This window comes from Stegodyphus dumicola, chromosome 2, assembly GCF_044657685.1.
Source record: "Stegodyphus dumicola isolate Sdum_Otavi_A_Nest chromosome 2, ASM4465768v1".
Taxonomy (NCBI): domain Eukaryota; kingdom Metazoa; phylum Arthropoda; class Arachnida; order Araneae; family Eresidae; genus Stegodyphus; species Stegodyphus dumicola.
Window position 1 is genome coordinate 208094663 of NC_140769.1, and position 72089 is coordinate 208166751.

At 32.3% G+C, this 72089-nt stretch overlaps 3 protein-coding genes across 4 annotated transcripts; 2 read left to right on the top strand and 1 right to left on the bottom strand.

Moving 5' to 3' along the window:
- Positions 1-1804: 1804 nt before the first annotated feature.
- On the bottom strand, positions 1805-30826 carry LOC118193703 (ribosome biogenesis protein BRX1 homolog). Of its 2 annotated transcripts, XM_035364829.2 has the most exons (10): positions 30670-30826; positions 28680-28791; positions 28546-28589; positions 22708-22778; positions 18189-18238; positions 16914-16987; positions 10497-10547; positions 9500-9635; positions 6121-6215; positions 1805-2031 (listed from the first exon to the last, which is right to left on the bottom strand). In XM_035364829.2, exons 1-10 carry the CDS (start codon positions 30766-30768, stop codon positions 1867-1869), a joined length of 897 nt encoding a protein of 298 aa, XP_035220720.1. In that variant the 5' UTR covers positions 30769-30826; the 3' UTR covers positions 1805-1866. The 2 variants fall into 2 exon arrangements, with proteins under 2 accessions (XP_035220720.1, XP_035220721.1); XM_035364830.2 differs by lacking the exon at positions 10497-10547.
- Positions 30827-50051: 19225 nt separating this feature from the next.
- LOC118193704 (vitamin K-dependent protein C-like) lies at positions 50052-58692 on the top strand. Its single transcript, XM_035364831.2, has 5 exons — positions 50052-50093; positions 53254-53342; positions 54433-54671; positions 57615-57748; positions 58447-58692. The coding sequence occupies exons 1-5, from the start codon at positions 50091-50093 to the stop codon at positions 58630-58632; spliced, it is 651 nt and encodes a 216-aa protein (XP_035220722.2). The 5' UTR covers positions 50052-50090; the 3' UTR covers positions 58633-58692.
- A 4467-nt stretch (positions 58693-63159) lies between these two features.
- On the top strand, positions 63160-71574 carry LOC118193705 (techylectin-5A-like). The gene is made up of 5 exons (XM_035364832.2): positions 63160-63418; positions 65060-65228; positions 65840-65945; positions 69099-69263; positions 71093-71574. Exons 1-5 carry the CDS (start codon positions 63261-63263, stop codon positions 71383-71385), a joined length of 891 nt encoding a protein of 296 aa, XP_035220723.1. The 5' UTR covers positions 63160-63260; the 3' UTR covers positions 71386-71574.
- The last annotated feature ends 515 nt before the right edge of the window (positions 71575-72089 follow it).

Here is a 72089-nt window from a genome sequence, read left to right on the forward strand (position 1 = left end):
TCTAGTATACGGTAAGGCCTTGGCACGATTTTTAAAATTGTCGTCAAGACCAAAATGACCCGTTTACAGAGCATCATCATGTCGCCCAATCCCATTGTACCATACATGGAGATTATTCTAACCAAAGAACGTCTATGCAAAAAAGAAAAGGTTCCATACAAGTAAAATGATATTATGCCACTAGAATGCGGAGGGAAAATTTGCCAAGGGATTTGGCGACGGAACCTGGCAGCCAGAATTTCCTTCTCCTCGATGTGTACAGGAAATTGAAAGACACGTATTAAAAAGAAATGTTCTTTGACAAAAAAGAAAACTACGAAAATCCGTTTTTAAATTATTGCGAAAGATCCAAGAAGAAACGTTTTATCAAAAGATGTTTCTTCTTGGATTTTTCGATATAATTTTAAAAACGGATTTTCGTAGTTTTTTTTTTCCCCCTGAAAATAACTAATCCATGAATTAATTTACTTGGCCAAAAAATATTTTCTTTTCCTTTAGAGTTTAACCACTTGCGCTAAGACTAAACTTCACGGTTTGCGGTGCCGTGCACTACAATATAACAAGCGGTAAAGTGTCTCATTTATGCCGCCCCGCATCTGTGAGTGCAATCCAGAGCTGTAACTCGAGAAATAAACAATCTCGTTGTTAGGCAACGTGTGCACCACGTTATTTTCATTTTTGCGATAAATGCTTATCGACGTGGTGTTCACGTCGCTCGCAAGTTTGAGACAAAAGCATCTCGACGTGCGTGGCACGTCTTTTTAGCGCAAGTGGTTAAAGAAATTTTAAACGATATTCATTTTATGAACTCTTGATAACGTGACCTTCGAACTTCGACACTGGTTTCGAGCTTTAGCGACAGATATATCACGCATGCACAGCTGTTTCCCTCTATGATGGAACGGAGCCACGTCTGTTGCAGAGAGGTTTTGCTTCTTTACAATACATATTCTTTGATTCTAACCTCCATGGTACTGTACACTAGGATTAAACCCATTTTGTTTTATACGAGAACAGGTACTTTCTTTAGTTCATGCACTGCACATGCGATTCTCGAGAATGCTGGAAACCAAAAGTTGGGGGAAACTTTCTTTGCCTTTCTGGAGGTGCGAAAATTGACTCTATGCCAGCTGCCCGAATGACACTCACGTGATACACAATTCGCCAAAAAAGTTATCTCTTCCGACGTCGGCGCAAAAAATCGCTTTTTTTGGCGGGATCGTTGTATGAAATTCCCTGACTTTTCCAGATTTTGACAAAAATACTTAAATTCCCTGAATTTTTTGGTCAATTTTTGAATTCCCTGACTTTTTCCGGTTCTCCCGGTTTTCCAGGTAGCATGGCAAACCTGTTATTTACAGTTACCTGTCTTGTTTCCAGTTAGAAATGTGATGGATCTCTAGTGAAGTTCATGTATGTTTTCAGCATGTAGTTTTTAGTTACATCCTTTTTTTAAAACTTATTTGCCAGATGCTTTATTTATATAGAAATGTAGCCAAGTATTACCAAATTATGTATATTTGTAGTAAATTTCAAAGTTGGAGTGATTTTTACCCTTTTAAAAATTATTTTAGTTTTATACAGTATGTAATAGAAATAGAAAAATAAGAATTTAATCCATGACTAACTAGTCATTCACAAGGCAGTGTATATTTTTTTGTTGTTAAAACAAAAACTTGTGCTTTGTAGGATTAAGATGACCCTTTAAGATACTTGCAAAAGAGTCAAGATGATTTAATGCCATTTTGATTCTTCTTCAGTGCTTACCTGTAGATGTCATAATGTATAAATGATAGAAATATACTTTATGATTAAAAAATTATATTATAATTTGCATAGTAAAATATACATAACACTGTCATATTTTTATTCATGGCTTTTATGCTCTTTTTTTCCTGAAGTAGTGTCAAACACATCATCATAAGGATCTACTTTATATGATTCCTTTGGTCTGCGCATCGCCAGTAGTTTCTTGGCATCATATTTATGTTTATATCGGTTTGATGCTTCAAGCTTCAGGTTCCTACGATGCTATAAACAGAAATAAAAATTATTTCTAGGTGCACAAGTATACAGTGAAACCTCCCATAAAAACCATCTACAGTTCCAGAAAATTTCAGTTTTCTAAACCTCGCTACAGTTTGTATCTAGCAGTAAAATTGATGAGCACTAGTGCTTTGGGTTCTGACCAATAAGATGACTGCATGGGAATTTTTTTTAGGGGGAGTGTCTCCATGTATATAACATGAAAACCAGCCAGTCTGAAATACTAGTCTTGCATAAAAACATTCTTCCCCCTTAAACAAATAGCCCTTGTGTGCTTTGTGATAATTCAAAAATCTTACTGTAGTGTATCTGCCTTGGAAAATAAAGGCTTTTGATGGTTTTGAATGTTATCACTTAATTATATTCTAAAAAATACTGTCACTCTAAGGTAGTTGCCATGAGAGGTTTCACAACATATCACATTTTGAAATTTGAATACAATAAAAGATTCAAAAATAGCAAAATTAGCAGGAACCATTTAAAAATGTTCAGTAAACAGATATCTCAATATCAACTTTTGGACTCAGAAATTAAATTACCGAATAATTCTGATTTACACAAAAACTTGCATTTTCAGCTCATTAATCATTAATGTTGCTATAGTTTGGATTTTGAATTTTCCATAAAACTGTGAATTTTTTCTATAGGAATATCTGATATTACATTGAATCCATTATTTTATAAGACATAATTTCATTATTTAATAATTTTGTTAGCTGCATAAAACATGGAGAATTTAACCTTTGTGGATAACAAGTGATATCAAATTTATCATTTTTTCTTTTTTTTTTATTCTGATTGCCCTGATCTTTTCCATTAAAAACAATCTCACAAGGGTAAATCATAAATATGAAATTTTTTTTAGCTTTGATGATTTGCAATGGGTCAGATACGGCAAATCTGCATAAGGTAAGTGGTTGAAAATCTGAAATGTAAAATCAAGAACTGTATCAGAAAGCTCAAAGGATCATGTACAACTATATTAGGAAGGGGGGAAAAAAGGATTCAGCTCAAAGCACACTTGGAAAAGAAACACTTTTCTTGTAAACATTATTACAGATTTGGAATTTATTTAGCTATTTTTAGTAGAATTTGTAAATAAAATCGTTTTATCACCGGAAAAATTTTGCTATTGAAAAAATACCAGAATATTCTCGTGCACGATTAAAAAGCTTTTTTTTTTTTTTAAACTGAGTTCTATTAAACGTTTTAGTAGTTTAAAATATAACTACTGTGAGATATTGCGAAATTGTACGAATATCTCTGAGGAAATTTCAGCATTTTATTTTAATTGTTGTGATAAGAATAAATTTTATTCACTTTTCATCAGACTTGTGCATTCAATTTATTACGAACACGTATGGACGCAATATATTTACCAATTACTTCATTATAGCTACTAATTTATTCATTAATTATTATAATTTCCAACTATAAAGAGAGAATCTTTATATACATACAAAAGAGATAGAGAGAGAGAAGATGTAATACACAAAATTGGTTAAAGGATTTTTGCCTTAAAAGTTCTAACCTTTCAACTTATGCCAAGTTGGCATAACAACCTACCAATTGCAAAAAAACTAATACTGGTTGATGGTTTCATTTCTTTGAATCAGCTACACAATTATGTATGTGCAACTTTCCTTTCCTTGTTAAATAGATGTGAATGAATGAACTTAATAATTACTGAATTAATTTTCTATCTTAAATCACAAAACCTTTGTCTGAAAGAAGCCTTAAACTTTGAAATGCCAGCTGTGCCATACCAGAAACAACTGCTGTAAACACAATTTTATCCTTTTTTCTTCATCTTCTTTTGTGGAATTTCATAAAGATGTAAGGATTACGTTGGTGCAGAAAAGCTAATTAGATTACAAAGTCAAATGTTAATTATATTAACTTTTATAATATCAGCATTTAAAAAAACTTTTTTATCTATTTATTGTTCTCATTTCAAGTGAAACATTTAGATACTATAGAAATAGCTGATATTTCATAAATTTTGATTTTATACAGTAAAGCTTTATTATCAGTGATTTTGTGAGATGTGCAGATAAAAGGTTTTTCCGTTCATCTTTTTTTCATCTCGATAAACATGCTGTTTTTTCAGTAATAGCACTGCCACAACAGTATGTCATAGAGATAGAGCATGGTTTTAAAAATAAAATTATCTATTGTAAAAAAGTCACAGCATGATATTTGTTTCCATAGCATATTCTTTTGTTTTGTACAGTCAAAAGTCGTTAATCCGGACTCGTGGGGACTTCGGCGATTCCGGATTATAGATCATCATTTTAAATCTGGTAAGATGGCATGCAGAAATTACAAAATTAAAAATATGAAACCGTAATTTATGAAATAAAGAACAATTATGATCTAAAGGGTATCAAAATTTACAAGCTTAATATTTATTTGTTTACTTTATTAAACATTTCTTTCAATGTAAGTTGTTTAAGTTCTTCGTTTCATGTGATAATACTTTCTCTTTAATTCTATTAAACAGACATAATTTCTTGTTTAGTTACAAAGTTCCGCTGTTCAAGTCCTATAATTGCTGTGTCGAGAATACCGACTAATTTGTCAATCGAAATTTTTTCGTTTTCAATAACCTCTGTCACTTTCTTCACTATCGGAAGCAAATTATAATGACGAGGAACTTATTTTAAATTATATCAAAGACGGAGTACATCGAGATAAAATACTACATTTAGTAAGGAATTATATAAGCCAAATAAAATAAAAACACCTATCCTGAAGATAAGGATAGTGCTGACAGATCAACTTCCAATTCATTGCACGCTGCAGCATCCCCCCCCCGCCGAGCAGCGTGAAGTTGATAAAAAGATTTCGGATTTCAAAACATACTTTCGCTTTAGATCCTTTACATATTAACAAATATATATCGGAAATTCTATTTGATATAATCGAAAGTTCAAGCTTACTTTTATAAAATTGCTCTAACAGTCTGCAAAAAATAATAAGCCGGATCCAATTCGGAGATTAAGGAACAACGCAATCTGCAACATTAACTGAATTAGATAATTTTAGCTTAGCTTATACCGTCCGTTATACATTAAACGAGCATGCGTAAACATTTTATGCACACGCGCACACACATATTCGCAGCCGTAAAGGTCATACGCGCACATGTAAACGAATATGCGCATGCGCAGAAAGTTTGTAGCTTTGAGGTCCGGATTATAGATCATTCCAGATTATGGGAGCCCGAATTAACGACTTTTGACTGTATTATGATTATATTTGAAAACAAAAGTACTGCTTGTTATAACAAAAGTTATATAAGAACTATAGACATGGGATCTAAAATCTCCACCTTCCCAAATAAAGATTGTTTATTGTATGGTTTATCAAACTAATAAACATAGATTTTTGAAGTAGGTTTATAAAATAGCAGTTCTTGAAAAGAAAGAACATTTATGCAGTTTTGTTATCTACAATGCATTTTTCTCACCTCCTCCATTAGAAAAACAAAGGGAATTTTTCCTTTCATATGTTTACTCCAATACAGAAATACAAGGGAAAAAAATTAAATTATCTTTTCATGAGAATAACACAATTTATGTATAAAAATATAATGATCATTATGTACAGCATCCATATTTTATTACAATGCTCAGAAGTTAGATTGTTGTCTACCTAATACTACAAAACCGCAAATTTTGCAGCTCATTTGCGGTTTTGCAGCTGAAGATGGTGGTTCGGTAAAACCATCGAAACTAGTCCTGTGAAAATTTTGTAAATATAACGCTGAATTTTGTTGTTTGACTTCTGAATTAGTACACTTTCATTACTCAAATATCAGTTTTTTTTAACAATTTCTAACAAAATGATTTTGCATTCCTTGCATTATTCAATAGCTCAATTTTTCTTTTCTTTCTTAAAATAAATAAATAAATTAAAAAAAAGTAACAGTATAGTTTTTTTAATGATTTACAATAAAGTAATTCAGCAATATTTGCATAAAAAAGTAAACACTTTCAGTTTCTTGTATTTTTCATAAAATTTACCAACATTAAGAATTTAGTCAAAAAATCTAATGATTACATTACTTACCATGCTAGGTGTGATGTAATGAGGATTTGTATATAGAACAGAGCCACAAAAACTTCCATCAAAAACTTTAATCAGATTCATAACAAACCTTGGACCTAAATATAAAAAGAATGAAATTTACAAAAAAACAAAAATTGCATATTTTTCTGACTAACTTAAAATGCCAATTTTCAATCACCTATTAAGAAAGGAATTTTTAATCATGTGTTTAATAAAAAAATTTTTAAAAAATAATTTTGTAGAACTTTTGGCATCAAAAGACTTCACTTTTTAATATTTAATTTTTATTTTTTCCTTTCTTTTCATTCCGTTTATTAAACTATTTCATTACACATATTACAAGTTGAGAAAAATTAAACAACTGAACCAAAAAAGTGAATTTAAAAATCATTTCTATTGGTAAATTATTAAAAGCTTGAAATTTCTTAATAGAGAAGTACAGAAAATAAAATAATTATAACGTCATATATAAATTGTAAAAAAGGAAAAGAATTAAAAATCCCAATAAAATATCTCAATTTTTCTTTTCTTTTTTTTTTGGGAGGGGATAGCAAAAAAACAGACCAAATTCTGGAAAGAAGTTAACATATAGAATGTATAATCAAATTTTGAAAAAGTGCTTTTACTGATTTTTAGCAAGATTTATAAACAGAAAGTGCAACATATTGCATACTATGCTAAAAATATTTTTATTATATGTACTTTGTAAGACGCAAACCTCCTCCAAATTTTAAATTGTCATAATGAATTGCTAATGCAACATACTAAAATATCTGCTTATATGAGACAATATAATCTTCAATCGAATTTTGACTTTCATTTTAGAAAGACAGTAGCATCATTATGAGATAGAAAGCCAGTCTTCCTAAAACCCAAGCTAAAATTAATAAGCAGCCCACTCATTATTTATTTATACTCGGCTTATTTATTTGATGATCTTTCTTTTATACTAGTCCAAAATCAGTTTTATTTATATTCAGTAGCAAAGATTATACAATGCCTTTCATGGATTTAAGACCGTGGATCACCAACAAAAGGTTAAATTTGCAAATGCATAGTACATAAGTTTTCCAGTGCATAATTGCCATAGAAAACCGCAGAAATTTCCCAGTATGAATTGATTATTGATGTCTCCATTCTACCCAAAAACAGTTTCCGCCAAAACTTAAGTGATTTCCTCAAAAAGCAATAACTGGAGGCATATTGATTAGCCCAAGCAACACCAACCCATCAACTTTGTGTATCCGACAACTACACTTTCTCATCATAACAATTATTTTTCTCCATGTTGCTAACCATAAAAAAAGGTTTAAAAAATGGTTTAATCTTTACAGTACAGACACTGAACACATTTTTAACTACAGATAGCAATTGCCAACGCCAATGATACTGCAGCATCTTAAATGTAATCATGCTAAAAACAACTGGCTCTGCAGCAGAGCCTATGGAGCTGTGGAACAAATCCCAGATGGCCTCATAGTGGAGCCAAAGGAGCACTAAGGGTTTGAAAAATAATATACGAGGCGTATTCGGAAACTAAGTACCGTTTTGAAAAAAAAACAGTAAAACAATTTTTTCGAATCCAATTTTATTTTTACATGAAAATACATGTCTTAAACTATTTTTCAACATAGTTTCCGCCAATGATCAAACACTTGTCATAGCGGGTGACCAGTTTTTGTATACCATCGTCAAAGAAACTTCCCGCCAGTTTCGATAACCACGACTCCACACTTTTCGGTGAATGAGTGTGTCTCCACTCCATCGATTGTTGTTTCGATTCTGGTGTGAAATGACACACCCCAGTTTCATCACCTGTCACAATTTAGTTTAAAAAGTTTTCTCCCTCATCACTGTACCGCGTGAGAAATGTCAGGGCACTACCAAGTCGCTTTGTTTTGTGAACATCAGTGAGCATTTTTGGAACCCATCGGAAACACAGTTTGCGATAATTCGAGCGGTCAGACACAATTTCGAACAAAACAGTACGTGAAATTTGTGGAAATGCCTCTGAAAGAGTTGTCATTGTGAAGCGTCTGTTCTCATGAATTGCTTCATCAACTTTCCTTACCAAATCATCGGTGACAACAGAAGGCCGACCACTCCGAGCCTCGGCGTGGACATTTGTTCGACCTGCATTAAACATTCTTACCCACTTTCTCACCATTCCATCACTTATCGCGTATTCACCGTAAACCTGTGTCACTTGACGATAAATTTCGGCCGGTTTAACATTCCTCGCGTTCAAAAATTTAATCACGGCACGAATCTCACAGTCAGCGGGAGAACTAATTGTCTTAAACATTTTGAATGTGCACAGCAAACTGAAAACACAACATAGAGCAACCAAAATGGCGACAATTGAAAGTCAGTGAACAAGAAAGACTAGTGCGCATGCGCGGGACGCCTACCACGGCGCGGCGACGGCGCTAGAATGAAACGGTACTTAGTTTCCGAATACGCTACGTATATATATATATATAAAACACTGAAACATCACACAGCTATTAAGATTTAACTACTGTAAATATAAGTATGTTTAGTGTATGCAGTTACTTTTCATGGCTTAGTGCAAACTTGGTGTAATAGAAATTAAATAAACTACTTTAGGTTTTTTAAAATGTATCAATCTGTTATTGTACCGTATTCGTACTTAATGTTAACTGTAATATAAAGAGAAAAATGAATGAACTACAAATGTAAGCTAATTTCGGATCTGAAAAATTAAATAAAAGAATTTTATATGCTGAACTTATATGCTATTTTGTTTCAGAGTTCTTCATTCATTTTTTACCAGATCATAGTTTTGCCTTAAGTCAGTATTACCATCTTTTTTTAACAGAATGTTTTTCAAAAGCCTCACTAGTTTGACACATTGCATTCTAAGAAAATTATTAGCAATAACATCATAACCATCTGTGCACTTCTATAACTACCTCAATGATCAAAAGTAGTTCCTGGACATTCTAATACTTATTCAATAACTTTCAACAAGGATATCGAAATATGGAAGTAAATATAAGTCCCAGCTTAAACTACAAAGGGCGGGGGGAATGTAACAAAGCGAATAAAACCAAAGAAAATTTGGGGAACATTTATTACGAAAATGAATGCATATTTATTAATATGTCTTTGATACTAATAACAATAATTTTTATGCATTTTTATGATACTAATAACAATAATTTTCATGCATTATTTCTGTAAATATATTCATTTCAATGTGAATGCCATAAGAATACCTTGAAGATTACGCGATTTACAACCATGTAAATATTGGCAATATATTAAGTCCACTTTACTTTTAGCACTTAGCACATGAAATAATTAAATGTTAAATCATTTAAGACCAATTAAAAAAATAAATACTGAAACTCACCAATTTCTACCAAGGAAGCTCCATCATCTTCTATTTGATAATTTCTAAACCAAATTCGGTTGTCTAGTATGGCAAAATTATATACATGATCGAAGAAAGGCTGACTTTTAGGATGATTTTTAGGAGTGCCAAATATCTAAATAATAATATAAATTAATAAGCATATAAGCTTCCTAATGAAATGAAGCAAAATTATATTTCCCCTTTACAATGATTACAATCTTTTTTTTTTTTTTTTTTTTTTTTGTGAATTTTTTTATTTACAAACTATTACACAAAGAATAAGAAAAAATAATATATCTGGAATTTATAGAATAATCCAAACTCTATATTCAATATAACGTGAGTACTGCAAAAGAAATTTAAATATTTCATCTCGTAAATTTCAGATCATTTTGTAATGAGACAGCAGATAAAAATAATCCATATTAATAGAAAAAATGTAATAATTACAAAAATTTTTAATTTATGTTAAAAATTAAAATTTGGTATAAGCCAATCAGCATTATGTTTATTTAAGCTAAATATACTTGCTTAGTTTTCCTTTCTATAATAATGAATATTTACACCACCACATTGTTTCATTTTTTAGTTTTCACCATGCAATATGACAGCATTATCACATTTATATTCATATTAGTTTTATCTAGTGAAAATATTGTTTCCAACTCCTCTGTGGCAATACTTTAGCCCCCTTTCACCAAATGACACTCACTTTAAGAATTTTTGTTCTAAATGAGGTTACAGGAAATTAAATTATCATATTTAGTCATGAATAAAACATATTTAAACATTCGGCTCACAGGTAATGTAGAGATTAGACCACATATATAAAGAATATCCTACATACATGCTCAATGTTAGAAAACACAGATTTCTTGGCTGATCTGTCAAATACTAAAAACAGAATAAATCAAACTGCCGAACTGCCAATTTATAATCAAGCTATTCACCCACCAAGATTATAAAACACACTTATTAAAATAAATCCACCTACTTGTATAAATACTTCCTTCAAGAGCTTTAAGTGAGGTTCTGAGTCAAATCTCTGGAAAATATATATATATATATATATATTATTGTTAATTATTAATCAATATTTTACAAAATCAGAAAGCTATCCGAAATAAAATGAGTTGTCTCAACAAATTCATGATTCCCCACACTTTTGTAATATTTTGAGGTCCTTATCTAAATCAACCTTCTCATAAATACAGTACTCATCACTTATTAAACTTATTGGCTAGTAAAATTATGTTCAGATTTCCAGGAATCAAAACAACTATAAACTAATGAATACTGAAACTAACCACTGTTTTTTTTAAAAGTCAGATTGGCAAAGAAGATGCGATAGAATAGCCTACTTGTACCTATCTAGTTATTTGCAGTTCATCGATTTAACTTACCATGGACTGTGGCTTATTGATCATTTAGGTATGTAACATATGAATAAAACGAGTTTCACTGAAAGTTTTGTACCTTTGGATCCTGAATCTGTCAAATAATGTTTTCATAGGTCTTTGTCCACAATGGAATGCGAACAGAATTTCCGACACTATTCTGTTATCAGAACCGGATCCAAAAATGTATGTATGCATTATATATGTAAACATGAATGTACGTGTGTATACATACATATATATATATATATATATACACAGATGCATACATTCATACATTTTTCAATTCGGTCCCGATAACAGAACAGTACTGAATTTTTTTACCTTACGTTTAACCAAAAACTATCCCGTACAACCATTGTAAAATGAGTGAGTGTTTCATCTGTGAAATATCATCCAATAGGAGGAAGTGCAGCTTCAAATTCAAAATCTTCCTCTTGCAATATACACATTATGTTCAATGAGAGTTCTAAACCATATTCTGAAATGCTTCCTAGAATTACCAGACATTAAAAATCATTGCTTTGAAATTAAATAAATCATTAAGAACCATTTTTAAAATTGGTTATGTTTCAACTCAGGCTTAAAGCTGAAAATGCATTAAGCCTGAGAGAAAACAATAAATTATTGAGAGATCCTGATTTTTTTAATGAAGCCAGAGGAAAACAGCACTTAAACTGAGAACTTCACAAACAGTATTGTGCACTTTACTTTTAAGAAAAATAATAATTTATGATGAACTAATGAAAAATGAAAATATCTCAAGGAAGTGCAAAAAATATGAAAACTTAAGAGACTTTGTATATGCACTTATAGAATGGTTTTAAGTTATGAAACTGATAGATTTCTTATTTTTAAAGTTCTTATAAATAAAAGCTATGGACTTTGCTAAAATGCTGGGAGATAATTTTTTGTCAAAATAATAGATGACTGTCAAGCTGAAATCTAACATAGTTCATCAGAAACTGCTTAGTGAGAAGGAAGATGGATAAAAGCCACATGAGATTTATAATGCAGGCGAAACTGGATTGCATTATAGAATATCATCAGAACATGCATTAATATCTAAAAGTAATAGAAAGAAGAAAGAGTTGAAAAAAAGGTGTTGCAGTATTATTAACATGCAATATAGACCCAGCAATTCAAAAGACAATACTGGTTATTCAAGGGGGGAAAAAAAAAGATAACCTCATTGTTTACAAAGAATAAAGAATTTATCTCTATCTTACCACAGCAACAAAAATTCATAAATAACAAGTAATATTTTTATTAATTTTCTTTTAAAATGGGATGGCAAATTGTAAAAGTAAAAAACAAGAGTTTTACTAATTACATAAAATGTGCAGCATACACAATTTTGATCTCTCTAAAAAATATTAATGTCTCTTCCTGCAAATACAAAATCTAATATTCAGCATTTAAACCAAGGTAATATTAAACTTTTGAAATATCATTACAAAAATTAGTATTCAGAAAATGATAAACAGAAATGAATATTGTAAAAATACAGGAGCTTTGAAGAAGATAAGTAAGTCAGTATCTCTACCAGAGGCTATGCATATCATAGACAATGCAAGAGATCAGTCTTAAAAAACAGTTAAAAACTTTTTCAAAGGTGTGAATTTATGAAGAGAAGGCCTCAGAGGAATTACAAACTATAGCTAATGCTTCAGACATGAGAAAGGGAAGTTCTGAAGATTCATTTTTAGGAGATGCATCAATTTACAACATATTGAGAAAAATGTATGTAAAAACTAATCATAGTACAGGGTTTGTACACATTTTTGCACAAGGAAATTAACTACTTTTAAGGACCATTAATGAAAAAAAATTAAGGACCTATGAGCAAATGGGTACTGAATAAATTCAATTGACGATATTATCTATGCCAGAATTTCCCTTTTGTAATACATCCTAAAAATAAAATAGATCCCTAAGTAGTACGCATTATTACTAAACATGAATTAATTAACATAATTGTTAATAAGTTTGAGAATAAAATAAACTTTGCAATTTATCAAGTAGCATTAAACATTTTACACTTGTAATTGTTGGTCATATTTGAAAGTAGATAAGTGACATTTACGTTTTACTAAAAGTTAGCTTTATGTTGATTTTTTTTATGTCTCATTTTGTCACATACTTGGTCAGTCTGGAGGTTTAGTAAATAAGCAGGTAGACTTTATGTCAAACTGCATAGGTTAAAATGAGAAACAATATCATAATCAGCATGATTCATAACAAAAGACTAAATGTTGTCACCGTTGCTGCTTGTCTAGAGAGAGACCTGCTGATTAGAACAAACCTGAAATGACTGATGTAGGCAAGGTTGGCAAGTGTTGAAAGTTAGTCAGGTTCTGTTTGATGCAGTTATTGTCATAGCTTCGTGTACAGTTCCAGGGGTTATAACTCAGTTAATATACTTTAAGGTTCCAATAAGCCATTAAAGCACCAAAGGTAATAATGTGTTTTGTATTATTTTACGTCTAAGTAGATGCATAGAATATGTTTTACTTGAATTTTTACATTTTTATATTTTATCTTGTGACCACAGTGAGTATTAATGAAAGGCAATAACTCGCTTTAATATGTAGAGATAATTTTTAAGGGTACACAAGTAGTTATAAATAACTAAATTAGGTAGTTTGATAAGCTTAGTCATTATGGATTTACATGACCACTATTAAATTTTATTTTTTAACAATATTTGTTACAAAAGCCTTATTAAAATCAAATCTAATAAAATTTCAGTTTTTGTAATTTATGTATATGTAATTAAAGTATATGTAATTTATGACACAGATTCTTAAACGATATTAAGATAATTACGCATTAAAAGCTACAGGAACATTTACGTTTTGTAACAACAACAGTCAACAAATATTTATCCGTCATTTTAATTTGAACCTTCCCAGACATTTTGGCTAGTTTGTATTGATTTCTTTCTCTTTAAGCATCTTTTCTAACAATTCGAGATTTGTCTCAATATGCAAATCAATACTTTTGCTAGTTTCTGCGTCTTTATCTCCTAACTTGCCAACCTTTCCACAATGTACCTATGAGGGTTCAATTGATCTGGTAAAAGCTAAATAATTCCAAACTCCTGACAGGCGTGAAGCATATTATTGCTTTGTCTGAAAAAAATTAACTAATACCAGATAAAGGTTTAAATAAGCCTCTTATTTAAAAAGAGCTTAGAACATGGCATGTTCTGATGCAAACAAAATCAATTACAGCTTATGGTGACATAATTAAACAAGAACAGTCAAATTCAAACTAATAATGTGGACTAGTGATCAAAGATTATACTATTTAATTTTAATTTAATCTGGCTCAATAACTCTATCATATGAGAAAACAGAAATGGGGAATTATAGTAAATGTTGAAATCATAAACAATTGGGTAATTTACATAATAATAACTGCACATATCTTTGAAGAATAATTTCCTTTATGTATTTAGTTTCTTTTTTCAACACGTTTTCTTTTCCTTTTAGAATTTTTGGATTTAATTAAGGATTTCTGTTATTCTAAAAAGCACTAAATGCAATTAGAATGTACAGAAAAAGTGGCTAATTTTATTTCTTTAGTAATAGGAACATTCAGAAGCAATATGAAATATATATAGTAAAGTTCAGTTAGAGCTGATGTGGCAGAAGTTCTAGAATTTAGTGACACACTGAACAACAAAATCTAGAAATGGCAAAACTTTTAGAATTTAGAGCAAGCATTGGAAGCAGAATTTAGAAAGACACTAGGCAGTAGAATTTAGGATCCACAGAGATTGCATCAGGTGGGAAAATGCCTAGTGCCAGCTATGTGTATGATGCATTAAGCAATATTAGATGAATCTTTTAAATTGTAAGTTTTCAATTTCTTTATTAGTAAAAAAATCCTTTTCTATAATGTCTGCCCATGTGATAAGATCAGAAGCATTTTTGATATTTTCCATGTTTCTGTGTAGTGAAAAGTAGAGAAAATAAAGAGAAGATAAACATGTTAAGATTCTAGTATCAGAAGTAATACATTCAAATGTGTTTTCATTGTTCTTCCAAACGTTCTCCAAAAATTAAGAAATTCATTGTAAACTTTCTATGAAATACATCCATTACGTGTTGATACTATGGAGACATTTTTCATTTTGTCATATATTTCTCGAATCTTCTAGAATCGTGGGTCTATAAATTTTACCTTTAAATCCTTCTAAACTTTCGAAGCTGCAATATCTAAAATTTTAAAGAAAATTATCCCTACAAATTCTGTAACAGCAAAAAGCCAGAATATTTTGAGAAAAAATAGGAGGGAAAAAGTATAAAATAATTTTATAGAGAAAACCGATGCACATTCTGAGAATTTTGAATATTCTAGACAATTACATGGAAAAAACTCTTACTATGAAAAAATTAAAAACAAGACATTTTTAATTAATTACATAGCTAATTTTGCTTTTGCTAAGAGCTCCTTCATGAACTGTGCTTTACTTTAGTTATAATGCTTAACTTGTTTATTTTTCAGATTAAAAATATCGTATAATAAGTTGTCAAAATGAAACTTTATAATATTACAGCGAAAAATAAAAATTTTTCATTTTAATGTTATTTTTAAATATAATTTCAATATATTTCTATTATTTTAATGAAATTTACTAATGCTACAATGTTTTATAAAAAAAATCGTCGAAAAATTCTCAGATCTCAGAATTAAAAAGTTTCTATGGAAGCTAATCTTAAAATCCCCAAATTTAGAACCGTTTAATAAAAGAATTCACATCCCAAAAGTGAAAAGTTGTTTAAGAGCTCTTTACTAGAAAAAATTAATTTCAAAATGATTATGTTTCACTTCTTGCTTAGAAACTCGAGTATCCCATCATTTATACTAGAAATAGAAACAAATAATAACTCATGAACCCATTCAAAAGATAACCATATATACGGCAGTGAATCGCCAAAAATATTCCTCACAATGCTAATTCACACTCAAAATGACAGTCGTAAAAGCGGGCAGAAATTTCAGATGATTAAAATTAGGGACCTTCTGCTGATTTTGGCCAAAATTAAGGACTTTTAAGGACCAAAAATCGATTCCAAAAAATCGACTTTTAAGGACTCTTAAGGACCGTATAAACCCTGTAGTATTTTTAAAAAGTGTTAAAAGAACTGCAGAGATTGTTGGTGTAGAAAAAAAGGTATGATATGCTAGTATCAGTCAAATTGTAGAAGTATTGCAAATTCTTAAGCTGAACTGAAAGATGCTGATCAAAAATGTTACCATCAGTGTTTGAAAATACAAAGGGTTGTTCACACATTTATGTTACGATTTTTATTTTTAATAATTGAATTTAAACATTGATTTTAAAATAAAAATGTGACTGGAATCAAATTGGAATAAGGTTTAATTATCATCTGTAGAATAAAAAATATTCTTTTCTTTAAAATGTCGCTGAAAAATAAACAATGGATGGGAGGCTTTATTTTTTTGCTGTCTTCACTGTGGTGACAAGGCTGCAAACATCAATCAATAGATAGCAAAATCTGTAGTACAGTTTTAAATACAAAATCACCAGCAAAAGTTAAGAAATTGATGAACAGATTTTTGAGACTAAAAATTTCAATTGACTATTTAGTGAAAATTTTTGATACTCCAATTACAAAACTTTGAAGCTGAGCAAGAACTCATATCTCTCTATAAAATTAAAGAGAAAGTTAAACAAAATCCCTTTTAAAGAATTTTCATTGAAACAAATGTTTAATAAAATAAAACAAACTTTTTTTTTTTTTTTTTTTTTTTGGTGTGTGTGTGTGTGTGTGTAATGTATATCAAACAATTTTCATCTTACATAGTAGGTTATAGTAGTAAAAATTACATAGTAAGGTTTCACTCTACATGGTAATTTCCTTTAACAAGGAAATAACAAAACATGGTGAAGAAATTAAATTCTTACTGTTACTGAATTTAGAGGATTAATACTTTTTCATACATTTAAATAAAATAGTTGAAACAAAGAGTATACTCACACTGTCAAATGATAAAATTGGTCTTGATCCTTTCAAACAATTGCCAGTCAATTTAAGTTCTTCCATTGTATGGACTGCACAGAATTAAGATTATATACAAAAACAATATTTATACATAATATCACAGATAAAAAAAATATATGATAAACTCTACAATTAATTCATCAAAGAAAAATGCAAGTCGAGGAAAATAAGTCTGCGGCTTGAACATACATGGACTGGTACCTGTGGATCCAAGTAGGCATGTTAGATATTGCTGCGCCTTGCTAATTGCTAAGTTAATGCCTTGGATGGAATTCTAAGGATGAAAACTCGTGGAATGCAATTCCGAAGATCTCCTATACATCTTCTCCAACCACTAGCCATTTCAGAGGACTCAGCTTGCTGTATAATTTGAGAACAATTCTTACTACACAGACACTATATACTAACAAACATCCATGCCTTCTTGGACCCATCTGGGGAGGGGGGAGTCTGTAGCTTGAACAGATATCTAAATAACAGGCAAGAATTTTTGCCATTAAGTTCCCTCCTAAATTCTAAAATTTGTGCTGCCGGTGCAGCCACAGCCACTTATATAACATATGTAACATGAACACAACATCACTGTCTTTGCACTTACAACACAAAAAGCTCAACAGCAATTTTTTTTTTTTTTTTTTAAACAGCATATCTTCAGAATTTCCAATACAGTGTTAAGTGTTGCCACATATTTTTTAGCTCAGAAAGGCTATTATTTTTCAACCTCACTTTTGCATCTAATCACTTTTGTTGTTCATTCCAATTTTTTTATATATAATACATTTTTTCTTTAAAAATAATAAACAATAATAACATTTGGTAGCAACATCTTTTTATTTGTGTTGCCCTATATATTACATTCACTATATTATTTCTTTAAAAATTACACAGTGATAATATTTAGTGGTAACATCTGAAAAGTGATACAAACAAAAATGTGAGGTTAAAAACTAATAGCACTTCTGGCACTAAAAAAGAAAGAAAAAAGAATATCATAGTTAATAAACTATCTAAGAGTTCTGCATATTATGCTACATGTCAAAATTCATAGTGATTTACAATTAAATAGTGCACCTTCTTACATTAAATAATTTTTAAATACCTCTTCCTTTAATGCATATAATACAACAAATTGTGTTATCTTATGAATATAAAAAAGAAGAGATTTATATTAAAATGTGAAATATACTATACTAAGTCATTCAATATATGAAAACATCAATACATTTTAAAGATTCAAAGAATTACATTTACCATTCTCTATTAAGAATTTTGCTGAAGGTCCACTGGGCACATTAGAAATCCTATAACAAAACATAAAAAAGTAAATTTTTATAACAGAACTTCAGTTTAATCTTTCATTTCCCCTCCCCACCCCAGTATAATAGTTTTTGAGAATTTTCAATTCAACTTAAAATTACAGTGCATCTAAAGAAAAAAATAAATAAATAAATAAATAACTCGTACTAAATATACAGACTCTTAGAAACACATGGCAACTGGCTCTATTTCTTTAAATATTGAATCTAGACCCTATATTTTTAATTTAAAAGTTTCTTAAAATAAGGGGAGAAATTCTATGAAAGCAGTCTTACACTGTGGAAAATAATAAAACCTAATTTTTTAATACAATTGCTTAGAGTAAACATTTCAATTAATAAAACAGTCCATATATTTCAGAGTACTTGAGTATTAGAGCACAGTTTATGATTTATTGGTAGTTTCTGGTGATGCAGCAGAATGATGAAATAAGCACTCGCTACTTTTAATTTAATGCACCAAGGTTTACCATATCCAATCTGAAAAATAAAATGGAATATCTCCCCAAAACTATAAGAATTTTAAAGATGTAAGAATTTAGAAGAAAAAAATGTTTTCACTGTTATATTAATCAAAAGAAATGAATTAACTTTTTTTAAAAATCATATTAAGGGTTAGTTTTAATTATTATGTGCAATTTTTGGGGGTTTGTCTCTTCTGTTTCAATTTTACCATACATTAATAATTTTTGAACAGTAAATCACTCAGCACAAAAATTACAATTTAGACTATTTCCTTGAAATATGCATGATCTTCCAATGCAGACCTAAAAGAGAATGCTTTAACTCTTTCCGCCACACTATCTTTTAAATTGGAAATTCAACCTCCCCCCGCAAAAAAGGTAGGCAATCTAATCAGGCATACAGAAATACACATGTAAAATTTTGTAAAGATAGCATTTACAGTTTTAATTTTGTGGGTGTTTGAAGTGGACTCAATGAATGAATAGAGCTTCAGAAACAGCGCTGAAGCAAGCATTTTTGAGAAGTATGTAATATGAAATAGAGTTAGAGATTTTGCCTAAAATTAAAAAAAGCCAGATTATTATTACCACAGCAGATTTAGCATTACCCAGGGTGCACCATGGGAAGGCCTGGTACTCAACATCCCCCCCCCCCAAAAAAAAATAAAAGCACTTCTTCATTATATGATGATTACATGCATGCAAATGAAAAAAAGGTAACTTGGCTGCATGATATTTACATTTCATATTTACACTATCGTCTATTTTTTCATGGTGGTACTTTTCAAAACAAATGACACCACTTTTCAAAAAGCACAACACAACATTGCATGTTTTGCACACATACCGGGATTGGTATGAGAATCACTGTCTGAAGTGCTTCAGAAATGGTTAGCCCTCTCCGAGCTATTTGCAAAATAATTAAAAATCAGAAAAAAGTAAACCAATATTATATCTACAATCTAAAATATAAATTATACAATAAAATTAAATAAACATCTACAACTCAAAACTATCAAAATAGAGCTAACAAAACTTTTTACAAAAGCGAAAAAAAGAAAGAGAACTGTTCTAGTGAAAAATCAAAGAGCTAACTGATAAAATTACCCCTGACCTTCAGGAAAACATCCTAAAATTTTTTAGCTGATAACCCAAACTCTCCTCAAAATAATAATAATATGTATATATATATATTATAATAATAATAAATATTTATATAAACAGATGTGCACCAACTTTCCTATTGTGAATGAGCTCATTAAAGAAAATACTACAGTGAAACAAAGATACAGTTGCTGGCCTGGTCCTGGTGTGTCAGTGATTGCAAATGCACTTTGGGCACACCAGATGTTTGGCATTCGATTTTAGGCAAGATTTCAAGGTAAAAATTTAAAGCCTAACAGAAATCTTGAAGATTTCTTTCAAAAATGAGGGTCTTTAAAAACTAAATATGGCTAAAATATATAGACTGGTTTTTCTTGTGCTGCTATCTAGTATAAATAAAGAAACTTAAAAGTAACCTATAAAGCCTTTTCCATTTAATTTTTGCATGTGCACAAAAGGAATTTTTTGGGGTGGGCACATAGTGCCAGAAAGGGTTAGTGCAAAACCTACAGGGTAAAATAATTTTTATTCCCTAAAAGATGACCAGTTTAGTCCCACACATACAAGAGTCTATTATCTCTTACTTTTTCTGAAGAGCAAAATTCCCATTATGGCATTAATCTAGAACAAGCTCTTGAACTCTTTCTTATAAAGAACTCGAATGGACAGAGAAAACCAACCAATTCAATTCTTTGGTTCTACGGTCACCACACGATATAATATGGTATTCTAAAGGGTTCCCACTGGGGTTTATCTGAGCTAACAAAGTCAGTTCCATCTGTCGACTAGCTCCACTATGCCTGCAGTTCAGATTTTTCAACTTGCTGCACTATGGGAAAAAACTAGTTTTGAAGATGTCACTTGTCTTCATTAGCTCAGATAAACTCCAGTGGGAACAGTTCTTTAGGATTGCATCACACAGTGAAAACACTTTGGAAGAACTACTCTTTAGTACAGTTTTTCTGCTTTGTCACATGTTATACATTAGCCAAACAACATTTCACTTTGGGGATACCAGGTAATGGGGAAATTGGTCCTCCATTACAAACACAACTACTAACAGACAGCAAGTTCTTTAGTTTAGAACATAGAGAAAAAATACTAAGAATGTTTGTAAAAGGGAAGCAAAAAATCATGCATCTTTCAATGATAAAGAAGAGAAAAATTGTTTGAAACAATCGTTTGTCAGAAACAGAGTGTCTTAAAATATGGTTACTGTGCATACTGGTTTTTCAAACACTGGGTAATATAGCTATTTCACATAATCCTTAATTAGAAAACAGAGAAATTGGCAATGAAGGTAAAAGAATGGAAATGTAAAGTTGCTTTTTGCAATCCTATAACCTAAAGATAGATGTTTTAAGAATTAAGATTTATTGATTATCATTCTTACTGGGTTTATTATGAACTTAGTATGCTACAGCGGAGTTTGTCTTTTGATTTCCAGCAAACATTGTTTGGTAATGTACACTTTCAATATACTAAAATTTTAGAAAATAATAAAAAAATTAAATGTAAAAAGGGAACATGACAATGTATTTTTATTTAGGGCAAGAAAGAATTGCTGGGCAGCCAGCCAGTAATTACTAGATATAAAATTAAAAACAAGTCAAAATTTTTAAGTCCAATTTTAATAAAATTAATACTTTTTTATTTTCTTAGTCGACGAAAACTAGTTACTTAACATGGATTAGCCCAACTCTGAATTTGTCACTAGTAAGATTTTATACTTTGGTATCTGCTGATTACTGGACTGCAAAATAATTATTACAGCAATTCCCCCCTGCTGTTTTATTCAAATTTCTTCCCAAACATGCATTCAAGGATAGCCGTATTGAAAGTTTATCTACTACAGCTGAAAAAATTAATTCTTTAAAATGTAATTCTACTACTGATATTTTTCTTGGTAATTGATCATTGGTAATTCTCAACCTACAAAATAAATACTATGTAAATTAAAGCATTTAAATATGATCCAAAAAATTCCTTTACCAGAAATCAATAGGACTCAAAGATATTTACAGATGAAAGCAATTTTATATAGGAAGTTATATGTATTGTGGTTGAAAAAGATATTTTGGAATGCAAAACAAAATTTTTTTAATTCACTTTCACTGTAATGAAAGATTTCAGGTACACAAGCATATAGGGATAGGATTATTTGCCTAAAACTAAGTAAAATTTGAAAATCAATATTTAGTTAGCTTACTCTCCTTCAGCTAATTTTTAGGATCTTAAACATGCATATCTTGTAATCATTTATATTACAAAGAAAACAGAACTAAAATTCATACTTTCATTACATCCACATGCACAGTTCTTAAAAATCTCAAAATTATCTGAAGACATAAATTAGAAAATACCAGACAAGTGATCTTTTTTTTTCCCCTAGTAACATATGTCATAACGTATTTCTTCCACCTTCTTAGCATGCCTTTGTGGTATAGTGGTCAGCACACTCGAGAGGTCCATGGTTCCAGTCCCCCCAGCGAGGCCATTGCTCATTTTTCATCTCTCCTGCTTTCAAAAAATATTTAATGTCTCTACAGTGGCACCCAAACTAAAAAAGGTGGTGGATAATGATTCTCCACCACCGAGATATGGTGATTGGGTCCCCTAATCCCCAGTCATCCTTTAAAAAGGGGGAGTATATAAGGTCTTTCTTTCGCCTTTCTTAGCATACTTTCGTGGTGTAGTGGTCAGCACACTCGATGCATATTTGAGAGGTCCGTCATTCGAGTCCCAGCAAGAGCACTGCTCATTTTTCATCTCTACTGCTTTGAAATAACCTAATGTCTCCACAACATATCAAATAATGGATGAAAGTATGAAATTAAGATTTAAATGCAACTTGAAAATTTAAGGCCATAAGTTAATATAACATACCACATATATAAATCTTGATGCTTCTTATTTTCAAAATAAATACAATGATTGCAATTCTTCATCTCACAAATCTAGAGCAAAAAAAAAAAAAAAAAAAAAAAAAAAAAAAGGTTACTTTTTAAAAGTTAATATTGAAACAAGGATTAACCATTCTTAACAAGAGGAAATAGCAAGCAATTATTTCAGTTATTACATTAGAAGGCATTATGGTAATACTACATTTATTTTGCTTGCAAGTGATTTACACACAGATGTTATTTACTGGTGTACAACTGATTGAATGTAAGATTACATACATACATTGTAAATAAGAATGAGTTTCCAAAATGTGAGGATCATATGAAATTGTGACATAACTCAGATACTTTCAAAATACTACAGAAGTTTAACCAGGATTAATTTCTAAAATTGGAAATGCCAGGATTGTATGAAAGGAATGTGCCCCACTAAAAATGAAATGGTCGAGGCCACTAAATACTGGTAGTTTGACTGCGTTTGAACTTAAATGAATGAGCTAGTTGCATGGTTGGCTTTTACGTAATATAAATATGAGCCACTTTATGATAGAAAGTCCTTCACAGAGGAATCATCCCTTAGACAGAAGAGCAACAATGAAATGCATTCCCTTGTTAGCTGCTGTTGCTAAGGCAAAGAATATGTATTGTTAAGAAGGAAAACTTTGCAGCAGCAGAAATGGCTCCCTCCGAACGAAAAGGGACAAAACTGTGCACGCATGAAATATCTGTCGCCAAAAAGCGGCAAAGCTCGAAGCTGATGTCGAAGTTCGAACAGGTTTCGACGGTCACGTTTATCAAGAGTTTAAAGCTATGTGACTCCATTTTTTTCCCCTACATATTGACAGATATAAAATCAGACATCAATCTGCAATATGGATAATGCAAGTTCAACTAGTAAAGCAAAAATGCACGAAAATTCGAGTTTAAATTACAAAAGTCAAAGATTCATCTTAACCCGTGTTCCTTAATCTCCTGTACACGTGGCGGAGGTAGAAAATATCGGCCAGGTACATCATAAAGCGGGAAATTCTCGCCAACAGGCTCCATCGTCAAATCCCTCGGAGAACTGTCCTTCTTTCTAGCGGCATAGAAGACAAACTGGTTTACATTATGTCTATGGAGCCTTTCCTTCTTTACATAGGCTTTCTTTGGCTAAGGGTTGTATGAAGCTGAGCCTGCCCAATTCTCCGATTTTTAAGCGAAAACAGATCACTGTGTACTTTATGAGAAGAATAGCAAAAAAACAAATAAATAAAAATACAGAACTATTGAAAAAGAATATAAGTGTTTTATTTTTTTAATGCATTATGTACTCCTTATTTAATAATTCAAATCTGTATTGTTTTCTCTTCATAAGTTGATAATGTTTACTGATATATGATAAATATTGATAAAAATTATTCTAAAAAAAAACACAAACCACCAACTTGCACTCGATAGGTAATTTTTACCTTTTTACCAGTAAAAAATCGACAAACTATGCCAAGGTAGTTGCTCTAATACGTAACCATCTAGCCACGTATGTTAATACAGGGTGGTTATAATTAAAGTGACCCTATTCAGACCCTTGTAAAACCTGTTCTGCCAATCGGCTTTTGGTGAAACTTTGTATATACGTTATATGGACTATGGAGAAAAGATTTCTGCAATAAAAAATAGTTCAAATTTTGACCACCAGATGGCAATTTTCAAAAATTCCTTATGCAAATTAGTCAAACCTATAATGAGGTTTGCAGTCAGAGCCAGAAAATCATTCTGTGTGCCTTTGTCATCGTTAATCATACCCTTACAGAAGAAAGATCAAGCTTTACTTGTAAAACTGTTTTATCAAAACAGGAGCAATGACTTAGTTGCATTGCTTGAATATCATCGTTTAAAGAGACTGTGAAAAGAGCCCATGCTGAAGAATGGTTTGAAGATGATTATGAAATTTTTTTATTGCCCAAATTGTTTCCTCATAGTTCATATAACATATACCAAATTTCATCAAAATTTAATAAATAGAACAACAGGTTCTAGAGGAATCTGAATAGGGTCACTTTAATTATAACCACCTACTTATAATAATAGTAATAAAACACAGAACTTTCTGGACGAGCTTATATTTTTTCTTAAATATACTGTTTGCATTTTATACTATTTAATGTGCATATAATATTTATTATTTTGGTACATCACACTTCATTATTTTATTTATTTTTAATTCCTGTTAGAACTGATTTTGATATTTAACTTAAAATCTTATCAGTAACGTATAATGCTATGTACAGGAACAGCAATATTGATCTTAGTTTAGCATCACATTTACATAGAGAACAATCCAGAGCATAATCTGCTATGAATATTTATTTCTAGTATAATTTTACGGTGTACACAATTAGGCTGATTTTTGGAATATGGTAACTGGTAGTTTGGCGACATTTTGGAGGCGATAAAGGTTACTACCTAGGACTTTAGTAATAATGTGAGAAGTACTCAGTTCCAATTACGCATTATTTTGTGTGAGGGAAATGAGAGATCATGAGATATATCATGTGACATTAATGGATGAATTACAATTCTTTAATCGGAAAAGGGGGGAAATCTGGAAATTTTGTATTTAGCTTTATTCTGTATTGTGTGAAACAGTGTTGGTTAATTTTTGGATCCCATGGCCCTAACTAAAGTGAATTCGAAATGGGTATTTAGTGGGATTGAAAGGGGTAGTAATAAGTGTTTTTTTAAGGTTGTGCGAGAGAGAAGTAAAGATGTTTTATTAAGTTATTTATTTTACCCGGCACCTTGCTGTGAACTATAAGTATGATTTTAAAGATCCTGAAATAGGCGCACATACGATTGCTTTTTATTTAGCGGAGGAAATAAGAAAAGTTTATCGGCCACGTAATCAAGATTCTGAAGAAGATTAGGTAAGTTAGTATTTTTAATTATTTGAGGATATTATTTTTATGCATTGTTCTAAATGTAAGGAGTAAATAAAGTAATACGGTATTATTGGAAAATTATTATTAGCAATGATTTAGTTTAAATTAATTAGGATTGTAAGCTAATTTTTATTAATTTAATGTATGTGCTTATTTATATTTTAAGTAGTGTTTTTGAATTTAATTATATTTTAATTAAATGATAGTTATTTTGCGAATTATATGTTTGTAGGAATTTGGTATACGTTTCAGTGGAAGTAAACGTGCATGGAAATAATTTAAATATTTGACACTAAGTATTTGTAACCATTTGTAATGTTTGAGGTATGAATTCGTTGGTGACGTTTATAATATAATAGATAATTTCGAGGTAAAAGTTTTTGGATATTTTATTTATTTTATACGTGGAAATGTTCATCTTTGGAAAGGGTATATACTTTTTCACGATCAGGTAATTTCATATATGCTCTTTTACCGGATTTAAAGATTCACAAAACTTTCATGCATTTTCGTGAAATTTTTCTAATTTATGAGAAAAAAGCAGTGTACATGGATATAGTGAAGAGTGTGCGCAATGCCATTTTTGTGCAATTCTGGGATGTTTTTTTTAAGTAAAAATAAGTCGACGTGTACATGGTTTAGTGATATTTTAATTAAATGATAGTTATTTTGTGAATTTTATGTTTGTAGGAATTTGGTATACGTTTAAGTTGAAGTAAACGTGCATGGAAATAATTTAAATATTTGACACTAAGTATTTGTAACCATTTGTAATGTTTCCGGTACGAATTCGTTGGTGACGCTTATAATATAATAGATAATTTAGAGGTAAAAGTTTTTGGATATTTTATTTATTTTATACGTGCAAATGTTCATCCTTGGAAAGGGTATATACTTTTTCGCGATCAGGTAATTTCATATATGTGCTTTTTACCGAGTTGAAAGATTCACAGAATTTTTTTTCATTTTCATGCAAATTTTTGTAACGTAATTTCGCACGTATAGTCCGCAGACACGATTTTATATAAAAAAAATTTCAAAAATCGTCAGATAGTCCGCACAACCGGATAGTCCGCGGATTGTACGTCCGAAATTACGCTTTTTTAATATGTCTATATTAATGTATTTTAGAAACAAAGAACTAAGTATAAATAGAAAAAAAGGGCGATGTTTCATCAACGTTATCGAAGATGAATGACAAAATACTGTGCTATCCTCATGATAAGTGGTAATGAAATGTTACCTTCGACCCCACTCACTTGGTGTTGCCAAACCACGCTATAAGTAAACAAATCACGCTTTTTTTTTTGTACTCCAGGTACTTGCTACTAAGGCTCCTAAAAACCGAGCTGACAATCGATACGATATATACAAATGTTTTCTTGGAATCTCTCGCTTTTTTTATATTTGATCATCGGCAGTTCACGACAGCTTGTTTTTTAAATTTCAACAATTTTAACCACGAACAACCAGCGTATTATCCGCACTGGTGGATAGTCTGCAGCTTCAAAAATTGACATTTTAAACACAGATAGTCCGCGGACTATATGCGCGAAATTACGGTAATTTATGAGAAAATAGCAGTGTAGATGGATAAAGTTAAGAGCATGAGCAATGCCATTTTTGTGCAATTCTGGGATGTTTTTTTAAGTAAAAATAAGTCGACATGTAAATGGTTTATGTGTATGTGCTATTCTGAAAAACGCGCAAGGAGTTTGGGATTGTGCACTTTTTCCCAATTTTGCAGTTAATATTTGTCATGATTAAGCAGTTTTGTTACATAAAATTTCTAGCATAAGTGTAATTCGGCTAGTAGATTGTTGGAAAAAGTGTTGAGTAAATAAAAAGAAAAGAAACATGTCTTTACTTTGTGAAGACAAAAAGTAGAGGGTTGCTGTAGCAGAGTTGGTCGCCAAAGTTTCACCAAAAAATCGCCAAGTTACCATAATCCAAAGATCAACCCACAATTATGTGTACATTCTAGAATTTTTACATGAGCTGCTGAAAACTTGCTTCGATCCAAACATGGTTTCTTTATTACTACCCATGATTGTCTGTTGTATCCCAATCCTAATGTTCAGCGTGTGATGCTGGATATTCCCCCACCCTTTTTCTGCATATTCTGCTACAAAAAGGAGTTTCATATACATTCATTTCTTAACTTAGACAAAAAATGATTTCACATGTCATACATAAGTAATGAGAATAATAATGACTTGGATCTTACAGTTACTAAATGCAAATATCAAAACGGGATATTCGAACCTTACAAAATTCAACATATGAATTTTCCACACCAAAAGAAGAGAAAAAGTCATAACTTACCATTCAAGAATTACTAAACAGATAAAAAAACCCAAGTAAATAAAATAGAGTGGCAAAAAGCAAAAGAAAAATTTCCATTTTCCTGCTTGAAGCATTTTTTATTTATTTAGCTTTACAATTGGAACCAAAATGTTATTAAATTAGAAAACAGGCATAAAAGAAAAACATTCTTGGCATTATATAACTAGACACTAAAATTCTGCATAAAATCTGCAAGTTAACAACAAATCATAAATTCAACAAGATGACTCTAAACCATTTAGTTACCAAACCAATGTTAAGGATTTAAATTTGGCTAGTAATGCATTAAGCACTTTTACAGGATAACAATTCAAGAAGTTGAATAAAAATAAATAAAAAAATTGGTATACATTATGAATAAAACTCAATTTGTTTTGGAAACTCAAAATTTAGTTTCATTCAAAATTTATGGCAATCTCAGGTTACTTTTTTGCCCAATTTTTAAATTATAAGTTAGCAATATTTTTTAATCAGGGCAGAAGATTATAGCAGTATTCTAAAAATGAAAATGTATTCTGAAATAGTAATTTTAAAAAATAATTTATAACTCTTACTTCATTAATTACAAGAAGAGGGCCTTTCTTTTCCATTTTCGATTCTGAAATATGAAATTATTATTCATTATAACTAATAACTTATGAAAAAAATATTATATTTACCATCAAATATGGTGTATAATGAAACTTACCAGGTTTAGAATGAGGCAAGAGAGTCCTTAAATTATTCATCAGATGCCGGTCTCGAAATGCAATTCCTCTGGATGCAAAAATTAAAACTCGTTGTTTATTAATCCATTTTCCCTATAACATGGAATAAAAAGTAAACATCACATAATCATAAAAAAAAAAAAAAAAAAAAAAAAAAAAAAAAAAAAAAAAAAGCTTATATTAGCAGCTTTAGTGAGATACAGTGACAATGGTGTTAGCATGTATCATAAAACTAGGCATAAAAACAGCATTCTGAATCTAACAGATGTCAATCTGAAGAAATTATTTACAACTTCATTAACTTAATATGACTTAATATGAAAGAAAATAAATGTTATTAAAAAATAAGCAGATATTCTTACTTTGGAAATATAATATACTTTGGTGATAATAACCAAGTTAGTTATATGCCGAGAATCTAGATATTGCATTCAATATAAGCCTGCATTGTTTTACTTTGTTTACAGTTTCATACACATTTGTTTAGCATACCCGAGTTAGCTGTTTAAACATGGTAAGCAAACAAGGTGTTCTTTCAATTTAAAAATTATACTTTAAACTCATTAATCATAATTTTTTGGTTTTCTTTCACAAAGAACCCTTTGATGGTATTGCATTTTTATTCATGAACAGCTGATCAACAATGAGCGGCATACAGTTATCAGATATTAAATGTGATATTTAGTGCATATAACCAAAATAATATATTAAGTGCATATAACCAAAATAAATATATATTAAGCATATGGAAGTAAACATTCACAGATATTAAGCATATCGATGTAAAATTAGGCGATTAAATGTGATATATGAAAATAAATTTGTATTAAATTTAAGTTAAAACTAAATTAGCACTATAAATTAATACAATTAAATTAATTAGATTAGCACAGAAAACTATATATTAAGCATACAAAAGTAAAATAATAATGAGCTTGTAATAATAATCTTTCTAGATACTGAGCCCTTTTCTTGCCAAAGTTACCTATTTAATGGGGAAAAAAATAGTAAAATTCAGATCTAACTTAGAATATCTTTCAATATAATAAAATTGCAAAATATTTGTAGTGCAGTTTCTAATGAAAAAGATAAAATCATTAAGCCACTTTTATAATTAAATATATTTTCATTGCATAACTTCAAAATACTTCTAAATGTAAGACTGAAAATCCATTATCATCACATAAATGAAATCAACAAATATTCTAATTTAAATAGAAACTTAATTGCAATTATCTGATTACATAAAAGTTTGTTTAGTCATAAATTGTATTCTGCTCCAATTTTTTTTTAATATATGTTCATGTATTGCATAATAATAATAATAATAAAAACAGTATCTCAGAACTGAACTTTCTTGCATGTAACTCATAACAAGAAGGAAAGAACATTATTATTCGATACTTTGCAACCGATATGCAGCTCATCAGCAGCTGAAGAGTAAAGCAACTGATGTTTGGTAGATTGATTAGCCAGGCAAATGGGCTAGTTGCATAAGTGTTTTCATAATCTTCCCAATATGTGATGAGAATGCAAACCAGTTCCCCTTAGGCAGATCTCTCCCAAGCTTTGCAGTAATTTAAGAAAACCAAACTGATGTGTGCTGCTAAAATTTTTATTTACCGGATTCTTTGGGGAAGTGCTTCCATGATTTGGTGTTAGCAACTCCTAAAGGTTGATATTAAACCTACATTTTCAGTTTACAGAAATCAACACTCTTTTTTTTTTTTTTTTTTTTTTTTTTTTTTTTTTTTTTAGAGACAAAACTGAAGACTAGAAAAATTGCTGAGCATGCAAATAAAACAAAATTTGAAAAACACTCAAATAATTGAAATATAATGAAAATGAAATAATTAGAACACAGATTAACAAATGTAATTTTATAATAAAACATACAATAAAAATCAAACTAAAAAAGTTTCCGGTTTTTAAATTTTAAAGCAAATTTCAAAATGCCGGAATAAGCCCTACTCTTTTAGGTTTGTCATTAGAAGTTTCGACTGCAGTCTCATGATTTTCAGTATTTTTTTCCGATTTAGACTCTGGAATTTCGCGCTTACGTTTGCCCATTTTAAACACGTTGTGTCGTTTACAGCGAAAATGGCAGTTAAGAGTTCTAATGAATAACCGCTGCCAATAAATGGCAACTAATATTGTGGACTGGTAATATTTTTAGGCCAAAGTGACAATTTGCCCACAAGGGCATTTTGCGTTGACTTACTATAAACGGAGAATCACTTTTTAAAATGTTGTCACCAAATATTAGAGACCTGTATTATATTTAAAGAAATTAAATAATGAAGAATTTGCATAAATGTATGCATGTTTCTCGCATTGTGATAAAACAACGGTAGCTAAAGCTATCAACTTTTGAATAACGTAATCCTACTGCGAATATGGGCATGTGGAAGACCAAATTTGGAATTTGCTTTATTATCTATTTCATATTTTGTTAAGCATTTATGAGTGTTTGATTAAGAAACTCAACGATTTCGAAATGAGCAATGGTAACATTGTACGAAAGAAAAACATTTTTATCTCCAGCACGCGAGACTGTATATCGAAAATTCTAAAGATAGGATTTTTTAAATATTTTGTGATATTGCTCTTGAATTGAATTTTATGGTTTGAGAGCGAAGAACATGACATTAAAAAATTAAGGTAATATACAAAGCGTTAAAAAACGCCCCCTCGAGCGTAGTAAAAAATCTGAAAGGTTTCATAATTTTTTTATTAACATAAAATGGCTCTTAAATCTAGAGTGGTGTCGTTTAAGACATGTTCTAAGTTCTAATTTAATACTGCTCGAGCCTCAAAGCACCCAATATGAAGAACAAAAAGATTTCACTCGGAAACACCTTATAATTTTCACTGACTTTACTGTCTCACTTTCATCCTAAATATAAATTTAAGCTGCATATATGAGACGTCGCTGCCGTTTACGACCACGATATGAAAGCATGCACATGATCAAAGTTAAAGTCTTACAAAATGAGACAGACCTTGGAAGGAAATGCATCGTGGTTCATCATAAACCATTATATGTGCGCAAGCCTTCGCATCCAACGTTTAATTTTCTTCCACTTCCTACACTGGTCATTTGTTAATATTTGTTCATTTACACCTGACTATGAAATATGAACACTCAAAAGAAAACACCGTACCATCCAAATAAATTTATGCATTCTTTTAAGCGGTATTAGAGTGGCTTGGATTTGAAGAGGCCTTACTGGAGCGTCTCATGTTCTTCTCATGAGTTCGTATTTCTAGGGAAATGGAGTATTGCAAAGTCTGCTTATTGTTAAACTAAAACGCTAGGAATTCTATTTTTTCTTCCATTTAAATTGTGGTTTAGTTTTATAAAAAGAAGTACCGGAGCTCATCTTATTTAGGGCTGCGGTGCGCTCCGGCTAAAATTGTAATTTATCTTAAAAATTTAGAAGCACCGGAGCCGGGCTCCGGTGGGCTTTAGCGCAATTTAAGCACTGCTCCGATAGCTTATTACGAAAAATCCCTTAACTGGGGAAAAGTATCACGGCTATATCTCTAGACGTAGTACGTCATTGGATGACAACCATATTCTGATCTACAATAACGAGCTATTTTTCCCTTGTTTGGCGTCAAGGCTGTTCTCCGAAGAATATTCGGTCAGACTGGTCCTGCCATTTACTTCCGGAGTTCCTCCTCTCTCTGGAATGGTCCTCTCTCTGGAAAATGCGTATTTAAACAGAAAACAGAACGATAGTTTCAAAGCGCTTTGTTTCGACAGCAGCGCCTCTTAGGAGATGGAGAAACATTGTAATTATTTACTTCGCTTCTAACAGAAATTAAATTTGGACTATCCCCGACTAATGAAATGCTTCTTGAGGGATGGAGAAGCATTGTAACTATATTCTAAGGACGCACCCAATAAAATCTAATCTTGGAGCATACTGGACCGATGAAATGATTCAAATTAATGTACATTCAGCATATTAAACAGACCATTAAAATGGACTATGTCTTTAAGAAATGAAGCAAGCAATTTAGATTTTTTGCAGTCAGTCGGCCAACACAGGCTCGCCTTTTGATTTTACACCGGGCTTTCGGCTTTTTAGAGCTATTATTTTTATGTTTTTTAGTTTCAAGCTCTGCTTTTCGCTTTTTTTTTAATATGTCGGCATTTAGTAGTCAAATTATATTTAGCGAGATGCAACCGTTTAGTTAGCGGCCCTAGGACTGTCGAATATAACTACATCAGCATTTTAGTTAGGATAAAAGAAATCACGAGCGCCCCAAGAAAAAACTCTCGGGAGCGGAATTTAAAGAAAAAAACAAAGCTATGGCCGAAAGTGAAAACTAAGAACAGCTAAGATGAAAAAATTGCTTCATGGAAGAGGCTTCGTCAGACTTTGCCGCAACTTTCGATGATGCTGAGATTCTAGAGGATATCAACATTTCTTACAATTTGCATAGCCAAGATGAAGTACCTTTACCTATTATTGAAAAACAGTTTACAAGTCAGAATTTGAGAAAATAGCGTTCTTCATCGCCCTCAAACGAACAACTGGAGATTATAAAGCCATGATATAAAGAACCTCCTCATTTACCTAAGGGTGGGCAGCAGAAAGACGAACAATTAAAAAGTGTTGATTTATCTGGCCCAGGGAGTTGGCCAGAAAACATTAACGCTCTTTCTTAAGGGAACTTAAACTAAACTCAGTGGCGCAACCGCTATCAGCACGTTGAGGGTCAAGCGCTTAGTTGGTTCAAGAGTATTGGGAAAAGTCTCTTGAGCCAGCCGAGAAGTTCCACTTATACTTACGAAAATATCAAGACCGCCTTAGTAAAAGCCTTTCCAGTGGTAAGAAATCGTTCGAAATTAGAAACGGAACTCTTCAGCACATACCAGCAAAGAATTGACGACCTCTCAAGTTTTATTTTACGAAAAATACAAGCTTTTGCATGGAAGCCGGCCGGATCCTGAAATAATCCAGGCAATTTTGCCTAGGTAACTTCCCCAGGTACAAGACTTCATCGAATTAAGGAATCCAACAACTTTAGAAAAGTTATTTGATCTCGCAATACAGTTTGAAAGCAGAAGAACTGCGAACATTGAAAGAAGACGCCAGTACGAGCAACGAAGCCATGGTGCGCCAAGGCCACAGCAGAGGCAAGATCACAGCTACGGAAGCAAGTGGAATCAATGTACAAAGAAACCTGATTATTCAAAAACAACCGACGAACGTCGACAGTTCAATAATAAGCCAGACAAAAAGTTTGAAGGCCAGCGGAAAAAGAAGGAAAATCCAGAACAGAAGAAAGAAGATTTAAACTGAAACTGATTTCTCCTGACGGGAGGCTGCGGAAGTCCGAAGGCCAGGAAAATCCCTCTGACATCAAGCTCAATACAGTGATTGTGAAAAATTTAGTTCTTCCGAAGATTGAAGTATTAACGAACAATATTTCAGTCACCGATCTCCTGGACACAGGACCTCAGTGTAGCTGTGTGGCCGACGATATTTTTTAAGAAATATTTTCGTAAATACAGAATCTATAATTCCGATAATACGACTGTGATAGCAGCCCACGGGGAAAGATGTAAATGTATAGGTAAAGTACCACTGTACATCCGCATTAAGGACTAGCACGTAAAAATTATGTTTTTTATTGTAAGGAATCTTCAAACATGCTAAACGTAATGCTAAATTGATCCCAAACAGGAGTTTAACTTCTGAAAAGTTTCTGTTAAAAGTGAATTTTTTTTTTCCATCTATGGGTATCCTAAAGTCTGTTTCTGATATTCTTGTTTTTAGTTGTATACCTGAACGAGATTTTCAGAATATTTAATCGTTTCAATTTGCATACATTTCGTATCAAGGAACACGAATCTTATGTCAGAAAAGGCGAAATTAAAAAGCCTTCAATAGCGTATCATAGTTGGACATTTAACCATAATTTTGACTTTGGGTCTGCAAAAATTATCCAAAAGGCTTATTCCATAGGTGAATTGGATTTTCTTGAGGCTTTTCACATTCACAAAGATTTAGCAGGTTTAGTTAATGATTTGAAGTCCAATCCAGTCCTTCCTAATGCCTTTAAAATTCTACTATCTTAATTCAAGATGGCGTTACCTCCTCGCGTTTGGTACTACCAAAGGGTATAAAAATCCGTTCAGTGGTTGCTTTCCATTATTTGAAGTTCAGATTTTGAGCGTGAAGATGCATTTGCCCCTCGCTCCCTATTTTAACTTCGCTAATTTTTCTTGTCCTTAATGCTTGATCAGATAGCCTGGCTCAGTAAAAGTAGGCGGCCAGTGCAACTCTGATTAAAAATCCAGTTATAACCACGTGCAGTGCTGATAAGGACCACGCGTTTCTGAGACTCTTTCTCCTTTATTTCCTTTTTTCTAGGTATTTCTTTCTCCTGATGAGGAGGGACCTTTAGCTGCCCTCGAAATCGATTGAGTGTTTCATTAGGCTTACGCTAAATACAAGGTTGTTTTTACGATTTTGACCGATTATGTTATTAAGCTTATGGATGGCTTCGCCTGCTGCGTTTCTTTTAATTCAAGGAAATAAACAGGTAGTTTGATAATTTGATCTTGTTTTTTGGTAAACTGTTTCCTCTGAGAATCGGAAATTTTCTATTTTTGAGGTCTTGAAAGATTGCTTGCTCAGTAATTGAACTGGGGAGATTTTTAAAGATAATCCTGATAGTAGCTTCTGGATCGACAGGGAAGGTATACAAATTAAGTTCTATTTTCTTGAAAATTTCGATAATCGTTTTGTAATCTTCTAGTTTATAGGTTTGGAGGAAAATTTTGCGGGCTCTCATAGTAGATTCATACTCGTTTCTACATGTTTCCTGCAAAATTCTATCAATTGTAAGCCAATCTGCAATTTGAAATGTAAGAATAATTGGGGGAATCTTTTTAATTTTACACTTTTAACTTAATTTACGTCCATTTGTTCGGTCTCTGAGTGGTTAGTTTGGTTTAAGATGACTTTGAATTTATTACTTTGCGGAATTTCTGTAGGCGTAGAAGTTTTCGGCGATCTGCACGTTTTTAGTAGGAGTGATCCGTTGGTTATTTGATTCCTTTTCAGAGACGAATTTGCCTGAGGGGTAGGTTTGCTTAGTAATTCGTCGATGATACCTTTTGCAAGGTTGGGAAAAACATTTTTATATTTATCGATAATTTCCTGAGTAGTTCGCGTTTTAATCATTTTAGTTTTTGGAGGAGCAGTACTGTTTTTCCTATAGCCTAGGGATTGTAGAAATTTGTTTGCCTTATCAAGATCTACGCCGCCGAAGGTGAGATTATCAGATTTAGTAGAAATAACTGATTCACTATCACTATCCATGTAATCGCTGGTTGCAGCACGCCAAGGAATTTTGCCCCTATCTGGTGGATAACTAGACATTCGATCGAGGAGAAAAGCAAAAAATTATACTACCTATTGTTGTTTGACTTCTGAATTAACAAGATGAGTAGCCTGGAATCCGTGAGTCGCGCTCGGTCTCAAGCGAGCCCAGTCTCATAAGCTAGAAGTAGAAATCTAGAATCGTTACTTATTGAAATAAAGCTTATAATACCCTTATCGAATTTTCTGAGTACTTTACTTCTAGTATAAAATGAACATAACATTTATAAAAAAAATTCAAATATGATATGCCTATTTAATTATTAAAACACATTTCAACGAAATTAATGTATACATTAAAGGATAATTAACGTTATAATTCAAATAATGTGTAATATTTTTCTCTTTCATCGTCATTTATATATTTTATGACTTTAATATAATTTTATAGACATAAGTTTGCATTATTTATTAAAAATAATATCCGGGAAATGATTGCCATTGTTAATCTCGATTCTACGTGCTCTATCTTAACTCTCGATTTACTCATAGAATATTGGCTTTAAATTTTTGTGTGGCCGTGCCTTATTTGCATACATTTCTGTAGGAGAAATCTGCGGTCAGTAAATCTAGTGAATGAGATGGCTTTTAAAATAAATTCGAAAATCATAAAAAGTTTCAATTTCCGAAAATTTCTCTTAAGAAAGCCATTATTTCTGAAAAAGGAAAGCTATTTTATGCCCGTTGGGTTGTGGCTCGTTGGCTAACAGTGTTGATTTACAAAGTACAATTGAAAATTTTTCTTCTTTTCCATCATAAAATTTTTAAGTGTTGAATACACAGTTCTAAAAAGAAAACGTACAATACAGGAAAAAATTATTTACTATTTAAATCAAAAGGCTAATTATTCGATCCCCCCCGTTTGATATCATTCTAAATGCTATACAAATTTTGAATATTTTTGTTTACAACTGTTAGTTTACGGTCAATTTTAACGTGAGGCGCAAAAATAAATACTTTCGACATATTTTACTTTTTTATTTCCGTAAAGGCAAGAAAGTGGCTGAGGTTCACAGAGAGATATCCGAAATTTATGCTATTGATTGCTTAACAGAACGCATGTGTTAGAATTGGTTCAATAATTTTTATTCTAGATATTTTTCGCTTGAAGTTGACTAACGTTCTGTCTGACCTTTGAAGTAGATGATCAAAAAATTATATACATAATTGAATTAAATCGTTCTATAACTGTGCGAGAGATTGAAAATGGTATAAGATGTCTTAGACTCGTTAAGAATTTCGATATTTCGATTCCGCATGAATTTAAACAAATTTACTTGAATCACTATTGAATCACTATTTGGGATACGCATAAACGTAATGCAGTCAACTCTTTTTTGAAACGAATTATTAATGGTGTTAAAAAATGGATGATCTGCAATAGCAGTAATCGAAAAGATCACAGTCTAAACCAAGATAAATCAGCGCAAATCATATCGAATGCTAAATTGGATCAGAAAAAGGTCATGCTGACAATTTGGTGGGATTACAAATATGTTGTGTATTTCGAGCAGCTTTTAAGCAACCAAATGATCAACTCATATTTTACTGCCATAATTAACTTACGAAATTGAATGAAGCAATCAAAGGTAAAGGCCAGAACTGGCAAATCGCAAAGGAATCGTGTTCCACCACAATAATGCGAGGTTTCCCATATCTTCACTAAAAATTATTGGAGCTTGGTTAGGAAGTGATGTCGTATCCCCCGTATTATTCCCCAGGGGATCGACGTAGAGTACTCTGCGAAGTTACTGGCTAGGATCTGTACTTAGGCTCCAGGCAATCAGCCCACCCCATCGTGGTCTCTGATCACTGGGATGGAGGTCTTAGGTGACCAGTGACCAGTGTAGCGGTGGGCCTGCTCTGCAGGTGGAGATATATTTGAAGCTGTTGTTCCTGGTGGTGTGCGCACCGGGACTTCAGTTGGAGTGAGTACGACCACGGCTTTTTGCTGGAACTCCTCCCCCGTGCCTAATATCGGAGGTTTGAGTTGCGGTTTCCAGCCGCGTAATTTCATTTATTTGACGAGGCGCGTATTAAAAACCGTTACCGTATCTCCCTTATTTCCCGGACTGGGAAATGTCCGGACATATTCCCCATATTTGCACCATCGAATTAACATTTATTTCGAAGTTTGCAAAACTTCTTAAATGTTAAAATCTTCAGTAATAACTATGGCCTGAAATCACAATGGATGGAGTTTTTTGCCAATAAAGACCAGAAGTTCTATGAGCGCAGAAATTACGAAGTAACCAGGAAGATGGCAAAAAGTCATTGAATAGAATAAAGGATATTTGACTGTTTAAAGTTCTTTTTTTTGTGTGGTTATACAGAGAAATTGAGTTTTATTTCACATTAAAAAACCGGCATTGTATTCTTTCCAACCCATTCTTTCCAACTAACGAGAAAAACAAAGACGTAAAGTCATTTCTAATGATGTGCATTCTTCCATTATTTCAATATCCTCTTTTTGTTTTGAATACTGATTTAATTTACATAAACAATTGTACTTGTCCAAATTAAACGTCTTAAAACCACAGGTAAATTGTTAATAACTTTTTTCCACTATTTACGAAACAGATTATTCACGTTTCTTGTGTTTTTTAATTGTCATTGGATTGACAACCATTTTGATTTAATGATTTTAACTTCAACTCCGCTATTACCCTGGTTAATCGGGAGCTGACTGTATAGTTTGCTGCATGTAGAGTTTTGCAGTTGTAATGGTAAAAAATTTCGTTTAAGTTTTACTCCTTATTCTTTTCATAATTTTCCTTCTATTTGATTATTCTAATTAACTCAATTTATGATCCATAGAAATGCTATTACACCTTCAGCTGTTTCAGATTTAATAGCTCTAATTACTGTCAGTCACTAATAATCGTTCTAATGAACCAAGCAAATGCATTGCCGAGAATTCACTTTAAAGACGCGAGTTAATTAGAACCTGTTAAATTATGAAATGCTGTACAGAATAACGGTTTAACCGTTGTCTTTTAGGATTTTATGTCTTATTTGTACAGGTGTCGCTCATTAAATAAGAATTATTGTTATTCGTTATTTAAGCTATCGAAGAAGATTTCGACATAAATATTTTATCTAAGGAATTTAATAGCAGAAAGAATGAAGAAAATTTACTGTCTATCTAAAAGAAAGTGCTAATTTTTTTTATTTTCACATTTTAATATAATTAACACGCGATGCAAAAGGTACTGATTTTTTCAAAACAAAATTCTTTTCAAGAAGATTATATATTATACGTTTGCATAAATTAGTAGAACCTCTATGTAAATTAAGTTGATGTAATGATTAATGCAAAGGGAATGATCACGAGAAAAACAAAGACGTAGAGGTAAAAGACTCATCAAAATACAGCAATAAACTATTTATCAAATTAATAATTATTATCGGTTACTTACTCTTGAACCTTAAAACTATTTACGAAAAACTTTTAATTCCATGAGTGAAATGTATTGACGGTTTATTCTCACCAGTATTCTACGTTATTGAATTATATATATTATACGTTTGCATAAATTAGTAGGACCTCTATGTAAATTAAGTTGATGTAATGATTAATGCAAAGGGAATGATCACGAGAAAAACAAAGACGTAGAGGTAAAAGACTCATCAAAATACAGCAATAAACTATTTATCAAATTAATAATTATTATCGGTTACTTACTGTTGAACCTTAAAACTATTTACGAAAAACTTTTAATTCCATGAGTGAAATGTATTGACGGTTTATTCTCACCAGTATTCTACGTTATTGAATTATATATATTATACGTTTGCATAAATTAGTAGGACCTCTATGTAAATTAAGTTGATGTAATGATTAATGCAAAGGGAATGATCACGAGGGAAAAAAAAAGACGTAGAGGTAAAAGACTCATCAAATACAGCAATAAACTATTTATCAATTAAATAATTATTATCGGTTACTTATTCTTGAACCTCAAAACTATTTACGAAAAACTTTTAATTCCATGAGCGAAATAACGGGTGGCCATAATTAAACTGACAGTGCTCACAGTGTTCTGTAGCGCGATCTATTTGCGAGAATGACGCCACATTTTGTAGGAAGATTAAACAAGACGGGGGACGAAGGATTCCGCGAAAAAAAAAAAAAAATTCGTTCCAAAAGTCACCGCTTGGGGAATATTTGGCGCTGTGTAATAGAAAATAGAGTGTTAACAAATGCAAATCAATACGGAAATTAAGTTTTATTTTGAATTCAAATGAGGTTCAATGTGGCTGCAGTTGTTGTGGACCACATATTGCATTCTGTGCATACTGTGCAGCAGAAAGTAACATGTCTGCAGGAATCTCCCGTACAGTCCGTGATATGTTATCCTTAAACGTAGCCAGGTCCTGGACCACTCCTTGATAGACCTTGGACTTAAGGTAACCCCATAGCCAGAAGTCGCATGGGGTAAGATCAGGCGACCGAGGTGGCCATGCATTTGGAAAGTAGCTGCTAATGACTCTTTCTGTTGTGAATTTCTGTCGTAGCATCTGTTGCACGCGTACAGCAACGTGTGGAGGGGCTCCATCTTGCATGAAAATGATTTCCCCCAGGCATTTTCTTTGCTGAAGTGCCGGAATAACAAAGCTGTTCAACATGTGGCGATATTTCTCTCCGGTAACAGAACAGGTTTCCGGTCCTATCGGGGTAATGTTCTCATAGAAGAATGGACATACGATAAATTCCGCTGTGAACCCACACCAAACTGAATGTAAGGCAATTGCTGTGACTGCATGTGGTGATTTGTCATCCCAAGTTCGGCAGTTCTGGGTATTCACAGTTCCATTCAGGTAAAAGTGGGCCTCGTCTCCCCATAAGATCATCCATCACGGCCAAGCATCATCCACCTCCATTCTGGCAAGGAAGGTGAGAGCAAAAGTCAAACGCTTATCATGGTCGGGGTACAGTAATTCCTGTACACGGCTGATCTTGTACGGATAGAAGTTGATAATCTTTCGTAAGATTTTCCATACCGTACTGTAAGGCATATCCATATTCCATAAGGCATATCCATAATAAAAGGTAATTGTATTCCGTATTAATTTGCATTTGTTAACACTGTATTTTCTATTACACAGCGCCAAATATTCCCCTAGCGGTGAATTTTGGAACTAATTTTTTTCTTCGCGGAATCCTTCGTCCCCCGTCTTGTTTAATCTTCCTACTAAATGTGGCGTCATTCTTGCAAATAGATTGCGCTACAGAACATTGTGAGCACTGTCAGTTTAATTATGGCCACCCCACCCGGTATATTGACGGTTTATTGTACGTTACTGAATTATGCAGACTAAAATTTATGTTGCAAATTAGAAATTCTCGTAACTGAAGGCTGTTATGTAATCACGCCTAACATTTAAAGAATTGTCCCATATTTTCGTGAATGTGAATGGAAATACGGATTTTTTAGTTAGTAGCTTGAAAATCTAAGTTCGAATCGAATCATGATTTATCATGCTTCCTGCTTTCAAAAAATCGAATGATCTCTTAAGTAATGTCAGAACAGAATGTGATATACGATTATTTGTTAATATTTTGATTCTGCCCATAAGGTTTTATACCTCAATCGTCCTTTAAGTGGGTGACGATTGTAAGGAACTGTCACATTCTAAGTGGTTAGTTACCACATTCAGGTACAAGGTAATAAAAAAATAAAAAAATTTAAAAATTTAAAAAAAAAAAAAAAAGAGAACTTTTCAGCAATCCAATAAAACCAGGAGTGATGGAAGAAAAACATTTTATTCATTGTAATTGAAACCATAAAACTTGCCATTTAAGAAACATTAATGGAGTTTATTTATTTTTAAAAAATTGCGTCTCTTAGATGTCGTCCTCTTGTACGAAATTCTTGAAATCTACTGTTGAGATTCCTCATTGACCGCTGCAACATCTCAGCTGGGATTTTCATCCTTAATTCTTTGTTTTAACTCATCCAGAGTACTTGGTCGAGTCATATACATTTCACTCTTGAGATAGCCAAGAAAAATCACAAACGGACAAATTTGGCGATCTAGGGGCCAGGAAATGTTACCGAATCTTGAGATCACACGGTTACCGAACAATTCTCGCACAGCTTTCATTGATTTCAGTGCAGTGTGTGATGTCGCTCAATTCTGTTGAAATCAAGTTTCTTGAACGTGTGGAAAATTGTTCAGCTCAGGTGGAACAAAAGATTGTAGCATCTCCACGTAACGACCCGCATTGATAGTTACAGTATCCCCAGCTCATTTAAAAAAAAAATAAGGTTCGATGATCCCATGTAATAAAACAGCACACCGTACTGTCACCTTACTACCGTGTAAAGGGCGCTCAGAAACTTTATTAGGATTTGTGTCTGTTGCCCGTTCCACTGATCTGTGATTAAAATGGCAAGACTTTTACTTGCTCAAGGTCACTGTTCCGCAGTACTGCCATCTGCTCATAGCTGCCATTATACATTTCAAAAATTTTCGTTATTCAATCTCACCCTGTAGATGTTGGAAGATCAATGATTCAGAATTCCGAAGTTTTTTAATTTAGATATGGATTTGTTAGATTACGGTGAAACATATTAGGGCTATCTACCTAAGGGAAAGGATAACTTCGTGGAGGATTTTTAAGAAAAATTGCATCGTATTCAGGTCATACATAGATGTTTACATTACAGAAACACATAAAGTAAGTGAAAACTATCTGCCGAAGAGAAAGGGTGCCTTCGTGGAAGATTTTCAAAGGGATATTTTCCTCGCAATCAAGTTACACATGGAGAAAATCAGGAAAAATACCGATGCAGCCAGCCAGTTCCCCTGTGTTCAAATCAGGGTCGAACTAACAATATTCAGCGGTCTCAGTCTCTCGGTCAGTGGTTGGGGCTTTTTTATATATAGAAAAAAAAATATAAACGCCCATGCAACTAGCCCATTGTCGGGATTTGAACCTCGTGGGCCCTTTGGTTTTGAAATAAAAAATCCGTTAAAAATGCATATTACGTTAAAAAGAGCATACACGGTTTTTCTGCTTTGATATTATTTGCAAGAAATGAAATATTAATCCACAATGGCTAGAGAAGCACTTTAATATTGAAGGAAAAAGCAGAATTTCAGATATTTGTTTGCCCTTTGAATGTAAATTTATACTATTCTCCGTTTCAAAAAATAAGCAACAAAGGCAAAATACGAAATAAAACAAAAAGTATTTAATAGATATGCGTGACATTAATCCAAGAGGTTGCGGTGTTACTGGACCACATAGCAAACAGTAAAGCAAAGATATGCAAAAATACTATATTAAGAACATCACATCGCGAAAACCCAAGTGGGTTGGAAGAATGTGCAATGGAAACAACATGTTAATATCGGGTATGATACTCTGTAGCTGAAATGCATGCTTGACCATGGCGAGGAAAGATGGCAATAGTTTTGTTTATCACATGTTGGGACATTAGCGTTTATTCCTGTAGCTATACATGTCGAAGCTCGTGTGAGGTATCTGGCGGCAAACTGCGACCTGCTATCCGTCGTGCCAACATGTTTCACACACGCTTTATGGAATTCAGGTCCGGTGATCTAGCAAGCCACTTATAGATGGGGAATGGTTTCACGCTCCAGATAACTCCGTAACTCTCAACTTCGGTGCGGGTGGGTGTTATCGTCCATAAACTTCGCATCAGTACCCATTGAAGCGATAAAAGTACGCAAAAGGTGTGCAGAATTTCGCGCAAGGTGTGTGCCGAAACCATTAGAAATCACGTAGATGTGGGTGCTGTCGTTCTTTTTTATACCAGCCCATACAAGTGAGCCTTTTTCTCATCTGCAAGTCATTTTCGACGATGTTTGGTGCTCGATAGCGTGTTCCTGGCTCTCGCCATATCATTGCCCTTTAGGAATCGTTCTGGATGTTAAATCGAGACTCATCTGTAAAGAGTGCGTGTTCCCACTGCTCTTGTGTCCAACTGCGATGTTCACGGACTTAGTTCAACCACGCTGACATGCGATGGGAACAAAGAAACACAAGCGACAGGTCGTCGGACGTACAGTTCACCTCCACGCAGACGACGCGACACAGTTTGGCGGGATATGGGCTGTCCTGCAGAAGCAGCTGTCGTGCCGTTAGTGATCTACGGCGACTTGGTCACAGCAACATCAAGTGATCGTCTGCCAATGTAGTAATCTTCCGGCGTCCAGACTCACGCCTTCTACAGCGGTTTTGATCCCTTTGATAACGATTCCACAACCTTTTGATAACACTATGATGCCCATTCTGCTCTCTTACAATAGCGGATTGTTTAGCACCAGCTTGCAACATCCCCAAAGTATTCCAACGTATTTCATCGTGCAAATAGCATTTTCGACTCACGTTCCCCACTTTGGCAAGCGCGGATTAGGCGGAACTATCGCTACTTGAAACTGACGCATTGGTCTGGCATGCCAAGTCGTTATGGTGTGACTTCGGGATTGCGTTTTATGCTGATTTTGCTACTATTTGCATTCGGCAACGTAACTTCTACCTCATATTTAAATTCCACGTTTTGATCCTCCTTTTTACATTCGTTGCTTTCTTTAAGCGTTTGTTGCTTATTTTTTGAGCATGAGTGTAATTTTAACAAATTTTTATAACATGTAAACAAATTTTTATAACATGTAAACAAATTTTTATAACATGTAAATCTAAAGTCAGTAAAGGGAATATTATACAATCCCAAGTATTTTTTGATAAAATACAGCAATGAAATATGTGAAATGACTTTGGATATTGAGTCACATCAACATAGAACTCAATGTAAGATCTACACTGGATCTTAGCCAGCCTTCTTTCTTGATCGCGAATGCATGTGCGTAAAATTCCAGAAGTTGGTCGGTATACATTTCTCTGGCACATGAAAAGAGCTCCTTACTACTCGCAAATGTTTGTTTTCTCAGATAATCTTTCAAACGCTCAAACAAATAAAAGTCTGAAGAACAAGATCTGGGCTACAAAGAACCTGAGGCAGTATCGTCCATCCTAGTTTTGCAATTTTTTCTTTGTCATGTATTGTGAAAGATCTGGCATTGTCCCGGTGCCTTTAATGTTGGTAGTTCGTAATTCTGCTCTCTTGGTTGCACTCGTAAGCCTGTTAAATAATGTTCTCTCTTTATTAAGTGGCTTCATGCTTCCGAAAATTGATGAAATAGCTCCATTCTTCTGATCCAGAAGAAAGTGACATTATTTTGTTGCATGATCTAGAGATTCATGACTTCTTTCGAGAATCTTGATGTCTTCATACCATTGACTCTCATTTGTTAAGAAATAACTATGTTTTATCTTCAATTATAGCATCACATAAGCATTTTTTGTCCATCACCAAAACGTTCAAGAAGATTTCCTCGCGTATATCCTTCTTTATATGCGCTATCTTCGGGAAACCCAAGGAACACACATTCTTGCTGAAGTCACCACTCTAAAGGCTGAGAAAACCGCCTTTGCACATTACAAGGCTCCATTACGGTACTACTACGTGATTTATCTCCAGATTTAAAAAGAAACCCAATTGTCGACCCACCTGTCGTCAACTGGTGATCGAAGTTCTGGAATTTCACCTCTCCTTTTGACGCTCTATGTTGTTGTTCTGGCTAATCTCGCTTCTCTCGAACTAATCATAAGAGGCCCACGAAATTTATTGCGGTAAGGAGTACAAGATTACGTCTGTCGACGACAAAAGCCTTGGGCATCATATGGGTGATAGTACGACCATTTCTACGGTAATTTTGAGGAAGAGCACTCCTACGGGCAGCCCGACTAACCCTAAGTTTTCCCAAACTACACGACGGGACTTTCGGCTAGTCATATATTTAGAGCGCCTCCATACAACAAGGACACTGTTCATTTATAGTATCCATACCTTCTCCGGCATTAGATTCCCAGCCCTTCGTTATGGTGGTCATATTCACTAACCACTATCCTGTTGGGAGGCATTATGACGTTCTTGTAAAGAGAAAATCAACACTTTAGTGGTAACTTGTTCAGTTAAAATCAAACATAATTTCATTGCTGTGTCCTGCCAAACAAAAACGTTATATTAGATTGTGTTACGTAAACTTAGACTGATTTTTGTATTGAAAAACATACTTTCCACAAGATATTTTTCTAAATCTAACCTGAAAATAAAATACAGTACGAAACTATAGCGAATTTATCATTTCATCTGCTGATAGATTTACTTGAAATTGCTTACCTTCATTTTAAGTTATAAGAAAGAAAGAACTTCAGTTATAGTCTTCTGAAAGTTAATAAAGAAATGCCATAATGAGCTCTGCTTTAAAAAATGCAGCTGCACCACAGCACAAAATAAACAAATTATTACTTTCTTTCTAATTATTTTAATTATTTCCTATTTAATTAGTTCCTTTAAATAAAAGAATTGTCGGGTTCAAATCTCATTAAACTGATGATTTTTCTAAATTGGGAAAACATACAGCCTGCAGCTGGTAATATCCTAGCATCTGTGGCTTTATTTTGTTTGCTATAAACACAGGTCCTTAACAGATTTCGCTCATATATATAAGTATGTATATTTACCGGCAAAACCTAGGATTTATCAGACTTCGATCTTTTTCAATAACATATACACTGACACTCAAGTTGTTCAAACACAATGCAGTTAATATCTATGGCGAAATATATAACCATTTTTATTTTACTGAAAATATGTTTGGCCCAGGTAAGTAAACTTTTTAATAATATATTTGAAGTAAGATTTATAATATTTAAATTTCAGTAGATTTTTTACGACTGAAAGCTATGAATTGTTTGAAAACATCATACTTAAAGACTATATGCTAAAACAAATGTATTTACATGTCATAATTACCATTAGACATCGTTTTTAAACATATGCCTTTTCAGCGATCCCTTGAAAGTCGAATAAACGGTCCTTCACTGTAGTGAAATGTTTCACTGTAGTGTTTCGCCAATAGTATTCGTTAACAACTCTTGACAAATGCTTAAAAGACAGATGACCTAATACTGGAAAACAAACGTTCGGTTCATTTAGTAATTTTTCCGTACGGGGTTGAAGGAGGGAATAAGTTTTCTCCTATTTCCCCCCAAATTAAACATTAATCAGTAAACTATTCTCCTTTTTTTAACATAATGAAGTACATAATTGAGTTTTGATACATCAGGGCAAGTGAAGGTCTGCCTATTTGCCTAAAATAAGCCATCCCTGAATACTAACGATAACCGATTAACATTTGCTTTACACGTGAGGCAACTATGTAAGTACTCGTTAGCCTTTCCTACCCCTGAAATTAGGTGTTATATTTTTGACTACGCAAATTTCATATTCTTGAAAAATAGAATTGCTGCCTTTTAACTTTTAGGAAATATTTATTCAAACTACATCAGCAAGCAATCCGGGGGAAAAAGTGCACAGCTTCTTGGATAATTAAGTCTTTTCCTTATTAATTAAATGATAAAATCTTCATATGATTTAATTTGTGATATTAAGGTTTAAGCGTTGTTGCCATGGGAATTTATTTATCCAGTAGCTCCAAAAATATTCGACAGTAAAAAGCTACTAGTGTTGGAGATTGCTGTTGGAACTGTGTTTGCCACCAGGTAACACCCAGTTCCGCTGTTGTCAGATTTGATCCTGGGTCCTCTGCGGCCAGTAGAATAACGCTTCGAGCGTTCAAGTTTAATACATGTTTCAGTCGCAGATGCTGAAATATTTACGGGAAGCTTTTTAAGGGTAGCGAAATCACTACAATGGAATAATACCATCAAAACTCTTACCCGCCCCTTTCCTTCGAATTGGCATTGATATTTCGAATAACCCATTTTAAATACTTGGTTCTGTATGTCTTGCAATGACCTATAGAATGTGCTTGGCTTAAAACTGCTACAGGTATTAAACTGTATGTCTGAATATGAAAATCAAATTGCTTTTCTTGTTCTTTTTTCCTTGGGGGAGGGGAGGAAGAAGGATCGATTGGAACGAAACATCGGAAGAATAATCCTGGATTTCAGAATTTTAAATACCCATCTAGTGACAGGCTTCATTAAAAATGGCAAGAAATGCCGCTGAAGATTTTCTGTTCATTAAAATATAATTATAACAAACTTTAAATTACGTTTTGTTTTCCTCGATAGCTAACAAACAGAAAAAAGTCTGAGAAAAATTAAGAGCCGTAGTATCCAAAGGTAGAAAGCATGAGAAAAACTGAGATCCGTATTTTCAAATACAGAAAATCAAATTCGTAGTTTTTGAGATTTATATTTCTGCACTATTCACTTAACTTACTTAATAAAAAGTATTAAATATTTCTCTCACAAGGTAATAGGTTATGATTAACAAATAACCAGTGTAATCTCATGTACTGTTTTTAAAGTCGTTGCGGTGATTAACTTAATTAATTAAAATAGTAATATTTTCGGTTTGTTTCAGACTGCAAGTATATCTGATGTGACTATAACCAAAAAAGAATGTGGTGAGTCTAATTATTATTTAAATTCAAACTATATTAGATTATTTGTGTTAAAGCACACGAAGATTATCTGCGTTAAGTGGAGGAGCACTTTTGTGGAGGATTGTTTACGCTGTTATTGCTAAATAATACTTTAGTGTGGCATTCATTTGACATATGTTTAAGCATTTTAAATTAAATGCGAATAATTTTCTCTAACTTTTTATATTGGTAAATAATGAAGAAACGCGCATTATATACGCAATATATCAATTGTGCAAGTAAGTTGCTCAGTATCAATTTTATCCTCTTAATCATAGAATACAATGTGTCTAAAATTATTTCTTATTTTACAATTTGCTTCGTTGATCAAAATCAACAGACCTTATTTGCACCATAAGTGTTTTGCATGCAGATGTCTTGTATTCATTCATTTGCGGACTCTAGAGCAATTTCAGAGACACGCTGTGCCACATAGCTTAGCTAGAATGTTGATGAGAATGAAACGAATATTAAAGTTAAGCTAATTAAACGATATCTTAGTCTCAAAGAAATCTTTTAAAGCAATGCAAAAGGTGCCCATTCTCATTGACCTTTCTTATGATTACTGGACAAGAAAGCCAGTAATTATAAAAATTGAGAATTATGCATCAATATCATAAATTTGATTTAGCATCTGCCTTTTGAGCCATTTTAAATATTTGAAAAATATTTTTGCAGGTTTGATTAAGTGTTTTATGCTGTTGCTGCTGTATCTAACTTGTCTATTGTAACATCAGAACAGGCCCGCGAAACTCATCGTGGAAAGGAGTACAAGATTGCGCCTGTCGTTGGCAACAGCCTTGAGCACCATACAGGCGACATTACGACTTTGCTCAGTTCCGCTCCTAATTTTGATGGAACGCATCCCGGGGAAACGGGTCATAGGGTCTCCCACCAGCTCTTTCTTTACCAACAACCTCTCGAGAGAACTTTTGCTCGCAGCGTGCCCCTATGCCGCACAGACACTATACGTTTATAAACATCCATTATTTCGAACCTGGTCCCTTCGGTACAACGGTCAGCGTCGCTTACCACTATCCGCTTTGGACGGCACTAAACGTTTTATTCCTGTCTTAATGTTTCTTCCTTCCTTTCTTTAATTACTCTATTAAAAGAATATCATTGAGATTTTTCATTAGTTTTTTTTTTAATTGATCGTCCGGAAAGATAGCGAAGTGCATCTATATAGTCATTATTTTCACTTTATTTATGCCAATTTGAAAGAACAGATAAATAATATAGGAAGATAATTTTGATAATAACATATTATCATACTTAAGAAAAATGCCAAATTAGGTTCTGTTATTTTGGAAACTTTCTAAGATTTTTCAAATTGTACGTTTCAAACATTTCAAATAAGTCAACTGAATTTGCAAAGATACTTAATCATTCATATTTTAGAATGTTGTATTCATACTATATTGAAAGTCACGCAATTTTCCTTTTTCAGCTTGTGGAAAGATTAAAGGGAACTCGGTATATAAATACAAGTGGATGGTAAACAATTTATTATTCTAAAATTCTCCTCAGTGTTTTGTAAAGCATGTTTGATGTATGTATAATACTATATTTTGTACTATTTTATCAAATATGCAAAATACTTTATTTCTTAGATGCATTATACTTTAAAGTAGGAAATAAAGTCCTTTGCCTTTTTATATAAAGCGCCGGGTTAACCATTAGACAAATCAGACATATGTCTAGGGTCCGTAATTCGAAAAGACCTCGCTTCAGTTAAAAATATTTAAAACCAGCATATTTTTAGAATTTCCGATAGACACTCTCGCGCGCTGGAGATAAAAATATTTTATTTCGTACAATGTGTTTCCACTGTTCGATTTGAAATCGTTGAGTTTCGAAGGTTAAAAAATCTGAAATAGTTAATAAGACAAATTCAAAATTCAAGATTCGGGCTTCCAGGTACTCATTTTCGGGTGGAGGACTAAGTTATTCAAAATTTGATTGCTCAAGGTTTCTTTTTTTCATACTTCGAGATGCATACATACATTCATGCTGATTCTTCATTATTCAAGTTCCTTAAATATAATACAGAGGGATAATATTTGCCGACAACAATTCGAAAAGTGATACAGCCATTTATAGCGATTCGAAGCAAAATGCCGCTTCGAGACTAATAGCCCTTCTGGCTGACGCCTCTTTGGACTAAAACATAAGTAAAATTTAAAATATAAAATATTTGTGTTGTTATTTTTTTAATACAAATGAGTGTTATCATAATAGTTCATGAATTAATGAAATCGAATTTGGTCCTGCATACTCTAAACTACAAATATGCATACACTGAGAATAAACATTAACTGTTCACCCGTTTCAACTGCAGTTGCTTTTGTAACATGTATTATAAGCTATCAGCATTAGTGAGGATTTCAAACAGTCAAAAAAAAAGGGGGGGAGAAGAAAAGTTAAAACGGTAATGTGAGCACTTTGCAGGAAAATAGTAAATGATGAAGGATGTAGCCTTATCAGCATCAGTAACTGGATAGAAAAAAGGGAAAGATCTGGGTGTATAACTGAAGAGAAAGTAGGAAAATAAGAACACAAAAATGAAGACAAATAGCACAATGAATTGTTAAAGCATAAAGCGCAAGAAATGAGAACGATACGAAATATATCAATGAAGAAACAGAAGAAAATTTAGATCACCATATGACAGAAGGAAAGAAGAAAAGAAAAGTGAAGATAAAGGAAACTGCTTGAAAAATTCACAAAATTATGTTTTATCTATGTGATAAACACGTTTTTATTTCTGTCATGAAATATTTCATAATTAAAAAAAAAAAACAATTGCAAACACGTAGTTAGTAAATCCATATGAAAAGAAACTGTTACAGATGTTGAAAGTATAATTGCTGTATCATTAAAAATATACATATGTTTTTATCGTACAAGAGCAAAAGGTTAGACAACTGAAAGAGAATGATTAATATACAGTAATAAGATATAAAGTTTGGTAATTTCTTTGTTATTAATGAACTGAAACCGTAGTATAGCTAGACTGACAGCGAATTATCGCTGTAAAAGACCCTTTACCTGAAATTAAGTGGAATAAAAGGCACACCTGGCCTTACAACTAAGCAAGTACTTAAGGCGAGATAACTTAAAAACAGTCAAATGTACTTTAGTTTTAATGTGAAATTCGACATTGTTTTACTTGATTAAAGCTTCAATATGCGGTTAAATCTGTGTTGTTGCAATTCGTAAAGTTTCCTTCAAGTGTTTGTCTGTCAGCCTTGTTCTTGGTTTTGATTTTAGGATTTTCATTTTACAAAAAAGTTGCTCACATATGTAGGTACTGTCAAAGATAGAAGGCATGTTTACGAATTCCTGGATACTTGTCTTCGGTCACATACTTCGAATAAAAATCAATTAATGTAGGATTTTCAAGAAACTTGCATTTTACTGCATAGTTACACTGTAAATCTATAAATTCTAATTGAAGTTGAGTTGGAACAATATTACATAAGATAAATCACAAAAGAAAAAGTGAAATTTTCGAAAAATTTGTCATTTACAGAAAATGTTATCTCAAATATCAGGCATGTCAAATAAATATCAAGAATAAGAGAAAAAAAAAATTACGACAAAGAGCTGACAAGACAATTTTTCTTGAAATCAAATTTCTTAAAATTCTTCAAATTCAAATGTGGGGCCACCAAAATACCTTCAGCGGGCCATGGGTTGAAGACCCCTAGCTTAAAGCATAATAATTGGTTAAAATAAAATAAAAAACCCAACAAAGAGAAAATTAATTTACCGCTATATAACATTTTCTCCCATTAAAATATCTGAAGGCTAAGAAGATTGCAAAAATTTTAAAGTAAGGGTCGAATAACATGAATGTTCAATTCACTAAAAGAATTCTGTAATAAAACTCGTAGAAAGAAATTCTATACACGGTTATCTTGATATAAGCATCGAAACTCTTTATTTGGAAGAACCGATATTTGAGAAAGTGTTTCAAGAATTAAATTACAAAAATTTAGCAAATATTTCCTTGAATTTCCGGCGATAATGAATGTTTCACGTCATCAACTGGATCCAGTGTAAAACGTATGGAGTTCGGAAATTTCTAGTCGAATATCGTGAATTGTTAACTCCTCATACAAAAATATCTGATGTAGACACCACATGACTTACCTGTGCGGCCTATTAAATTATACGTATTTTTTGCTGCATTTCCTTTAAACCTATTTCCTCGAATTTCATTAAAGATATATTTCTGGTTCAATTAATTCAGTTCTCAGTTCGCAACAAGGCAAAAATACATAAATATTCAAAACATCTTCATTACAAATTTTAAAATACAGAAAAACCTAAAACACCAAATACAGTTAAAAATAGTTTAAAAAGCAATTTGTACAATTAAAATTAGAATTTCTGCGCAAAAACAAGCAATTCGGCCAGTGGGCAAGAAGTCAAGTTTTTCGATGCACAAAAATGAAACGTAAATTTTAGTCCCGCTAGGAAAAAAAGACATTGAAGTTGGACTTAATGCACTATACTGTTAAGAGTTTCAAATGTTAACAAGTGGCGGTCTTAGGCTTAGTGCTACTTAAACAACTTTTGAATTGTAGATGATTCTGTAACTATTGCATGCAGGAAAATGAACAGCAGTGATTTTTATCTTTTTGATTAGGTAGCCTTAATGAAGCAAAATCAGAAAGTATGTACCGGATTTTTGATATCGCCAGAGTATGTCCTTACAGCTGCGCATTGTATAAACGGGTAAGTAAATTGGGGATTAGTTTTATTAAACTACCTTTTTACATTAGGTGCTACATTTTATGCTATGGTTAGAAAGAGAATCCTATTTCATATTTCAGTTTATTTATATAAATTTTTCTAAGTTTATTTGTTTGCCTGTTTTATTATGATTAACTCTAAGACAATGAAAAAGAACATTGCTAACATTAAAAACTACGTCAGATTTTAAAACACCAGAAGGAAACCAAAAATTTCGGTCTAAACGAGCCGTCGTAAAGCCAGCTACAAAAGTAGAATTCCAAACTGGGCATTTCACTGGTCAATTAAAAATGTTGCTGAAATACTTTTAGCATACAGTTTAACTAATCACAATGCTGACAGATCTCTTGATGATATGATCAGTTTTTACCTGGCGTCAAAATCAAGCTATTGATTGAAAATGTTAATTTAATTACGCAAGAAAAATTATTGGAAATATTGAGGATATTGTGAGGTTGTGTGAGTTTGACACCAGCCTTAGATGTATTTTTAGCAGCAAGCTTGTAAAATTCCAAGTGATTATGAGTGACACTTCTGGGTTTCACATTTCTAACAAAGAACTTCAGAATGCTCATGTTAAAAACTGTGTCTGTACTGTGAAATAACTCTCTTGTATTTATTCTCTTCTACACGTCACTGATGGATTTCATTTTGACATTTAGTTTAAATTTTATACTTAGTTTTATTTAATTTTATTTACTTAATGCCGTTTGGCCGCTAATAATTATTGTTAGTTTTTTTCTTTGGAAGTGGCAACAAAAGAACTTACAGAATTAGGCAAACTATTTGCGCGTAAGTAGACTTGTTAAAAAGAGAGTTTGATTTTTACATGATTGCTGTCTTTTAGTATTATCACGAGTAAAAATTGTTATAAGGAGTATATATAAAGCAATAGAAAATTTTCTTTCTTTTTTTTAAGTTATTTATTTTCTTAAACGTTGTGCCAATATTGTAGACTTACTGCATATTCCCCATTCTTCAGATACTTCAGGTGATTGCTTTCGTATTTATAACAGTAATGAAATGCTCTATCTTTAATCTCTGAACCTAAATCTTTTATTATATATTTCAGGACAGAAACTATTGGTTTGCCAACTAGAAAACGCATGAAGATTGTCGGAATCTCTGAAATGTTCACGCATCCGAATGATACTTCTGGCAATAAGAGTTATGATATTGCTATTATAAAGCTTCAAAAGAAACTATCCTGCACTCAATACACTCCCATCTGCCTTCCGAACATCTGTGGCATGGACAGCGATAACACGTCAACTGTAATCGCCACCTGGAGATCTAGGAATTCGACAAAAAGTTAGTTTTATATTTTTTATTAAATTAAGTATTTTTGCAAAATATTGAAAATAAACTGTTAGTTGTGTTCTGTGCAGTACAGAATTTTCTATATATCTATCAAATTTTCTGAAAATTAAGAAAATTTGGGACACTAAGATTATGAAAACAATACTGTAAGAATTTAACAATATGTTTAGTGGTTAATATGAAAACTAACTGCGCATTTATGATACAGTTGGAAACGAATGAGCAAAAATTATTCAAATGAGTAAAATGTTTTTAGAGTAATATTTTTGATGTGAAACATAATTTTACAGAGGTTAGTGACATGGATCGTCGAAGCTGAAAGAAAGATCGGGATTTATTAGATTATAAGCTCATTACGATTATTTATCTCAGGGAAGAGATGCCTTCTTGTGGGAATAAAATCTTCCATGAAGAGCTTAGAAAATGGAAACTGTCTAGTATTTATGTCAAGCATGAGTCAATATAACGTTATGTTAAACATATTGTAAATCACAGAAAGCCCATCGGGATTCCCTCCCATGTGAAACTACGAGTATTTAGCCATCTTATCCACATGGTCAATGCTAATATAAAGAATCGCAAGAAACTGAACTGTTATCCGAAACTAATCGCTTCTACATTAGCAGAGTATTCAAACAAATCGCGACGACACATTAAAGTGTTTCATATTCTTACTGTGCATTCCTCCATCGAAATTTTCGAATGAAAAATACTAATTTCACTACATTAGGATCACAATTATATAAATGAGATAGAGTATCTCACTGAAAGAGAAATACTTCAGAGTTTTATTTAAGTTACTGCTCAGAAAGGTAAAACAGAGAGGTGAAAAAACGGTCGCTTCGAGCTTTTCCAGTTTGAGCAAATACAGTCTCCAAAACGCAGTTTCAAATACTGTAATATTAGGCATTTTCTTCTTAATTGCTGTAAATGCTACTTAATGTGAAAGGAATTTTTTTTAATGCAAATCGATTAAGAAATCTTTAAGATCTAAAAATGACTACCCTGCGTTGGAAAACCTTGCTGTACTCTTTACAGAACAACAACTGGAGTAATGAAATAAACTTCTAGAATTTTACTGATTTTTTTGTTAGCAGAAAAATACGTAAAATCACACTTTAGAAAATTAGAACTAAAGTTTTATAACAAAAATAAACTCAAAGCTTTTATTTATTTTATTATATATCGCTTGGATATTTTTATAGTATTTTCTGTGTGCATTAAGAGGGATGACAAAGAGATCTCCCCAATTGTCAAAAGCTCTGGTTACTCCATTAGACTTTATGCAGTAGAACAGCAGCGTCTCAGTCTGCTGAGTTGAGTAAATGATGAATTCTCTGCTGAAATAAAGTGACTTAAAGTAATATGAAAAGTAAAATGGAAAACTAATCTATACCTTTTCCTTATATCACAAACTGAGCAATCGCATGAACAATGAATGTTAACTTTGAAAGGATTATATTGAATTACGTAGATACATTATGATGTCACAAAAAAGTAGTCTTATATACTTAAGAAAAAAAATTAATTTCTAATGTGGACTAGGTTTTAATCGCTTTACAAAATGGGATGAACAAGGAAATACACACATGATGTAGCATATACTGCAATTTCCATTAAATTAATTTAATAATATAAATTTCAGAGTAAACCGATGCCAAAATGACTAATAATATAGAAGTAAGAAAACCGATTGCCAGCTTTTGTGATATATCGGACGAAAATCATTCCTCTTGCTTGTAGAAAATGTCATATGTAACACTGGGACTCGGATCACGCTTTTAGACTAAACGCTTAAAATGTTCACCTAAGAAACAAAAGGTTCACGGTTCGATACTAGGCTTCCAGTTCTTATCGATACGTGACCTGGTTAGCAAGAAATAAAATTACAGGTCTTTCGATGGTAAGTTGACCAATTATAGCAAGTCACGCAAGGGATATCAACTTACACGAGAGATGCCTTCAAAATCTTCTAAAGGGAAACTGTACCCTTTGAAATGGTGAAAAAAACATGATTCAAACAAGGCACTTTAATAGAAAATCAGAATTAAACTAATTTTAACTTTTTAATGGTATAAGAACATTACTTCATTAAGTTTATTAACACTCAGAGAGATCCACGAGATCGCTAGAGTCTAGGAATCAGCCGCCTCTTCGAATCGTGATAAAAATCTGGCTGGTCCCAGATCGAGGTTTTCGTGGCTTTTAAATCCGCAAAGTGAATAAGAGACAATTTCATGTAAAAAGTTCTCCACAAAGATCTTACTTAATATACCTGCATTTACCGTATCTGAATAAACAAACAAACGATTAATATTTATGGAAAGTGCTTGGGAGGGGGCAACTAAACACCTATATCCTGACATTTTCGTCTGCACCTTTTTGAAAAGAAAAATTTTACTTCATTTTTAATTACAATAATGGAATAATCTAATGAAACAATCCAAAGATTAAATCTTTTTAAATCCAAAGAAACCACTTTCGTTTATTATAATCAAAAGCAGCGGAAAATGTAAAACCAAAATTCAAGCTTTTGGAAGTTCTCTTTTTATCAGTTTTTTAACGTTTTAATGTTGCATGTGTTTGGGGTTTTTGTAAATAATATTCATCCACATGATAACATACTCATGTTAAAATCCTTTAAAATTTCTTGGAAAATTAACACATGGCAATGTAGAACATTATCGAAAAGATGTGGGAGAAATAAATAACTTTCCTTTCATGTGATATATGTTTCAAGACTATTTCAATAATTTCAGTGGTAAAGATAATGTTTTTGAATTTCAACATTAGCCAGTTTTTAGAATTCTATAACAACTACAATATACGTGTTTTTCTGCAAACCTTTTGTAAAATTATAAACATGAAGGATAACCATGGCTGCAAAAAGCGTCTCAATGAAATGATTTCGTACTTTTATTCCTTCCCTTTCAGATTCACTTAACAACAGCCGACTGAATTTGGTCGACACTAATTTAGTAATAAACCACAAAACCTGCCCAGTTGAAGAACCAAAATATTCAAACAAGTTTTGTGCATCAGGTGACACGAAAGATGTTATATGTCCGGTAAGTTCGCAACCGAGTACCTATTTTAATATTAAATCTTTTTTCTAAAAAAATTGGAATAAATTTCATATTGAGTGCTTTATTTTATGTACTATGCTTCTTTGCATGATATATGTGTATATTATGGAAAAAAAATACTCTGTTGGCCACTCAAGTGCAATACCAGGAAGGAAGCTTTCAATAAGCTTGAACGTTATTCAATAATACCAAGATATCGATAGGATATGCTAATGATTAGAATTGCAGCTTATATGAAAATCACGTACGCCAGCAATACCATGAGAGGCCTGTTAACAGAATGAAAAACAGATTCTTTAAATGTTCGAATGGTGTTTATTTCAACTGTTCATTTACTTGAGAAACTTCAGTCTACCTCGTCGGAAAAAAAGCCGTATCATTCCAACAAGTTTTCTTCAGAATGAATTGTGGCATACAGGGTATCTTTTTTAGAGGAATCCCAACAGCTTATAGGAAATGCTCGGAGGAATTAAAGTCAGGGGTGGATATTTGGCGATGTATGGTCTGGTGCCGGTTAATACACAAATCCTCGAAATTTTTGTCATGATTCATGGGGAAAGATTCGAATAACTCATCTCTAAATTTCACTGTTTTTCAACCTTCTGCATATTTTACACTTAGCTGTTCTGCTAAAAAGTATAGAATTAAATGAGAATTAATAATTATTTTTTTCTTTGCAGGGAGATTCCGGTTCTCCGCTTTTTTTAAAGAAGCGGAAGATATGGTATGCAGTTGGAGTTTTATCCTATGTAGTAATCAACACGGTTAGTTCTTGTAGTCAACACGGTTACTTTGTCCGAATCGTAACGTCCTTAGATTGGGTTTCAAAAGTAACAAAAATACCAGTGCAAAGTTTGAAATGCTAGAGAAATTTGCAACTTTTCTCCACATTAAATACTAATAAAAGAATATGTGTTTATACCAATAAAATAGTGTTTTTTATTCTCTATTTATTTTTCGAAGTCATTTTTTGAATCTGTTCCTTTGTGTGACGGCAAATACTACAGTCAAATTCTGATTAACCGGGGCGGATTAATTGGGCCTTGTTTTTAAAGAAAAGTTTAAACCTGTTTATTTGTCGCCCCTTGTGTAAAATTACTTTCACTGACCGCGAGTGTTTCACTGACGAAACCACCTATGAAATGTGCAAACAGGAAAAAAAAAAAAAAAAAAAGAGTGCGTGAGAAAATAAAAATGGTAACAGAAAATGTTAGAATAGTACTTGAGACTTGTTTTTGTACACATTAGTACGAAATTTAATTTAAAGTAATGCGGAATATATAAATATTGTTAAATTAGCTATTAAAATAAATTTTTCAGCCTTGAAAATAATCAACTGTACAGCTTTTAGCCTTCTATTTCACCTTGATTATTAACGAAATCCAAGATTAATATAAACGAAAACAAATAACAAATAACGCAACAAAATTAACTTATTCTCTATATTGAATTGCTTGAAAATACAAGAAAATTGTTCACAGTATTAGTAATTTTTTTTTTTTTTTTTTTTTTTTTTTTTTTTTAGTTTTTTAACTGCGATCAGATATTAACCGTGATTTTGAGTAAACCGTGGATATCGTCCTGAATATTACTTAGATAACTAGGGAGATGACTATGATTATTTTTCTTATTATTAATCTGTAACGAATTATAGAGAAAAATAATAAACACAACACAACATCACCTTACCTTAATACGTATAGAAACCATTAGAAATTAATAAAAAAAACAGTTCTTTCACTCAAATCGTGTATCAGCACTTACTTTATTGTGATGTTGAGCCTCACTCTCTACAATTTTGCTTAAATCTCTCGGGTGTACTCTCATGGATCCACTTTAATATTGCTTCTTTTATTAAGAAGAAAAATTTTGTCATCGACCGCCTTAAACAGTTCACCTTGGAAATCATACACAGCATACGAAAAAATGCCATCAAGAACTTCACTGATTGTAGCAAAATTGCTGACAATGCAAAGAATGGAATTTGTATTGAGAGCTCAAAAAGTGACTTTTTGGCAAGGTAACCCCGATTTCTGTTCGTTTTTCAGAAGCGAATTAATAGAAATTGACATGGAGCTTGAAGACATTCTAATCGAAAGCGAATTTTACGGTCTAAGGATCTTGATTGCCATAGTTCCCTACGACATCTTAGTAACTGGATCTCAGTGGGCGATAAAACCAATGTTTTCATTGCACCATGATGTTCATCTCCAATGGATTCCATCTCATGAAGGCGTTTACGACAATGAAATAGCGGATGAAACGGAAAGACAGGTTGTACTCATTTTACTCCTGTCTCCTCCAATCTTATTTTCTTGGAGCTTTTCTCTCTGAAGACGTCATAAAATATGGTGGAGTGTTTGGCGCAGCCGCCCCATCACTGGTATCTGGGTTGAAGACCCAGAATGGCGAACTACGCTTTCGAGACTAGTAATGCGGCCAGGAAAATCTTCGACGCCTACACCAAGTGCCGTGAACATCAGACTTCGTCTGAACACATCTTGAATTGTTTAGGCTTACCAAGAGAGGACATATTTTCCAATCCCCTTCTTACAACAACAGAAAAAAATAAAATTGTAAAAAATTATCTAACCTCACGGACCACACCAGTGTACCCTATTTGTTAAACAGTCCAATGACATAGACTACGCAAAAAAATGTTAAATTAATTAAGTTATGAACATTAATTTAGAAATCAAACAGCAAAAATCAGTGTTATATTTTCAAATTTTTACAGGACTAGTTTCGATGGTTTTACCGAACCATCATCCTCAGCTGCAAAAGCACAAATGAACGAGATAAGATATAATGATTAGATAAGATAAGAAAGCCTGGACAGGAGATAAGCTACTGGCGCCATCTGTTGAGGAAACCAGAACTAAAACATAATTTCTTTAAAGGCTAAAGGCAAAGATGAATTGGAATTAGGGTCGTTAACTAGAACAGAAAGATTTTTTTGAATGTGAAATGCCTCTAGAAAATCCAGTTACCAATGGAAGATGTTTTTTGAATAATTTTGGCAGCAGAAAAATTGAAAGTGTGATTTTCGGACCAACAATGTTGGGCAACAGAAGACGTTTGTGTTTACTTTTTTCTAACATATGCCTCATGTTCCTTAACGCGAAATTTTAAGGCTCTCTCTAACCATTATATCTTATCTCGTTCATTTGCGCTTTTGCAGCTGAGGATGATGGTTCGGTAAAACCATCGAAACTAGTGATGTGAAAATTTGAAAATATAAACCTGATTTCTGTTGTTTGACTTCCACATTAGTATTTGTTTGGCGTGTTATTGTATCTTAATTAAGTTATGAACGTCAACTGAAAATCAGACGGGGAGGGCACACTGCCAACTACCACACACACACACAAAAAAAAAAAAGCATACAGCTAAAAATCTACCTGAATAACTTTTTTTTTATAATACGTTTAAAATTTGGACCACGACGTTTTCACCTTCTGTTGTTTTCGGCGGGCACCACATAAACGAGTTGTAAATATCAATTCTTAGAAGTTTCAGATTATATTATAAGACATTTTTTCACGAAAATCTGTTCAGAGCTTCAAGTAAAGTACCACTTCTGGATTAACATTTTTAGGCAAAATTTAATATGCTGTTGCCATTGATGAGTTCTAAATTTTGAAACAGAAAAGTTTTAGATTATATTCTAATACAGTTTTTCATTAAAACCTGCTAACGGCTTCAAGTAAATTGCCACTTTCGAATGTCCAGTTCTACCCAAAATCTAACCAACTGTTTATATAAATACACAAAGCTTAAATATGGAAAATAGAAATTTTTAGAAAATACGAGCTATCTTAGACGGAAAAATCGTCGCACACAAACGTATATATAGACGCACATCCATAATTACAAAAAATAGTAAAAATATGCTGTGTGGATCCTAATTCGTGCTTATTTATTGAAAACTCACTACCGAAAACTTTACCTCTCCTTACCTATGTATATGTTGGCGAGACGTGGAACGACGGGACAGAACTTTCCCTTATTCCACATTATAATTTACTGTTAAGTATAAATAATAAAACAATTATAAAAAATACCATTAACGTATAAATTTCCATTGAATAACATGTTATTAAAACATTGCTATTGATAACAAATGTGTTAACAATTTTCGTATACTTTAAAGCAGTTGAATTTGGAAAATAAATTCATTTAGATACATAAATTAAATCAGCATTTAAAACGAAAACAACACATTTTTTGCAGATTTTTATTTATCATTGCTCTTAACAAACGGGCTTTTCTTTTCCGTTTTGTATTTTTGGTTAAAAGTTTTGATTTGTTCTGATATGTGGTGATAGTATTTTTACTTGTTTCCGCAACAAGGAAACAATCAGTGCTCGGTTAATCCACCTGCAGTTAACTGAGAGTTGACTACATTTAAAAAAATATGATGTGGATACCACATGGCTCCCTTATATGGCCTATTAAATTATACTCATTTTTTGCTGCACTTCATTTAAACTTATTTCCTTAAATTATTCTAACTTAATTAACAGATTTCTCAAGTCGAAAAAGACACCAAAAACTGCAAAATTCTGAAATTAAATATCCCGGGTAATTTTTGGTCGTACGAGAGGACTTTATTCTTCTGATTTTATTTTTATATAACTAGTATAAACTTTCCAAAATATAAGAAAGGGAGACTGCACTAAAAGTTAGATTTTGCATTTGTCTAAAATTAAATACTTTTTTTAAATTTTACATTGCCAAAACATATTTTCGTCATGTAAAACGCTTCTGTAATTGCAAGTATATGACAACGATCAATGACTGCGAAAATAAATTCCACGCAAGAATATTTAAACCAGGTAAGAGATATAATCACTACTCCCCATTGCAATAGAAAAGAAAATTGCGCATCTAGATGTTATAGCAGATCCATATATAAAATTTAAACGCTCTAAGGCTAATTCTTTTAAGTTATGGATACATCCATACATACATTCCTACGTACGTACAGAGGTCACAAAAAATTTCCCATTAAATCCATTTCGAATCCAAGTTTTGGGGAAAAAAAAGTCCCTTATTCTATCTCTAAGTACAGACGTTAAGCAAATAAATCGTTCAAGTAGTTTCAGGAAAGTTCAAAACGGATAATTCTATTCAAATATGATGCCTGAAATTTTTCGCAATTATAATACTTCTTTTACAGGGAAGTAAAAACAATGCCTGTCGCAAATATTCCTGAAATCTATCGCACAGATAGACTCTTTTTATTGCCTTCGCTTTCATTTCCTTCCTCTTTTAAAATCAACACGAAACTACATAACTACCTACTGGATATGTCAAGAGAGAAAGCAATTCAGGAAGTTCTATGAATTTAGGAAGTGGATCTGATAAAGGGTTTTTCATCGGGTTTTCCACCTTCCGACGCTTTGTTTAAAATGAAGCACATAGGATGAATCCTGTTGATTGCTCGTAATTCCTAGTGATATTTGAGTTTTTTGTAACGCTGAGTTTCAGAATGAGGCTATATTTAATCGTTTGGAATGCGGTTCTCGTTGCATGTACCGCTTGTAATTTAAAAGATTCTATTGATGCATCTTCCGTTGTCGTCGATCTCCTTAATTCAGCCACAGTGCTACTGAATGACGCCAAGAAATATGCAAATAAATGTAGCAGGTAAGATTTTATCATTCTGGTGTGTGTAAAATTACTGTACATTTATTTATACAAGACAGAAAGTTTTATCAAATATTTTACTATATAAATTTTTAGATCGGCTTTTATATGCATGACTTATGAAGAATTCAATAATGCCCAAAATAATACTCTACTTTATATAAGAGGGAAGGAAATATTATTTTATTTTATTCCAACATACATTAACTAAATTTCTTATGGAATTTTCTAGCAATTCTCCAAAATAGTTTTCTGGGACAAGGCCAGGTTAATGTCATCATTCCCATCGGATGAATGTTATTGTCCTCTTTTTGACTATTAACTCTACATTGTCACCCGTCACGTAGATAATATTTTCAATTCAGCATTTCTCAACAAACGTGATAAATTTTATTCTAAATCTAGCAGAACAAAACGTTTTACCTCTATTTTTTTCAATGGAAATTGAAATGAATTACCATTAAAATTCAGCTTGTCTGATAAGTCTAGCTAAGTTAAATGATCTATTATTCGTTATTTTGGCGATATATATAGCGGATCTGTAGGATGATTTTAAGTTCGGGCAAATACAGTTTTCAGTTTTGGTTGAACTTCTGCAGCAATATCTTACCTTTCGAGTTACACGCGGATCGGCTGATATTCGTAAATACAAAGTAATTAAACTAATTTAAAAATTTTTAAGAGGGGATCCTCTTTTATATATCAAATGCAAATCCATTTTTATATGTCAAATCTGTTGCTGATACGCACAGTGATTCATATGCAATAGATTTTGAGCGGATCAATGAATGCAAATTATCGAGAACTTCTGAAAAATTACTTTAAAAAATGTTGAATATAGGCGCATTACATTATGTAATGGAAGCTATTGTTCATATAGCAATGAATATTTTTTAAGATATTGCATAGTGTCGCTATCAACCGCAGCATACATATTTCTGAACTCATTGTTAAGGAGCGTCCCTAAATTTTCGAGTGCCATAGCTAGAAACAAAATTTCTTAAAAATAAAAAAGAAACAGATTTAGAGACTTTCACATCTTCCGAAGTAAAAGACATAAAAAGTAACTGTGTTCTCGTCCAAATTCGAACGAGGAATTTTCCAGCTGCATGTTGGATGTGGTAACTACTTACACAACGAAAACACGCACGGAGGATTAAGATAACTTGCTAGATTTTCCTTCATTTAAAAAGCGACTGAAGAGAGACACGAGATCTATTGGATAAAATTCAAGGGGTGACGAATTATCGACCACTACTATTTCCTTCGGGAGCCATTATAGAGATCAATAGATTTTCGAAATGAATGAATATGTAGATATATATATATATATATATTTGACATGAAATATCAATTAAACACTCGTCAGTTATTAAGCCAAGGATCTTCCGATTGCTAAGGTGCTGATCACTTACACCCAGAAAGCACGCATGGGGGGAATGGGATAATTCCTTGAACATATATATTTTTAAAAAAAATCTGTTATAAAATATTGCAGTTTAAAAACATCACATCACAGTCTAACTTTCGAACTTTTTGTAAGGGATTATCGTATTTTTCCGTGCTTGCTCGCGCATTATCGTGGAGATAATGAATTTCTAACTGAAAGGATCTTTTCTGAATTCTTTCTCTCTCTTTCAGTTGTACAGATGCAGAGTTAACTTTAAATAAGCCGATGGATTGCGCTGAGATAAAGATGAATAATAAAACTTCGAAAAGTGGCATTTATAATATTTGGCCAGCAAACAGAATCATCAAGACTTCAGTGAAAGTTTATTGCGATATGGAAGATGATAATGGAGGATGGACAGTAAGTAATCTTCATCATAAGTGCCAAATATTTTAATATTTTAACACTTAAAAACAAGATTTTACTGTTATGTAATCGGGAGTAAGCGCAATTAATTATGCACAGTGTTCTAGGAAAGCACTCACCTGGCCTTTATTTTCGTAACTATATACATATATATGCTATATTTAAATATGGAATATTTATAAATATTATATAGCTGAGGTTCATAAAAATAATAAGTCCACAAAATAAAGCTACTATCATATAAAAATAATAAGTAGTGTCCGGAAGCTACAAAATCGCTCATTGTTTAAACAGAAATTAATTTACATCCTAAAGAGGGTCTGACGGAGGAAGAAAAAGAAATAAACATAAAAAATAAATGTGTTAGCTAAAAGAAATTTTATAACACTACACTCTTAATTTGAGCTTTAAAAAAAGTAACAATAATAAGTGTTTATGTGTTAATGCATGTTGAAAATAAAGAAATTTTTTCTTTTTAATTTCTGCGACATCGAATCTAGAACAAAAAGTGCGGAAGCTGCACATATAAAATTACAAATCCTTCTTTTATATTTCCATTTCACACATAGCTCAGTTATAACTTATACATAATCAACTACCTGTAGGTAATCCAAAGACGAGGTGATTTTGGCAGTGCAAAAGACTACTTCTACCGTGACTGGGTTTCATACAAAAAGGGATTTGGAGACCTCATGAAAGATTTTTGGCTCGGTAAGTAGTCCCATAACATAAAAGTTCAACAGTTCATTAATTTTGGCTTAGAATGCATACTATCTCTTCCTCCTGAGAAAAACTTTTTAGAAGCTTCATTCGAGTATGAGAGTGTTTTGATTATGAATCAATATTTCTGCATTAATTTCTACCGGCGTAACACGTTATCAAGAGTATAACATGCTGTTTTATAGCTCTTTGATTATAATTTTTGAGACAGAAAAATGCAGAAATATTGATATATCTTATAAAAATTATTATGGGCCTATTTGGTGATCTACGTTTTTTTATGCTATTCTTGCATGTTATGGTTTTTAGAAATGTCCTTAATAACTAATATTATTGAAATTCTCAACAGCTCATGGAGCAAAATAAACAGCTATAAATATCTCAAAGAGAAAAGCAGACATAAATAAAATTCTCCTCAACACACTGAAATATCGCTGATCACTAAAATTATTGCAGACCAAAGTCTAAAGCAATAATCATCCAGCTGGTACTCAGTAAACTGAATAGCTAAACCCCTTGCTCCAGCCCACCTGTATAGGGTTGCCTAGCCCTTCTGAACGCATCGGTGCACCACTAGGAGGAACAGCTTTCCTCTTTACTTTGTAAACAAACAGCTTAATTACCCAACCATCAAGCCTGTAATCAGAGACACAGCATAAGAAAGAGAAACATCGGAAAGTTGAATAATGTCAAAGGAAAGGGGAAAACAATATATGGTCATGAGATATACAACCACGGGCTATAGCACTGAGGAATAATTACTACAGATAACACATAAACTGCACACATTCTAAGAATGAGTAGCAAAGGAGGTAGAATTTATATACGCTACCAAAGAAAAATAAATGCTAAGCAATTTACATAAATATGCAATATCAACATTGAATATATACCCAGATGAAAGCTCCATCATACAGATTAAAAAGACCAACAGAATATAAGTGTACAGGAATACCTCGCTTAGTACTATCAATTGGTTATTTTAAAGTATCTCAATCAATGAGTAAGCAAAAGTAAAAGCGCTAAACGTACCTAACCGCACTAACGTGAAACATTATCTACATGAAAATTAGTAATTCGTGCCTATCAAATTTTGTGACAATAAAAATACTTACGTATTTACCTAAAATTAATGGAAAATAATAAAAGGACTAAAAGTACGGTATTTAATAGAAGACTTTTATTGTTTGTTTGCAAAATAAAAAATCTGATGTGTACACCACATGACTTCCTTGTACGGAATATTAAATTATACGCATTTTTTCTTGCATTTTATTTAAACTTATTAGATAGAAGTAAACCTACTTCGCCGACAGCGCATAAACCCCAATAGAATAAATGCATTCTTTAAAATTCACTTTGTTTACTATAGCGACACTCTGGCGCTAGGTTTACTTAACAGTATTATATTTCGTTCATATTATAACTCAGAATGCACAAAATGTATATCATTTAAAGAATTATCTAATCGTTGCCACGTGTTCTATTCAAATACTATAAAAAAGCTAGAACGATGTATAAAAGAAATTAAGCAAATAAAACAAAAAAGAAACAGTTTTTCACAGACGATTGAGTATTTCTCATTTAATTAATTCAGTTCTTACTTCGCGAGAAGGCAAAAATACATAAAAACTCAAAATATCTGTATTAAAATTTACGAAGTAAATTTCAAACGATGATATCCTCGAAAAAATTCCAGAAAGAATTAAGCATGATTTAATTGGCAATAATAAATGAAGGCGTTATCTTTGTTGTTGCGAAGCTAAGTTTCTCTAGATTGGCAACAAATCCACTAGTCTGCTGTTTCAAATGTAAACAATCAATGGCCGCCATAAAAAGGATTATGCTTAGCGGCAATTAAACAACTTTAAAATTGCTGATAATTCTAAAAATATTGCACACAGATTTACTAAAGGCATAAAATCCTTAACCGGAAGATAAAAACAATATAATTCAATCATTTTTAAAGAAAAAAATGTACAATTTACAAACATATAAGAGTAAAGAAACTGAGATCACTGAGCCGGGTAATAGAGTGGATATATATATAAATATATTTATATACGTTTGGTGCTGTCGATTGCAACTAAAATACGAGGTGCACATCTACATGTTATAGCAGTCCTATATACAAAATTTCAACGTTCTGAAGCTACTCGTTTTTGAGTTATGCGAGATACGTACATACGCACGTACAGACGCCACGAAAAATTCCCTTCAGAATTAATTTTAAAGCAGTTTTTTAATTTTTTTGAAGGAAAAGAGTATTTCATTCTGTCCTTACGTACAGATATGATGCAAAAACATCGTTAAATCGCATTCGATAGCGGTCAAAATGGATATTTTCGTTGAAATATGCTGCCTGAAACTTTTCGCGATTACAATAAAAAGAAAACCATTATTTTTTAATCAGAAAAATCAATCCCCATTTCACAAGATTTTTGCACTATTTCCCCCCTCCATTCATTATATGATAAAAACGAATTTGCATTTTCTAATCTTCGCCTTATTTCAAGGCTTCTTTTTTCCTTCGGATCATTTTCTTCAATCAGTTCCCATTCTTTTCCAATGGCATTAAATAATTCTTTGTAGATTAATTCCAATGTGAATTTTTTCCTACTTGTACATTTTCTTCCGGTTTTACTTTCTTCTTTATACGCCTGTTCTTCTTCTGTTGGGATGTGAGATTCAATATCAAAAGGCTGAGATTCCGTTCGAATGCAGTCCATGACACTGGCAGCATCCAATGAGTAAAAGCCTACATAATATCCGAATTTAATGGCATTTGCTGAGATACTGAAATAACCATTTGGTTATTTCAATATAAAGAGTAATAGAGTAACGGTCACCAAAAGCTATTTAAAAGCTCTGAACTTATTTCTTTTATTTTTAGTAAGAGAACAGAACCCTATTGAACAAAATCAAATGAGTTTATTAACCTAAAACCCTATTTTAGCCTAAATTTCAACAATGCTATTTTTAAGATATTAATAACAAATATTCTTGATTTTTAAAAATTAATATGTAGTAAAGAAATTTAACAGTAAGCAAATTTTTATATAATAAAATTTTCGACGGTCGGCAGATTATAAATAAATGCAATTCGATCCAATTTGGGTTACTTGATATCAATTTTTCTAATAGGTAATGATAACACTTTTGCCTTGACGAATGAAAGAAGCAATCAAATCAAAATTACGTTAACTGACTGGGAAGGCAACACAACTTACGCTATTTATGATGAGTTTTGGATAGATGATGAATATCATAAGTACGCTGCTCATGTAATGGGATACAGAGGAACGGCTGGTAAGTAAATGAATTTACTTTTATTGAATTTAAAATTCATTGAAAATTATTATAATGAAAGGAAATAATAAATCGAAGATTTTACCCTGCATTACATATTTTTCTTTAATTAAAATGAAGCTATATAACAATTGCATGAATTTACAATATTAATTTAAGTTCGTAAAAAAAACCGTTTTCGAGTATTTTAAATTCAAATATTTTAAATTTTAAAGTCTGACTGCTTTAATCGACTTGCTTTTTGAAGTTTTTGAGTTTTTCTTTAAAACTGATAATTTTCTTAATGAAGCTTCTAACGAATTAAATTAGGTCAGGTACAAGTTTTATGGTTATAAATACCATGAATTTGAAGTTTATACTGAATTACGTTTAGAAAAAAACATGATATAAAATAATACAAGGTAGAGAGGAAGAGGAGGATATAGGCATACGATTCTATGCGATTCAAATGTTGAAAACTTGTGAACCAACTGAAGCAGATTAATTTTAGGTATAAATTGACACTAAAGAAAATGCAATGGTTTCTTTTACCTGTACTTTGGAATACAATAATAAAACTGAATTATTTCAAGATAACAGCAATATATTTTGTGACACAAAAAATAAATATCTTTACATGATCAAAAGTATAAATAGTTTTCTAAAACTGTTGAATAATGAAATCATGAGTTAATTTGTAATGACACACAAACACACACACAAAAAAAAAAAAAAAAAAAAAAAAAAATCAAACAAACAAATTAACAAATTGTCAACAAAGTAACTAAATCTCAGTTTGAAAAATCGAATATAAATATGTAAGAGGCAAACTATTCAAAATATCTTGGAGTTATACTAAATTCTAATTTCACCTTACCTAACCCTATCAGAAATATCAGAGGCAAAACTCTGCAAATTACTTTCAAATTAAATTCTCTGCTTTCAAGTACATCTGGACTCGGTCTAAATAGGAAAAGGAGAATTTGCACTGACGAGCACAAACATTATGACCATCCCCAAATTTTTTAGTTTGAGGACAGGTCATTAAGTGGGAATATTACTTAACTGCTTCTGGACAAGATTAAGGAATCATTCTTGCACTTGCTTTCGCGAGTAATGGGAAAGGGTGCTGATATAAGCGAACTTGAAACAGTACAGATTGTAATGGCCCGAAGACTTGGAACGAGTATCTCCGAGATTGCAGCACGACTGGCAGATTGTTCACGATCATTAATAATAACTTCACCCTCTTGGTACAGAAAAATCGGCGCCAGATAGTGGCTCATCTGACAGCCCATTACAATGCAGGCCCAAATGCAAGTGTTTCGGAACATAACCATACCCACACCACATTGTTGAATATGGGATTGTGCAGCAGACCTCCCATTCGTGACCAAGCGTCATTATCAACTGCGGATACAGTGGGCCCGGACACATCGAGTTTGGCCCATGAATAAGTGAAAGACAGTTGTCTGGTTGGATGATTTCCGTTTTCTCATACATCACGTTCATGGTTCTGTCTGGAATCGCAAACTTTCGAGTGAACATTTGTTCCCCCTCCGTACAGCAGGTCATACTCAGCCGCTTGTGGCGGTATTATGCTAGTCCATTTTTACAATTTTTGAGAAAAGAAGGGAAAAAATTACTTACGCTTTGATAAGCTAATTTGGAATTAATCCTGCCATCGCGCCGTTTACTGACATAAATTTCTTAAATAAAAATGACGCCAAATAACGTCTTATTCGCACGCAGTGCCATTCATTTGGTTTAATACTGAATGCCATTCCACAAATGACCTCGTCAATTTTACATGAAAAAATTCTTGTATTTAATTTAAAATTTTCTTGCAGGTGATTCTTTCTCTGGTGTAAACGGGGTTCCATTTAGCACCAAAGATCAAGATAATGATACTCACGAAGGAAGTTGTGCAGTCTCTTATAAAGGAGCTTGGTGGTATACAAAATGTCACTCTTCCAACCTCAACGGATTTTACTTGAAAGGACCACATGAATCTCATGCTGATGGCGTAGAATGGCATGGATTTAGAGGGCACTATTACTCATTGAAAGATACTGTTATGAAAGTACGTTCCATAGATTACCAAACAACAGGAAAAGGCCGAACTGATATTACACCACTGTAGGGAAAAACACGCTTAAATCGTGTTTAAAATTTCTATTGATGTCCCAGCATTACAAGAAGAAATGCGTGATATAATCATTGCTTTTGTTATCATTGTTATAAAAAGATCACAAGACTGTCTTATTTAGGATTATTATTTTTAAGTTATTTCCTGTTGCAATTTATGTAAATAATAAAATAATTCATTTTATTTTGCATTGTTTTTGTAATATATTTCTGTGACTAAGGTGATAAAAGAGTTTCTCATAAATGAAAAATTAAGAACGTAAGAAAAACAAATGCTTTCTTGGAAACAAATCATGAAGGATCCCAGTATACAATGCATCTTTCTCTACCTATAGTACATTATTAGCACCTGCCATATTTACTTCCAAGAATAACATATACTTCAGCCAATGCTCTATTTTCTTTAAAGATCTTGAACGAGACTAGATAGTTAACTGAATTTTTCAGTATACTAGTTTCAAAAATGCTTGATAGCAGTAAGAAATAATATCTTCATTGTCAGACGAAACATTTCATAGCTTTAAGAAACAGAGCAAAGTGAATAAATTAGTTAAGCCGAGTAAGTATTAGGTAAGTTCAAAACCTATTACAGCAATATATTTTTGTGCATTGACAAAGATTTCTACTTAAGCGAAACGTTGATTGTTGTTTCATCAAGCCCGTGTTCAAATCCTATTTTCTAAATCCAAATTGAATTCA

What these genes read in the sequence shown, in the direction of transcription:
- LOC118193703 (XM_035364829.2), bottom strand. Translation starts at nt 30,768, where the DNA reads ATGGGCAAACGTAAGCGCGAAATTCCAGAGTCTAAATCGGAAAAAAAT. An exon ending in CATCAAGATTTATATATGTG is followed by an intron (nt 18,239 to 22,707) that starts GTATGTTATATT and finishes GTTTTGTTATAG; the next exon opens with GATTTCTAATGTGCCCAGTG. An exon ending in AAAATTCTTAATAGAGAATG is followed by an intron (nt 16,988 to 18,188) that starts GTAAATGTAATT and finishes AATTCTGTGCAG; the next exon opens with TCCATACAATGGAAGAACTT.
- LOC118193704 (XM_035364831.2), top strand. An exon ending in GCTGCGCATTGTATAAACGG is followed by an intron (nt 53,343 to 54,432) that starts GTAAGTAAATTG and finishes TATATATTTCAG; the next exon opens with GACAGAAACTATTGGTTTGC. An exon ending in CGAAAGATGTTATATGTCCG is followed by an intron (nt 57,749 to 58,446) that starts GTAAGTTCGCAA and finishes TTTTCTTTGCAG; the next exon opens with GGAGATTCCGGTTCTCCGCT.
- LOC118193705 (XM_035364832.2), top strand. Translation starts at nt 63,261, where the DNA reads ATGAGGCTATATTTAATCGTTTGGAATGCGGTTCTCGTTGCATGTACC. An exon ending in CATGAAAGATTTTTGGCTCG is followed by an intron (nt 65,946 to 69,098) that starts GTAAGTAGTCCC and finishes TTTTTCTAATAG; the next exon opens with GTAATGATAACACTTTTGCC. An exon ending in GGGATACAGAGGAACGGCTG is followed by an intron (nt 69,264 to 71,092) that starts GTAAGTAAATGA and finishes ATTTTCTTGCAG; the next exon opens with GTGATTCTTTCTCTGGTGTA.